Source organism: Taudactylus pleione, unplaced genomic scaffold (assembly GCF_031769625.1).
Source record: "Taudactylus pleione unplaced genomic scaffold, aTauple2 ptg000172l, whole genome shotgun sequence".
NCBI classification, from domain to species: Eukaryota; Metazoa; Chordata; class Amphibia; order Anura; family Myobatrachidae; genus Taudactylus; species Taudactylus pleione.
Genome location: NW_028284574.1, coordinates 1,187,281 through 1,259,369, shown reverse-complemented (window position 1 = coordinate 1,259,369; position 72,089 = coordinate 1,187,281). Strand labels below are relative to the sequence as shown.

Here is a 72,089-nt window from a genome sequence, read left to right as displayed (position 1 = left end):
TGTCAAGTGATTTAAGTGACTCTAGTTAAGTGCAGTAAAAGGGAATCTTTACATGTGACTGTACAATACTGCTAATGGGCTGCAAGTATGGATAACTTTTGGACAAGAAACTATTTTTCTATGTTTCACATTGTCTAAGCTCATCCATCATCTGTGCATGGTCCCTGTCTGTAAAAGCATGCACCCTTTTCTTGAAATGTTTCTAATTGTGCTCAAAATCCACAGGGAGAGGAAAATCTATATAAATTCTATATAAAATAATCTTACATTGCACGGCAGTGAGTAAAGCTGTAAAACACAAGTGATGATAAGCTTGCCTGACAGGTTTCTCTGCAGGCAGCCAGAGGTTGATTGACTTTTTACAGTAAAGAGGGTCAAGCTTTGGACATTTGGGACCACTGAGCAAGGTCTTAGCTAGTTTAACTCCATTCCCAATACATGCTTGTGTGTTAACTGCAGGCCTTCAATCCTTCTATGTGGTAAAATAAACATGGACAGCCTACCATCATCTGTCATAGTTCTTGCAGACAATACCCTTCTACAACAATGGAGAAACTTAGGGGTCTATGTACTAAGCCTTGGAGACAGATAAAGTGAACGGAGTGTCACAAGCCGCCAATCTGTGTCTTCAGGACGAGGTGAACGCTGGATGAATGTGCATTGAAACTTCTCCTACCTTCTGTCCATCATGCTGGGAATTATCCTGATTGGATCCCGTCTCTATTTCCCCCCTGTGTGGACTCTGCTCTTATGCCAGTGATAGCGTTCACGTGTTTCCGGTTCTAGCGTGGTCTTCTGTATCAAGTTGAGTTCCCAGTATACAGTCAGCTTTATTGTTTCTACCATTTGTGTCACCTAGGCAGCACGGTCCACATTAGTACTACCTGCCACTTGTGTCATCTTGGCGGCACGGTCTGCATTCCTGCCCTCTGCCGTTTGTGTCATTCAGTCGGCATTGACCGCACTCAGTGTCCAGAGTGTGCAACCCAGCGTCCGGCAGCTTGTGTCAACCCGGTGACACAGGTCTCACACACCAGAGTACGTGATTGTGTGTACTGCTGCTAGTTTCCTCCTGGCAGCATTAAGCGCACCTCAGCATCCTGTGTATGCAATCTTGTGTACTGCCGATAGTGTCATTCCATCAAGGTTGAGGAGACTCGGGCTGCACCCTCCCGTTACTCTGCCCTTGAGCCCAAGCTGAATATGCCTGACCGTTTTACGGGGAGTCGTAAGGACTTTGTGAATTTTAGGGAAAGTTGTAAACTTTATTTTAGGCTCAGGCCTCTGTCTTCAGGTTCTGGGACTCAGCGAATCGAGATTGCAATTTCATTTTTGCAAGGAGACCAGCAGATGTGGGCTTTTGGCCTTCCCTCCACTTCAACTGCCCTTCAGACTGTGTATTCCTTTTTCTTGGCTCTGGGGTTACTTTATGATGACCTGGACAAGGCAGCCATGGCAGAGGCTAGTCTTTGGACTCTTAAGCAGGAGAACAGGGTAGCGGAGGATAACTGTACAGAGTTCCGGAAGTAAGCTGTAGACTCAGGTTGGAACAATCCTGCTCTACGGAGTCAATTCCAATGGGGGCTATCGGATCAGATCAAGGACATACTGGTCCCTTCACAGACACGCTGGATGACCTTATGAGTCTAACTATTTGCATAGACCGATGCCTCTGGGATCACAGGTTGGAGAAGAGCCTGCCATCTCAAAATCCTCGATCACCTATTTGCCTGCCTTCTACAGATCAGGAGGAAGCAATGCAACTAGGGGTCTTCCGTCATCCTGCAGAAGAGAAACGGAGGAGACGCACACTGGGATTATGCATGTATTGCAGTGGTAAAGATCATATGGCTCTACTCTGTCCCATCAAGTCAGTAAAAGGCAAGGTCTAGATGGTAGTGGAGAGTTGAATGTAGGCCTTGCATCCATCTCTCCAAGAAATTCAGTCCTTTTCCCCACAATACTCAAGTCCTCATTTGGTCAAGTGTCTGTGTCTGCCTTCATTGACAGTGGGGCCGCGGAGAACTTAATGGACCTTGCTTTCTGGAGACATTGGGACTTTCTTCTGAACCCTTGTGTAGCCCAGTCACTGTCATTGGTCTGGATGGTAGGAATCTTTCCTCAGTCCCCATTTCCTTCCGGACGCCACCGATACAGTTGACCATCAGAGCTCTTCATCAGGAAGAACTTTCATTTCTCCTCCTACAATGTCCATTGGCCCTCTTAGTGCTGGGTTTGTATTGGCTGAAGAAGCATGACCCAGTTATCCAGTGGAAAACTGGGGAAATTCTACAGTGGGGTCCCTCCTGTTTTATTCATTGTTTGTCTCATCCTGTCCATCTTGCAGCAATCCTTCCATCAGAAACTCCACTGGTTCCCGCTCTGTATCAGGATCTGGTGGAGGTATTCTCTCAAAAAAAGCTGATGCTCTAACACCTCATCGGTCATTTGATTGTGCCATCGATCTGATACCTGACGCGAGACTTTCTAAGGGTAGGCTGTACACCTTGTCTGTCCCCAAAGATAAAGCAATGCAGGATTACATCCAGGATACTCTAGGGAAAGGATTTATTCAGCCATCCAAGTTTATGGTAGGTGCTGGCTTCTGTTTTGTCCAGAAAAAAGATGGATCTCTGTCTGACCCTGCATTGATTTTTGTGGACTTAATAGGATCACTGTGAAAATTGTCTATCCTCTGCCCCTGATCTCAGTCCTGTTTGATCAATTACGGGAGGCTTCTATTTTTTCTAAAATTAATTTGTGTGGTGCCTACAAACTTATCCGTATCCACAAATGAGATGAGTGGAAGACGACAAGATGGCTTTCAACACCCACTTGGGGCATTTCGAGTATCTGGTTATGCCTTTCGGTCTGTCCAATGCCCCAGCCGTCTTCCAGGACTTTGATCTTGAAGGATTTTCTGGGGGTCTTTGCTGTTGTTTATTTGGACGATTCTTATTTTTTCCAAATCCATGGAACAACATTGTCAACATGTGAGGTTGGTGCTGCAAAGACTCCTGGTTAATAGTTTGTATGCCAACTTGGAGAAGTGCGAATTTGAGGTGGAAGAGATCTCCTTCTTGGGTTACATAATGTCTTCTCTGGGATTTTCCATGGATCCAAGTAAGGTGAAGCCTGTACTAGATTGGGAACAACCCACACCTCTACAGGCCATCCAGCGGTGTCTAGGATTTTCAAATTATTACTGCTGTTTCATCAAATCTTTCTCTACCATCGTCTCTTCCATCATATATTTGATGTGAGTAATTGGTCTCCTAGAGCTGTTCATGCATTCAACCAGCTCAAGATGGCATTTGTGTCTGATCTAGTCCGTCTACATCCCAATATTGACCTTCCTTTTGTAGTGGAAGTAGATGCTTTTGAAGTTGGAGCAGGGGCCATTCTTTCCCAGAGTGACATGGAAGATGGTAAATTGCATCCATGAGCCTTTTTCTCTTGGAAATTTCAAGCACCTGAGAGAAATTATGATGTGGGCAACCAAGAGCTTCTGGCCATCAAGTGTGCATATGAGGATTGGCGACACTGGTTAGAGGTTGCTAACGATGTGGTGTTGCTGTTAACGGATCATTAAAATCTGGCTCATATTGAGTCTGCCAAAAGATTGAATGCCAGACAAGCACGATGGGCCCTGTTCTTCACCCACTTCAATTTTACCATCTCCTTTCGGCCTGGATTTAAGACTGTGAAGGTGGATGCCCTTTCTCTGAGCTTTTCTGTAGGCCCTGTGGTCTCTAAGTGGGAGATTTGGTCTGGCTATCTGCCAGAAGCATTAACTTACATCAGAGATCACAAAAGTTGGGACCCAAATTCAATCGTTCCGTTTAGGATTATTGCTCAAGTGAATCCTGTGGCTTTCCATCTGAAGTTACCCTGGACTCTCAAAATTAATAAAAATTTTCATTGTTCTCTTCTGAAACCAGTTTTCCACTCCACCAGGTTTTCTACTAAGCATTCAGTCAGACCTCCACTGGTGCTTGTCCAGGGGCACCAGGAATTTGTCCTTGAAAAGATCTTGGAGTCCAGAATTTCTAGAGGTGGTCTTCAGTTACTTGTGCACTGGGTGGGTATTGGCCAGAGGAGAGTTCCTGGAATCCCGAAAGGTCGTTACATGCTCCTACCCTGAAGAAAAAATTATTTGAGGACTTTCCTTATAAACCAGGGTCTAGGAGTTCCTTAACCCATCTTCAAGGGGGGCGTACTGGTACAAGCTGCTGAACTGCGTCTTCAGGATGAGGTGAATGCCGAATGAATGTGCATTGAAACTTCTCCTACCTCCTTTCCATCATGCTGGGAGTTATCCTGATTGGTTCCTGTCTCTATTTCCTCCCTGTGTGGACTCTTATGCCGGTGATAACGTTCACGTGTTTCTGGCTCTAATGTGGTCTACTGTATCCAGTTGAGTTCCCAGTATCCAGTTAGCTTTATTGTTCCTGCCGTTTGTGTCACCTAGGCAGCACGGTCCACATTAGTACTACCTGCCGCTTGTGTCATCTTGTCGGCATAGTCTGCATTTCTGCCCTCTGCCGTTTGTGTCACTCAGGCGGCATTGACCGCACTCAGTGTCCAGAGTGCGCAACCCAGCGTCTGGCAGCTTGTGTCAACCCGGTGGCACAGGTCTCACACACCAGAGTGCGTGATTGTGTGTACTGCCGCTAGTGTCATCCAAGCGGCATTAAGCGCACCTCAGCATCCTGTGTACGCAATCTTGTGTACTGCCGCTAATATCATCCCACCGGCAATATGCGCACCTCAGCATCCTCTGTACGCAATGTTGTGTACTGCCACTAGTGTCATCTCAGCAGCACTAAGCACATTTCAGCATCATCTTGCCAAGTCTTTCAGCCCTCAAGGCTGCTACACAGCCCAGAGGCTGCTACTCAGCCCAAAGGCTGCTACTCTACCCAGAGACTGAAATTTCGACCTAAAGGCCGCATCGTGCCAAGGTTTTCCAGCACTCAAGGCTGCTACTCAGCTCAGGGGCTGCTACCAGGCCAGAGGCTGCACCTCCTATTACTTGCCTTCAGGCCACAGCCAGCCAGGGCTGCTACCAGCCCGAAGGCCGCATCTCATCTTACTGGCCCCTCAGGCCACAGCCAGCCAGGGCTGCTACCGGCCCAAAGGCCGCATCTCATCTTACCGGCCCAAAGGCCGCACCTCATCTCACTAGCCCAAAGACCACAGCCAGCCAAATCACTCTAACTAAATCTTATCAGCTCTTTAAGCTGCTGCACGGCCGCATCTAGCCACAGTATACCAGCCCTTAAGGCTGTTGCAGGACTATACCTCTCGACTAAACCTCCAGATCCTAACACGGAGATAAAGTACCAACCAATCAGCTCCTAACTGTCATTTTTCAAACACAGCCTGTAATGTTACTGTTAGGAGCTGATTGGCTGGTAGTTTATCTCCACCCACTTTATCTCTCTCCAAGGCTTTGTACATACACCCCTTTGGAACTGCTATTTAGTCAAACTAGTACATATCATTTATTGTACATATAATGGCCAATTGGCATAAATAGTAATGTCTTTTTAAACATATTTTAAGATTCTTCTGTTATGACCAAACTGATAAATTCAGGAATAACGAGTAGCTAAAGCTAAAGGGACTGCCCCCCCCCTCTCTCTTGCATTTTCCCCTACTACACAGTAGGGCCAGGGGCGGCTTAAGAATGAACCCTGACTCCCCCATCTCTACTTATGACTCCTCCTACATACATAAACACATAACATACACACACAACATACTTACAAACACACACACCTTAACAATTGACTGACCTGTTGACACACACACACACACACACACGCGCACACAGGGCTGTCATTAGAAATTGTGGGGCCCAGGACTGACAAAATAGGCAGGGCCCCTGGTTCCCCCTCCCGCTAATTATGACTTACCTTATCACCTAGTGCTTCTTCCTTCTGGCTTCTTCTCCTCCTGGGCTGGCTGGTGCTGCTCCTCACGCGCCGTGGCTCATCTGACCTCTCCCTTCCAGTGGCATGAAGCATAAAGTCATGCACCCCAACTCCAAAGGAAAAAAAAATTATTGAACAAGTGCAGGAGCAAATACAGGATTTTCTGAGGGGGAGGAGTTCTAATAAAATATATATATATATATATATATATATATATGTGTGTGTGTGTGTGTGTGTGTGTGTGTGTGTGTGTGTCTTATGTTAAACACACGCACACATATAATATATACAGCATATAACACACATGTATATGTTATATATAACTAGGGATGTGAAGGCTCGGTTCTACTCGGTTCCGTTCGGTTTTTTTTCCCGTATCTTATTGGGTTTCAGCTGTCACGAGTTTTGGATAGCCAATAAGATTCGGTAAAAAAAACCGAACGGAACCGAGTAGAACCGAGCCTGCACATCCCTATATATAACACATGTATACATATATATATATATCCACGCTAACATACGTACATACACATACATCCACACTAAAACATACATACACATATATATACACTAACATACATACACATATATACACTCTAACACATGCACAAATATATACATACACATGTATACACACTAACAAATAGACATATACATACGCATATATACACACTAACACATACAGACATACATACCCATATATACACACTAACACAGATACTTATACAGTACATACACATATATACACACTAGAGATGAGAGAGTTCGGTTCCCAGAGAACTGAACCCACCCGAATTTAGCATATCTGAGTCGGAGTGCGTGCATGGGTGTTAGGCTTAACCACATTAGCGCACAAGATCCAGCGACTCCAGTCATGCTCAATAAAAAAAAACAATTAAAGTGTCTTATATATTTTTTCCTCTGTGTGTGCGTGCATGGGTGTTAGGCCTAACCACAGTAGCGCACAAGATCCAGCGACTCCAGTCGTGTGCAATCAAAAAAAAATCAATACAAGTGTCTTATATATTTTTTTCTTCTGTGTGTGTGTGGGTGTTAGGCTTAACCACATTAGCGCACAAGATCCAGCGATTCCAGTCGTGTTCAATAAAAAAAAAAACAATACAAGTGTCATATATTTTTTTCTTCTGTGTGTGCATGGGTGTTAGGCTTAACCACATTAGCGCACAAGATCCAGCAACTCCAGTCATGCTCAGTCAAATAAATATAACAATTAAAATTTTATATTTTTTTCTTCTGTGTGCTCGTGGGTGTTTGGCTTAACAGCAGTAACGCATAAGAGCCAGCCAGCAACGCAAGTTGCAACCTTGTCCTGCCCGACTACAGTCGTGCTCCAAAAAAACCTCTGTGGCCAAGTTCTCCTGGAGCTGACAAAAAATAAAAATCATCATTTGTCTTTTTTTCTAATATTTTTGTGTGTGCGCACGACTGCAGCTATGTGCATTTTGTAACCGCAGCTTGGCTACACTATTGGTGATTGTGACACTGCTTCTAGACTGCAGAAAAAATATGGAGGGCTATCACATGACAGGAGAGCAAGGCCAAGAACCACATGTTGTATCTGCTGCCAGCAGTGCAAGGTCGTCAATTTCCTTGACCTCTAGGAAGGCCCATGCCCCAGGGCTTAAGTCACACCATCAATATGATAAAGCAAGTTTTACTGAAATTAAGAAAAAAAATTTAAAGGATATTTGCTTTTAGATAAGCAAAAAATTGGCATTATGCCATTCACTACACAAAGTGGGAAGGAAAGGATAAGGTCTTGTCCTTCTTTCTTTATGCAGACTGCTGATTCTGATAGCCCTTCTGCTTGTAGTAGTAGTGGTGGTGGTCCAATTAAAAATTTGAAAGTTGTTAAGACAGTTGCGGAAAAACCAACTGTGCCCTGAGAAATCGAAATCACAAATCCCAGAGGAGAGTGCAAGTGTGTCCGGGGTTGCCATGTGTGAGCCTGACCTGAATACTAGTGTACTGGAGGATCCTCCAAGTTCCATCTTTTGTGTGCCCTCTGTAAATGTGGGGAAGGGCAGTCAACATCTTGCACATATAGTCATTGAGGATGCTTCTGTGGAATTGCACATGGAGGAGGAGGATATTTTGGTGGATGAAGGTGCTAAGGATGATGAGGATGTTGATGATGAAGATGTCATTTGTGTAAGTAAAGCAACAGCTGTTGCCCATGGTTTGAAAAAGCCAAAGCCCATTGTTGTCATTCGGGGACAAAAGACAAAAAAATCTACTTCTCACGTGTGGAATTATTTCCATCCCGATCTGGACAACAGTTATGAAGCCATATGTGCCCGTTGCCATGCAAGATTGAGTAGAGGGAGGGACCTAAACCACCTAGGAACCTCCTTCTTGTTACGTCACTTGGCGCGCATTCATCAAATATCAAAGTGTATGTTGCCAAGTTCCAAAACTCAAAACGTAACAAGTGCAGTGTCACCTACCTGCTCCCTCTCTGTGAGATCCAAGCACCTTCGATCTCCAACACCAACACCTGCATCATCAACATCCTCATTCGTCATCACAAGTAGTCCTGCTGCATCCAATGTTGGTATTCGAAGCATGATTGACTCCTCTCCTATCTGTGATTCCTCAGAAGGATCCTTGATGACTACGCCTGTTGCTGCTGTTGCTGTCAGTGGATCTTCATCCCAGAAGGGGACCAGGAGGAAGACTACTTGTAGCGTATCCACCAAAAAACAATTAACTGTTAAACAATTATTTGCAAGGGCAAACAAGTATGACAGCAATCACACAGTTGCACAGTGAATTACTGACGCCATAACAGCTATGCTGGTATTAGATGTGCGTCCAGTATCCGCCATTACTACAGTGGGTTTTCAACAGTTAATTCAGGTCCTGTGTCCTCGCTACCAGATCCCTTCTAGATTCCACTTTGCTAGAAGAGGACATTAAAAAAAACCTTATTAATGTCCTCAGAAATGCCGTTGTACCCACTGTCCACTTGACCACTGATATGTGGACAAGTGGGACAGGGCAAACTAAGGATTACATGACTTTGACAGCCCACTGGGTAGGTGTATTGCCTACAAAAGCAACAGCAGCAGCAGCAACATCTACCAAAAGACAGCTGATACAGAGGCAGGCTACACTTTGTATAACTGGTTTCACTAAGAGGCATACCGCTGAGAACTTCTTACAAAAACTCAGGGAAATCATTGCTAAATGGCTTACCCCACTTGGACTCTCCTCGGGATTTGTGATTTCAGACAATGCCACCAATATTGTGAAAGCATTACATCTGGTCGAATTCCAACATGTCCCATGTTTTGCTCACACAATTAATTTGGTGGTGCAACATTTTTTAAAAACTGAGATGGTCATGCAGGTGATGCTCTCGGTGGCCCGCAAAATATCCGGACATTTTAGACATTCGGGGACTGCTTGTTGAAGATTGCATAACCAGCAGGTACAGTTAAATTTGACCTTCCATCAGCTGAAGCAAGAGGTAGTAACTAGGTGGAATTCTACCCTCTATATGCTTCAGCGGATGGAGGAACAGCAAAAGGCCATCCAGGTCTATACAACGGACTATGACATAGGCTGTGGAGAGGGAATGCACGTTACTCAAGTGCAGTGGAGAATAATTTCCATGTTGTGCAAGGTTCTCAAACCCTTTGAACTTGCCACACGTGAAGTTAGTTCAGACACTACCAGCTTGAGTCAGGTCATTCCCTTCATCAGACTTTTGCAAAAACAGCTGGAGAAACTGAAGGAGGAGCTGAAACGGAGTGATTGCGCAAAGTATGTCGGACTGGTGGATCACGCCCTTGATTCACTTCACCAGGATCCAAGAGTCGTCAGTCTATTGAAATCTGAAAAATATATTTTAGCCACCATTCTGGATCCTAGGTTTAAGTCCTACCTTGTGAGTTTTTATTCCAACAGACCAAAATCTAAAACTATGCAAAGAGCTATTGGTCAAAAAATTGTCAGCTGCAGTCACATATGAAACGCCATCATCTCCTCCTTCAGTTTCAACAGCTGCCAGGAAAGAACTAAATTTTCCTTACAGACTGCTTGCTGGTCATGCAGCTCAGTCCTCAAAAAATGACATCTGGTCAGGCCTGAGAGAACTGCCTACTAGTGACATGTCTTCTACCGTGACTATGTGTGATAGGGTCTCCATTCACAGAATGGTGGAGGACTATTTCAGAGATAACATCCTAATAGACATGTCAGACAGTCCCTTTCAGTACTGGCTGGAAAAAGAGGCAATTTGGAGTCCCATACACAAACTGGCTTTGCATTACTTAAGTTGCCCACCCTCCAGTGTGTACTCCGATAGAGTTTTCAGTACAGCTGGCAACCTTGTCAGTGATCGGCGTAGGAGGTTACTTCCTCAAAATGTGGAAAAGATGAAGTTCATTAAAATGAATTACAAATTCCATGAGGAAGACCTCTACCAACAATTACAGAGGAGCCTATGGTGAATTCCAGCAGGGATGAATTAATATTGTGTGAGGGAGCGGATGTACACACTGATGGGGATGACGAGGATAAGCACAACTTGTAATGTAAAGCCAGTTTGTGTATGGGATCAGCTTGTTTTGTTGGGGGGTCCAAACAAAACAATAATTTCAGCCACAATTGGCAGTCCTTGTCACTGAAATGATTGGTTTGTTAAACTGTCCTGTTTCATATACAACATAGGGGTGGGTGGGAGGGCCCAAGGACTATTCCATCTTGCACCTCTTTCCTTTCCATTATGTGCTGGTTGGGGCATTGCTGCCTGACATTTTAAATTAATATTATGGTTGGTTTAGGAACCAATGAATTGTTTTTAAATTAATTTATGATCAATTTAACAGCCAGGGGCAGCACCCAATTAATTGTTTTTAAATTAATTTATGATCAATTTAACAGCCAGGGGCTGCACCCAATGAATTGTTTTTAAATTAATTTATTATCAATTTTACACCTGGCTGTCACTGTCATTGGCATAGCTGCACAGGGGTGCTGTGCTCCTGGCTTTCGAGGGGCTGCTGCCCAAAATAATAAATAACATTTTTCTTTTTGTGCATGTCAGCCACACCTGTCATCGGAATAGCTGCGCAGGGGTTCTGTGCAGCTGTCTGTCAAGGGGCTGCATGAATATTGCAATGAAAACTTTTTTTTAAGTTATTGGGTTACAAAAAGTTTTTTTTTAAATCTTAAACATAGCTGAAATGTTATCCTAACAGCTTATAAAGTTAAATATGCTCTAAAAAACTAAAGGCTATATTTGTAAAAAACTAAAGCCTAATTCTGCCAAAAGAGAGTCTGACACCACAGCTAAACATAAGAGTCACCTTCTAGATGTGAATTGTCTCATTTGCATGGGTAAAACCCAACCCCCAGATGAGATGGATCTCAGCCAGTGGACAACATTGAAATCACCATTAAAAAGTCACAATGGAAGACTACAGTGTGGAGAATCTTTCTTCACAGTCAGGAGAGGCCTCAGAGAACATGAAAAAAAAGATGCTCTAGGTGCTGAACTTCAAGGGATTTCTCCATCATGTTCTGCTGTGTGGAAAGGTTTCATTCGCATGTTTTCTATAAAGCAGTTCAAAGTTACAGCCTTCAAAGTGTCTGGCTATAACACCTACCTTTGCCAGGAATTACCAAAGATTATTACAAGCAAAGGATTCATCTGTCCCGAATCTGTCTGGGAATTCATGGATCGTATTTGGCCTGAATGCACTAAGACATCCAGTGATTCTGTCACTGTTCTGTAGCCCACTTTATTTCTCCCTGAATCACAAACTGAAATATGGAATAGTAAGCACAGACAACATGGAGGCCTTAGTTATTCCGCTGCCTGCAAGCCAACCAATACCTCATGGGACTACACCCACTGGGGGGACCAGGTCTTGATAATGACCAATCCCATCTGTTGCTAGGCCTTCTTCTTCCAAACCAACCATGCTGGACTTCCTGTCCAAAAAGGGTAAGTAGGGTACAGAAAGAGGAGCTAGATGTACCCAATGACATTTTTTTTCTTCTATCATAGATGATGTGGAGAGATAAGAGCTTCAGATGTTGGAAGTACAAGGGCTCCCACCTATTTGGCTTCCCTCCAGATAAAAGAGCTCTGTTCCTCAGGAAGTGTCTATGCCTGAGCTGATAGGTAGGTAGTCTCTGTCAGTTGGTAAACACCCTTCAGGAGATGGCAACCAAGAATAACAACAACTAATGTGTCCACTGATAACCAGCCTCATCCCTTTACAGCAACATACCCCATATGGCCAAATTATAACATGACACCCAGTTTGCAGCCTCTTCTTCCTTATGACTCTAATTCAGTCGCCATGGTTGATCAATCAGCCATGTGTGGTCCAACCAATTTTTGGCCTTCCACATTCTAACATTCACATACTATATCTAAGAAGAAGTGGACAGTGGGAACAATGGCAATTTGAAGGCCACTAACTAACTCTGTTTTTTTTTAATGTCCCTGTAAAGGTCGGAAAATTCTGTTACAGAGCAGAAGGTTTGCAAAGGATTATTTAAGTCAAGCATCTATTTATTTTTGGAAAGCACGCTTCCTGGTCCCCTTCTGGGATGAAAAAAATCAACTCCCAGCAAGCAGGCATGGCGCTCAAGAAAGACACAACGTAATACTTAAACCTTAGGTCTGAAATGTTGCATTTGCTGCTGTGTTCTGCTTGTTCACAATATATCTCATATGGTTAAGTGGACAGTGGGAACAATGGCAGTTTGAAGGCCACTAACTAACTATATTTTATTTTATGTCCCTCTATAGGTTGGGGAATGTCTTTATAGAAGATTTGCAAAGGATTACTTAAGTCAATTGTTTATTTATTTTTAGAAATCACTCTTCCTAGTCCCCTTGTGAGCTGTGAGGTAGTCAAAATTGACTGGAAATGAGTGGAAATAAATGTTATTGAAGTTATTAATACTGTGGGAACAAAAAAAGGCTAATTTTTTGTGATTTTAGCAGTTTTTTTGATTTTTTAAGAAAAAATCCAGATCCAAAACCAAAACACGAAAACAAAATACGGAGATGAGGTTTTGGCAAAACCAATCCAGATCAAAAACCAGGGGAGATCCAGTTCCAAAACCAAAATCAAAACATGAGGGTTGGCGCACATCTCTAATACACACACATACACACGTACATAACCATATATACACACGGAATCGGTATGAAATTTGATTCCCGGCAGCGCCTGGCCAACAAAAGCAGAGTTCCCGGCAGCGGAAGCCCGACAGCTCTGGAAATCCCAATCGTCGCTAAGTATAAACTAACCTAACCTAACCCCCTAACCCTAACCCTCCTTAGGGGTGCCTAACCCTAACCTCCTCCCCAAGTGCCTAATCCTAATCCCCCCTCTAAATGGCTAACCCTAACCCCCCCTTTCCCGCTGCCTAAACCTAAGTCCCCCGGGGGGTGCCTAACCCTAAGTCGCCCCCGGGGGTGCCTAACCCTAACCACCCTCCCCCTAGCCTTACCCTAACCCTCCCGGGGGGGTGCCTAACCCTAAGTCCCCCCCGGGTGCCCTAAACCTAACCCTCCCCCCCACAGCTGTCCGCTCGCGGCACCCGGCATACCTTCGATCGGGATGCTGGGCGCCTGTCACCCGGCGTCGGGGAAATGAAAGGCATCTAAATATTGATGCCCGGCATTTCACCCTCGCCGGGATATGACAGTCGGGAATCCGGCTGTTGGTATTAAGGCTGGTTTCCCGATTGTATACCACACACATTAACACAGACATATACAGTACATACACATATATACACACTAATACATAGACATACATAAACATATATACACATAACACATACAAATATACTTATTACTTACACTTCTGCACACCAACTGGTAGCTAATGGGTGGCGGGCACCTTGCATTATTAGGCCCCGCCCCTAAGGAATGATGCAATTCGCGGGTGTGCGGGGGGCGGGGCTTGACACATTGGCTCCGCCCCCACTACAAGCCGACCGAAGAGGGGAATAGGGGAATCGTGGAATTGGGAAAGAAGGGGGAGGGAGGGGTTTCTCAGGTTGGTGCAGGTCTATACAATCAAGTAGTGCATGCCGACAGGCAGTAGCTGCGCCCCACTCCCTTTTCACTCAAGGGGGACTATGCAGCAGTTGTAGGAGCAGGCCCGGGCCCCCTCCCATTCTGCCAGGACTCGAGTATCGGCAGTCCCCCCTGATGGGGGCCCTGCACACACACACATACTGCTTTCCCATGCCACGCCGAACAGCTCCTCGATCCCTTGCACTGGAAGTTGAATCACTGGAGAGACGTCATGACGTCTCAAGCCAGTGTGCCATGCGGGAGCCAGGGGAGGCAGAGCTCACAGGCCCACAGCAGGGTTGTGGATAGATCCCCTTCCGTAGATGTACCTACTGAAGGGGATCTATACACAACCCTCACAGCAGTCAGGGAAGCTGCTAGATCCCCTTCAGCCGGGTGCGCCGCTGATATACACCGGAGCGGGCACCCGGCAAACATAAATTGCATTCTCCGCTCTGTGTGGCAACTCGCTATGATGGCACTGCCGGGTGTTGCCCCCCGGGCGGCTGGCAAGTGCCATCCTGGCCAAAGTATAGATACGCCCCTGCACAGTATATTCATTTACTGAAGTATATGAGATTGTTTTCTATTCATGTCAGTATTTTCTGGGAATGTATAATGGTCCCACAGGCTCCTATGTAGAACAGCTTTCAAAACATAAGCTATCATGATTACAGTAACAAAACAAATAACATAATATAGCCAGATCATAGGTGTACGACTTACACAGAAAGATTCTAATCTATGTTAATGAGCATGAATGAATCTGTTTGGTCAGTCACATGAATCTTTGGGTTCCACAGTTGGGTTTTGCATCCTTTTCAGCATACCCAGGGATATGTTAGACATAGGACATCCTTGGGTGTTTGTAAGTGCTGTTTTGGCTAATTGCTTTACACCATATTTGCTCAATGTGATTCCAGCAGCAGATAATATTAGCAATATGTTAGTTTTATTTTGTTATTTCACTAAATGGACTTGAGGAGAAAGTTGTAGATGAGGTGACGGTATAGGCATGGAGAAAAATTATCTCACTTGCCGGTTTTTGGGAAGAGCTCTCTGATTTCTGCATGAACAAGTGATCCTCCTGGATCCAATTAACTTAAATTTGGCTACTCTCAAGTATTAGGGGGGACTCAACAAAATTCAGAAGTCCAGCACATTCCAGGAGAGTAGGTAGTACTGTGCAGCACAAACCAAAAGTACCTTGTACCTTAGCGGATACTAAGAAATCAGCATCCTAATACTGCAGGATGGCGTCTCCAAATCAGCTTAATAAATAATGTATAGTATAATACAATTAGGAAAAAAAATAGCTGAGATGATTTTGGCCCTTGATGAGTAGACAAACTTCTTTCTGTCTGCGGAACAGAAAGCTTCCAATATATCTGGTTGCTATTACTATTAGAGATGAGCGGGTTCGGATCTCAGAGATCCGAACTCACCCGAATTTCGGGGATCCGGGGCGATCCAAGCACAGCTTGGATCTCCCTGCATGCCCCGGATCCCTGACCTGAGTCAAAACCTCGCGACCCCTCTGTCGAGTCGCAAGGTTTTGTTTTGAGCGGGCTTAACGCTGATTAGCTGAGAGAGCCGTCTGTCACGGCTCGCAGCCAATCAGCATTAAGCCCATTGAAAACAGCACTATCAAGAAAAAGAAAGTGGCGCTCGCCATCCCCCGCCGCCTGATACCGCCGCCACCCCCTGCTGCCGCCACTGCCGCCACCCCCACTGGCAACATCCCCCACTGCCAACACCACCGTTGCCGACACTCCTGCAATGCTGCCCAATGTACTGAGGACACCGTCAGCAACCCCCACACTGCCGACACTCCCACACTGAGGACACCACCAGCACCCCTGCACTGCTGACACAGTCGGCAAACCTGCACTGAGGACACCGCTGGCACCCCCACTCTGCCGACACCGCCAGCGCCCTGCATTGAGAACACCCCTGCACTGCCGACACAGTCAGCAAACCTGCACTGAGGACACCGCTGGCACCCCCACACTGCCGACACAGTCAGCAAACCTGCAATGAGGACACCGTTGGCACTCCCGCACTGCCGACACAGCCAGCAAACCTGCACTAAGACACCGCTGGCACCCCCGCACTGCCGACACAGCCAGCAAACCTGCATTAAAGACACCGCTGGCAGCCCCGCACTGCTGACACAGCCAGCAAACCTGCACTAAAGACACCGCTGGCACCCCCGCACTGCCGACACAGCCAGAAAACCTGTACTAAAGACACAGCTGGTACCCCCACACTGCCGACATCAACGGTACCCTTCACTGCCATTCCATGTACTGAGGACACCGTCAGCAACCCCGCTCTACCGACACTGCTGTCACAGTAAGTGCACTATTGGTGTATCCAACCCACACTGTATAACACACTGTATCCATGTTGGAAATTAGAAGCTGAGCTGCCACATGTTAGTGCCGCCCACTGTGTTACTTAGTCAGCCAGCTAGCTGGATGCAACCTTTTGGCTTTAACTAGATGAAGCAAATAACATTGTGAGGTGGTCAAAATTGACTGGAAATTACTGGAAATAAATGTTATTGATGCTAATTATACTGTAGGAACAAAAATGGGCCCATTTTATGTGATTTTAGCTGATTTTATAGTTTTTTAAGAAGAAAATCTAGATTCAAAACCAAAACACGAAAACAAAACACCAAGGAAAAAAATCCAAAACCATATTCAGATCCAAAACTAGGGGAGATCCAGATCCAAAACTAAAACCAAAACCAAAACACGAGTGTCGGCGCACATCTCTAATTACTATACAATGCATAGGGCATTGTTGGGTATAATGTGTTAATGGTATAAAACATTACCCACTTATTTTTGGGTGCTTCCTCTGCTCCTGCAATAATTAAGTTGAAAGAGTTAAGAATTGAAAGTTAAAGACTGTTATTGTTCTTATTGTGTCAGGAAAAAATTGGGGAATCTTGTCTCTCTGTCATGGAAGGAGGATAAAAGAAGAGAAAATTGAGCCGAAGAGTGAAAAATGAGTTCAGCAAGAGAAAACATCCCTAATCTCCACCATGATCAGGTAATTTGAACCTGTGAATGTCATTTTGTGCGAGAGGGGTTTGACACATATGTGTCTGAAAAAGTTATATTATTTGTGGCTTGTCAAGGATAATGATAATGGTAACCAGCGAACTACTTGTGATTGGCTGTTTGTGATTGAACTGCTGGTGCTGATACAGTGGGTGCTTTATGCTGTTGCTTGCACACATATTCTACATTTACTGTGCATGGTAAAGTGAATATATTTTTGTACACTTGATGGGGTGTTGTTGTATTAGAGATGTTTGTTAAATTTTTCTGATGCATAATAGCAAAAGCATTTATTGCAAACCAGACAAATGGTTAAAAACATAGGAATAAATACTGTATATATGATATGCATGGCGTAAACCAGGTGCATATGCTGCTGGTACCGACCCACATATTGCTTTAGTTGCAGCTTTGCATATACACAAATTTCTGTCTTCTTTAGTGAACATTTTGCACCTGGCACAATTACAATAACTATGCATCAGCCTAATAGCTTTTTTTTACACCTTCATAAAGAGGGACATGATAAAGTTTTCCTCTGTCATAGCTGTGCATTCCCCATTCTCACATCTCAGATGAGTCAGACCTTTGTAGCCATACAAAGATTTCACGTACTTTACAATGTGCAGAGTATATGGGGCGCAACTAATGGAAACATGGGAAGCAATGATATTTCCCTAGGCTGACTGTTGGATGGTTATTATAAATAAGTCAAGAAGGGCATAATAGAAGTGTTTCTGCACTGATATGATATGGAATGAAAGGCTGTTATCTTGCCATCCACTCGATATCTCGGCCAGACAGAGAGCAGAGATTAACTGTACCTAGAAATAACTTAGCTGTGAATAATTGCAATTATTTGCTTTCAGTATACATTCTGCTGGATAAATAACAAGACATCTCTTATATCAATAAGATCGTTCACTGACTTTATTTTCTGCAGTTAACTTGTTAACATAAATATATAAAGAATACATTTTTCATAGTTTCCTGAAATACAATTGTTTGAAATGCAATAATATAGGTGTACTAGTTCCTTTAGAAAATAAAGGAACATTTCCAATGCGAAAGATAGCTGTGGACTATAGAATATATGCCAATCAAACGTTTTCGTTCTCATCTGTCTGACTGTTAAAGAACATGTAGATAATGGGACAGTTTAGCTGGAGATAAGGAGAAACTTGATTGATGGTGAAACAGAGGAAGGTAGGACCATGAAGGAAGAATCTGCTTAATGTAATTCATATCTCAGACACCACATACAGGATCACGCTGTGTTCTGATGCTTTCAAAAAGCAACACAAATTGTATGAAAATGGAAAATGTTCTCAAATTCTAAAGGTTATTTTGTGATCTTTCCCCATTTAGTAGCAATTTTTCTCCTGCATAGAGGAAATACATGTCCAATGCCCCAAATAAACACGTTGTACAACCAGCACTCCATTAATCTGAAGAAAATTGTTTTATTATGCAGACATAATTTTAGACGCAGGGGGCAGCTAGAGTTTTTAGTTCATTTGTGTACAGCTAATTGCTGCATGCTGCAGAAGTGCACTGTGCCAGAAATGATGTTTTGTAAAAGGAAGGCCATTCCTGGTGTGAACCCTTTCTAAATCACCGCAGCTTGTACTGTGCGAGTCCACAGGTATTTGAAGCTTGTTATTTTCTTCAATGCGAAGAGAAGAAAAAAAGGAATCCTAGAGGTATTAGAGAGAGATTGCCAAGACTGCAGGTGTTAATGACACACAATGTAAGACTGGCAACATTCAGTCATTCAGACTAAGGATAGGATAACATTTGGTTTCATTGCAGTCTTTTTTTCATCATAGACCAAGCAGGAGATGAAAAAAAATACATATAAGTTAGAAGACCTTCTGTCAACCATGATGTGTAGATCAAGCACTTTCTTGTCTCACTTTGCACAACAAAGATTGAAAATGTTTGAATCCCCATTGCAACACAATGATAAGCCTTAATATGGCTATGACTTTAAATGGCTTCTATTAGTACAATGCACCAGCTGTTTCATTTTGATATAATGGTCTTGTAATATCAATGTTCATTGTTAATATATAAAGTGCCACCGATTCCATATCTTTTCTTTCTTTCTTTCTTTCTTTCTTTCTTTCTTTCTTTCTTTCTTTCTTTCTTTCTTTCTTTCTTTCGCATAGTGGATAGCATTACTGCCTTACAGCACTGAGGTCATTAGTTCAATTCTTGACCAAGGCTGTGTACTGTATGTGTGCAGTTTGTATGTTCTTCTTGTGTTTCCATGGGTTTCCTTCAGGTGCTCCAGTTTCCTCGCAAACTTTTAAAACAGGGAATGTTAATTGGCTTCTGAGAAAAAAAATAACTGTGCTGTGTTTGTGTGTAGTATAATAGGTATATAGATTATAAGATCCACTGGGGCATAATTTGTGTGCACTATGTAAATAACGGTTTATAATTAAATATCTATTATTGTCTCATGGGGATCGGTATGATTTGCCGGCGGTTCAAATCCCGACAGTGGAAGCCCGGCAGAGGTGAAGATCCTGACAGCAGCTAAGGTAAGTACAAATTAACCTAATCCCCCCTAACCCTAACCCTCCCTTAGGGATGCATAACCCATCCTCCCCCCAAAGTGCCTAATCCTAACCCCCCTCTAAGTGCCTAAACCTAACTCCCCATTCCCCAGCCTAACCCTAACTCTCCCGGAGGGCTGCCTAACCCTAAGTCCCAACTGGGATCCCATAACCTAAAAGCGGCTGTCCACGTTGGGCGTCCGGCTTACCTTCAACCGGGATGCCTGGCGTCGGGCTCCCGGCGTAGGTAAAATGACAGGTGTCAGGATTTCAATGCCTGTCATAGACCCTTGCTGGGATTAGACAGCCGGGATGCCGACGGTTGTGATTTAGACCGTCGGCATCCCGACTGCATACTCTATCTATCTATCTATCTATCTATCTATCTATCTATCTACTGTATCTATCTAATCTGACTTGTTATCTTACATTACAAAGAGCAGATAAAGATGGGAAAACTGTTTATTACATCAGTCTTCTTTCACACACATAAGAAATCTCAAAGTAAAAAAATAGGTGAACGTTTCAGATAGTTATTTCACAATAACTGTAATCATAGCATCAATAGAAGAATAAATATGTTTGTATATACACATTTATTGATGTTATTAGAATTTAAATGCATCTGTTCCCAAATGTCTTTTTTTGCAAGTGCTTTTTTGACCTCCTCTAATACCTCCCCTTCTTTGATGTCTGGCTAGGAACACAAAGTAAGTACTGAAAGACTAAAGCTAACCAAGCTTTGAACTGCTATAAACTCTGTGAAAATGAAATCGATTCCGCAGTCTGATGACTCGGTAATGAACATTCAAGTTCCTCACAGCAGCATGTCACCCAACGACATCTTTATCCTTTTTATCTGCATTGAATGAGTGGATTTGCTTGTTCCGAAAGAAGCAACGGCAAATGGGCCTATGATTATTGCTTTTCCCACAGAAGTCCTTAAGGTTAAGTTCTTGATCTCCTATAAACCATTAAAGCCAAAGCCTTTCAGTTCTGTCTACTTACAGAAACCAAAAATGTACACATTTTATAAATTACAAATAAATTGATTCACACATTCTCCCAGCTTTCCCTTCTCTACTTCTGTCAGAAGTTTTATATATAATCAACGCTCGTAAACACTTCAATGAGCAAAGACTCTGGGGACCATTTAAGTCACAGGAAAAATGCCGGTGTTTGGTGCACATTAAATTGCGTATTTGTGATGTTTTTTTGCCTTCTTGTGCACGGTTTTACATGTTTGCCTATAAATTACTGCAAGTTATCATAGTTTCCTACAGAACAAATATCTACTTATACAGTAAGAGTTGGCTGAACATGGACAGATGCAGATGTCGCAATAGAATGCAAAATAATTAGTAATGTTCTTTATTCTGAGAATTAATAAACCATATTGAAATTGCATGGCATTAGATAATCTGAAGGGATGGAAAGTGTAGATACTGTATGTGGACTTGTTTCTAATTTACCAGGAATCCAGACTTTTAACTATTATGATTTTTCTACCATCTTAGAAGTGCCAGTACTGTAGTTTGTACATTGCTGTTAATTTGATTGGGATGCCACTTGCTCATTGTTGGTGCATTAGAAAGAAGAATTATTAGCATGTGAAGGTAAACTAAACTTATACTATACACTATTACACTACACTGAGACTAAAATGATCTGTATATAAAGATAAATGGCATGGTGCAGCTAGGTGGGAAAACACCAGTCATATGTTACCATACCAAGCGCTAGAGTGGTTGTAAGACATTTGCCCTTGATCCAGAGCCATTTTTGCCTCCATCTCAGGGGTGAGAGCAGGGCACCTCCTGAGGGAAGAGTCCTGTGCTGTGTGAAAGGTTGGAGTGGTTCCCAGGTGGTTTCAGGTATACATCCTCAATTTGTGCGATTTGAAAATGTTTTCTATGGCCCTGGTGTTTTCTTGCCACCCTTTATGATGATTCAAATTATTAAATATAGCCATGTCCTTAATTCGACAGAGAATCAGTGTCTCTCCAAATTTAGTTCTTGGTTTGGGACAAAGGGCTGCTTCCCGGAGGGTTGCAGGTGAAAATTGAAAAGGGCACCCAGCATGCTGAGCTTTACACTGACTGTAGATGTATTTTAAATTTGCACCAGCAACCTGCTGGGAAGCAGAAGCTTTTCGTTAGTAAAATTTGAAGTATGAATTAGATAAGGTAATTGAAAATACACAATAAGCTATAAGATCTAGGTTTGGTATAGATCATCAGCTGATAGGAGAGTTAAAGAGGAATTGTTCAAATTAATTTCAGAGTTTTTCAAATGTTAACAGTAGGAAAAATTTTGATGTGAGGTTTTTACATATATACCCTCCCCTTTTTCTAGCTCTCCAGTTATCTGACTATCAGAGCCAAAGGAGAAGAATAAGAGATGAGCATAAGATTCCATCACACACATCAGGGAGGGAGCTCCATGATTCCCAGATGGACCCAGAGGAATTGATTCTAAGGTGAGTAACCAAGAATCTTGTTTCCTCGTCCAATCTGGGATGCACTAACGCTGGGACTTCCCCATACAAGCCTTAAGAGGGAGTGGGATTACACACATGCAATGCTGTACGCAAAACCTTGCAAGCAAAACTCGCATCTTTAGCGACAAATGTGTGGAACCGATAAAATTTGGTAAATGTGTGCACTGAGGACCAGGTGACCACCCTGCACAACTGCTCAATCGAGGCACCCTGCCCAGCTGCCCAAGAAGCACTCACAGCCCAAGTCAAATGTGCGCAAATGTGATCAGGTACTGACTCACCCAAGGCTATATAGACCTGCCTGATAGTGGAAGTAATCCAACGAGCAATAGACTGCTTAGAAGCTGGCCAGCCTCTTTTATGGACGTCATAAAGTACTAACAGCCTGTCTGTCTTACGCAAGACAGAAGTCCTATCCCCATATATTCTGAGTGCTTGTACCACATCCAGAAACCGGACAGAACTCTCTGGATCAGGTGAATGCAATACTGGAAGCACAATCTCCTGATTTATGTGAAATCTTGAAATCACCTTATGAATAAAGGATGGCCGAGTGCTTGATCCTTATGAAAAATCAAAAGGGGAAAGCTAGCTGACAAAGCTGACAACTCCGAAACTCTGTGATCTGAGGCAATTGCCAAAAAAAAGCTACTTTCCAAGTTAACCATCTTAATTCCACCTTCTCAAGTGGCTCAAAAGGAGCCCGCTGAAGAGCAGCCAAAACTAAATTAAGGTCCCAAGGCGGGACTGGTGAAACATAAGGTGGCTGGTCATGCAATACTGCTTGCATGAAAGTTCTGACGTCTGGTATGGACGCCAGACGTCTCTGAAAAAATACAGACAAGGCCGACACCTGACCCCTCAGGGACGATAGGCAAAGGCCTTTGGACAATCCATCTGGTAAAAAGAAAGTAAACATGGCAAGCGAAATAGGCAATTGGAGAACACGCCACACTTGCCCAGCAGCACATACTAAGTTTATATAGAGTACATACAGGAGTTCCAGTTACCATAATAATCTCATAGTTGCATACATCTTTTCTTATAATAGCTGATTTTCAACCATAGTTAACTATGTTAGGGCAGGCCAATATTGGATTTATGTGTGCTAAATGCAGGGCCGTAACTAGGGGTGTACAACTGGTGCCGCTGCACAGAGCGCAGTGCTTTGTGGGTGGCATCATCACATCCCCAAGGAACCTTGCTTCTGGCAAGCAGGGCACCTGGAAAGGCACCCTGTAGCGAGGATCCTTTGGATGCTACAGACAGGCACCATACCGCGTGTACAGCTGCCCGGAGCGCCTTGCTAAAACCAAAACACAATGCTGATTTAGAGCTGAAACCAAAACACGGCACATCTCTCATATTTGGTGTTTTTTTTTTGTAAAGATAGTAAATGTGAAACACGAATGACGAACTTCAAACGTCAAACTTAAAACACTGTAGTGTTCAAAGTTTGTTTTAATTAATAAAATATATTTAATAGTGATAGAAAAAGGGTAATTTGAATCCAAATGGCATACAAATCTCACTAGCATTAAATAATGAAACTTACAGTAAATGAGAATGGCAAACTTTGAGCTGCAAATTTGAAAGCACAAATTATTACTGTGAGCATATTCATCAAATTTCAAACCTCCAATTCACTTGATCTGGTCTTCACTCAACATTTCCCCATCTCTGACCATCATATTCTCTCTTTTAACTTATATCTCACTCCTTCTCCACCTCTTTCTCTCAGGGCTACCATCATTAAGCATAATCTTGAGGCTGTCTACACTGTATGCCTATCCTCCCTGTTCAACTCAATTCTCTCCCCCATTGTGTCTCTCTCCTGCATTGACCAAGCCATTTCCCCTATACAATGTCTCCCTTACTGCTCTTGACTCTGTTGCTCCGATGGTCCTTACTCACCATCGCAAGTCCAGACCTCAATCTTGGCATTCCAAATGCAACAGATACCTGCAAAGTGTTCACAAACCACCAAGCGACAATGTCAGAAATTGGGCTCGAATGCAGACTTTCTCCATATCAAATTTATTCTCTCAACCTACAGTGCTGCTCTCTCCCTCTTTAAACAGTCATATTTTAAGAATCGTATCTCCTCTCAATCAACCAACCCCCATTATTATTACCACTTTCAACTTCCTCTTCTACAGCCCCATCTAACCTCCCCTCCTCACTCTCTGCTCTTCACTTTGCCACCCACTTTACACCTAAAATTGACTCCATATGTCAGGACATCGCATCCCGCCAGACCCTCAGCACCCCATTCACTCCTTTAAACATGTCCTTGTCTCCCCCTTCCTCAAAAAACCCACCCTTGATCCTGACACTATCTCTTTCTACCGCCCCAACTCTCGTCTCTCATTTGCCTCTAAACTCCTTGAGCATATTGGCTACAACTGTCTTACAACCTTTCTTTACTCCCATACCTTGCTTGATCCATTTCAATCTGGATTTTGCCCTCTCAACTTCACAGAAACTGTCCTCACTGAAGTCAGCAATTACCTTTTTAAAATCATTATCCCCTAACTTTCTGCTGCTTTGACACGGTGGACCACCATCTCCTCATACAAATGCTTACCTTCCTCTGGTGGAAAGGCCCGCTGCCCCCATACACTAGTATTGGGACAGAATTCATAAAGCTTTGCAAATGTAATATTTCCAGAGCTTGAACGCGGGAGCATTCGACATCTTCAGATGGCGAATGCTCCTACTCAGGGCTCGCAACCCACTCCTTTCCTATGGGAAGGAGGTCCGGGTTGCGAAGAGTGATCCTTTTGGATACCTCCGCCCCTGTCCAGCTCTTTCCGCCGGACGTCGGGGCTCTTGTGCGTATGCCTGACCTGTAGGTCACTGCTCACACTGTAGGTCCCGTCACTGCTCCGAAAAGAAGCAGTGAAGCTGTTCGCAGTTTTGCATCAGCTGTCACCGCGCCAGAGCAATGATGAATTTATGAAGTTAAAATGTTAATTATTGGTGTCTGGACCTTGATAATTAACATCATGAATAGGTCTCTATGTCCTTTATAAGGTGCTGAGCACCATATAAATAAATAATAATAATAATAATATTAAATCCATCTCTATCTACTTCATTTCACACTCAGCAGCAGTGATAGGCAAAGTTGCAGTGATTTTAAGCAAACACAAATAAACAGTTTCATAGAGATATGAAGTTCCAATAATGCCAGATCTGCTTTTATCTTGCCATTCTTGGGAATGGCCACTTCACACAGCATTTATAAATGCAGATTACACAGAATATATAGCTTGAAGTAGTACACTTAAGAAAAAGTTCCCCTGGCAAAATTAACAAAATTTTGAGACCAAATTATAAATGAGCCAACTATCAACCAGGGAACAGTTTTTGATTTTGGTCATCTCTACTCAGCAGCAAGGATTTTATTTCTCCCTCCAAAACTCTACCCATTCATACAGTACTTTAGATAAATCTCTCTTATTGGCCTTAAAGCATTTGTTATATTACCTGCAAACCCCTTCTGAGTGAAAGCACTTCTTACATCTGAAAGCCCATGCCACTTTGTTTAATAAGACGTTCACCGTGATTGTACCTGATCATTTTTATAACTGAATAGGGCTAATTCAGTCTCATTTTATTTGTCATGGGAAAGTTTGTACACAATATTCAGAGCCATAGCTAGACAGTTTGGCACCCTAGATGAGAGCGAAAGAAGAGATAGAGAGAGAGTGTATCAGTGCCCCCTCCCCAGTAACTGTTATTTTTAACATTTATCAGTTATCACATTTTCACGCTATAGTCTTCTGCTTCATTGCGATATTTTAATGAATTAATTAAAAATTCTTTTTATTATATGTCCATTCACGGTCTCAAAAAAACTGTTATTCGAACATTTATGTTACTTAGGATATAGAATGCCAACCTGCCAACCTGTGAGTGTCCAATAAGAGAATGCATTAGTTTTATTTTGCATCTACCATATTTATTATATAGTGCATCTCCTACAAGAATTCATCACCATTTTTAGAAATAGACATAGGGGGTTTATGTACTGTAATAGCTGGCAACTTCTAGCCGCTGCGGGATCTCCTGCGAGTTTTCTCATATTTTTAAAAGCGGCAATCATTTTAAAAGCAAAACAAGCTTAGTTTTGCATTTAAAATGAATGCAGCTTTAAAAATACAGGAAGACTCGCAGGTGTTCCCGTAGCGTCTGGAAGTTGCCAGCTATTACATACGCCCCTGGGAATAGATTTCTTTCTTTTGTCTGCCACCCATTCCTGTTTACTCATTTAAACAAGCATGCAATAAAAAATATATTTAAGCTAATATTCTCATTTATTTTGTTTTCTGCCAGTGTCACCCCACCCCTCCCAACCTCGCCCCACCCCTTATGCAATATATTTAATAATTTTGCCATTTATACCCCCCAAGTCTTACATAATATATTTGTATTGGTTGTTATTGATTGACCTAAACTCAGCTCATGTTGTCATTCTGGTGCTGACATTCTGATTGTAGACATTTCATACCACACCTGTCACTTTTTTTCTTTTTGCACAATGTCACTATGCCATACTTGCTGACATCCTGGCTGCCCCCTCTGGGAGGGAGCAGCCAAGTCAGCTTAGCATGGAGCATAGAGTGGTGCGGCCGGGCACATTAAACGGCAAGATTTCCGGCATTGTGAAGCAGTGGGCGGGCTCATGATGACGCGATTCAGTGCGAATCGCGTCTTCAGCCCCCCCACTGTGGGTGTTTGTGGCTGCAATGCAAGGGGGGACTGGAGGGACCGGGAGGCTTGGCTACTTTTACAGGGAGCCGGGAGTGGCACCTGATTTTCGAGAGGCTCCCAGCCAAATCGGGAGAGTAGGCATGTAGTATGCCCTATGCAAAACAAATAAATAATCAGGTTCAGAATTTGTTTAGAAGAGAAACATTTGAGATGATATGGCAACCTTAGAGTCCTGTTCCTAATAAGTATAGTTGACAGTTTTTTAAGTACTAAACTCTTGAGTTCAATGGACATTTAATGAATTTATACAAGTATGCTTTAAACTATTTACTATAAGACTAGCACGTATTATATTTGTTATCCTCGCAGAAGGACATTATACGTGCGCAGAAGGATGGAAGAGGGACTTCCGGGTGTTAAAACAGGAAGTCCCTCTGACCGGAGCCATTGCAAAGGACAGCTGTTCTTATGTACCTGAAGACAGGCGGGATGTACAGCATCGCAGATGGGATGCTTAGTACATCCCACCCAAAGAGTGAACCCTCAGATTCAACAACCACCATCGATAGTGGTGCCGATGTTATGGTGAGTAGAGAGTCCCAAAATTAGGCCAGGAGCTGTGATGCTAAGACTGGAGTCTGATCACAACGCAAAACTGCAGAGTAGATGAAGCAGCAGTAACTTGCAAAAATCCAGCAGACAGCAGCACAGGTTCAGGCCATGGATTGGAGGTAGCACATACGCAGTGATGAGTGAGTACGCAGAGGTAATGAACCACATTCTGCTAAATGCTATTCTTCACCACTTCTGCAAAGAAGCTAAATAGCAGCTATTGAGGCCATTTAAGTACCCCAAATACCTTCAGCAGGCCTATTCGGGGGTAACTAGAATGAACCCCAATGGCATTGCATCTTTTGGGGGGTGTCAGGCTGATTTCCCCAAATCTGAAAGCACTTTTTGCATATTACAGTTTCGCCGGGTCCTGTTTTCGCCGATTTGTAATTGAATACGTGGGGTCGCGCGTGATACATTTTCGCATTGAAATCCAGCGATGTCAGCGAAAAGTACACCATGCGAAAAGTACGGGACTTTTCACGGCTAATTGAATATGCCCCTATATATGAATGCTGAACAGGTTGATACCTCAAGATGCATCCCCCTCTGCAACCGGGGCAGATTTAGGCTTCAGGTAACCTCTAATCACAACAGTAATGCCTCCCCCATTTTATTTTATCTCCATTGTTTGGGTATAAGCACTCATTTGGTGATTGGTAGTTTAATATGGAATCGGTATGTTGTATGTTATACCATCGGACCTAAGACCGGTGGATGAAATACCGATGCCGGAAGGCTGGCAGATGGCGATCCCGACAGGGTATTAACCCTATCTCTACCCCTCTCCTCCCCTAACCCTAATCCTCCCTTAGTGGTGCCTAAGCCTAACATACCCCCTAATGCCTAAGACTAATCTCCCCCCAGGGGTGCCTAAACCCAATCCCCCTCTCTGCACCCTAAACCTAACCCTCCTGGGGGGGTGCCTTACTCTAACCTCCCCCCGGGGGTACCTGATGCTAACTCTCCCTTCTCTTAGCCTAACCATAACCCTCCCACGGGGGGTGCCTAACCCTAAGTCCCCCCAGGAGTCCCTAAACCTAATCCTCCCCCACGCGGCTAACAGCTCCTGATGGCCGGCTTTCCTACGTTCGGTATGGCGGGCGTCAGGATTTCGGTGTGGGGCTAATGATAGGCATTGGTATTTAGATGCCTATCATTAGTCCCATGCCGGGCTTTCACTGATGGGAAGCCGGCGATCAGCATTTCGTCCGCTGGCTTCCTGACTACATACAATTTAATATATAATAATAATAATAATAATAATAATAATAATAATAATAACAATAATAATAATAAAACAAGCCGTGAGCTATAACATTTTATTTTATTTTTAATTATATATGCATAGTATTAATTAGGAAAACTTGCAGAGGCAGTCTGCCATAGGACTGGTGCAAGCTTCGATGATGCGCCTGATGGTGCATCTAAAGAAGCACCAAGACGGATTAGCGCTGCAGCCAGTGGGCATCTCAGTAGGAAGAATATTATTTGCAGCATTATCAAAAAGAAGCAGATGCAGCAAATGGCGCACCCTCAGCCGCATCTGCCTACACATCTGATTCAGGCCCATTGGGCCTGCTTCTAAGGGGTATATTTACTAAAGTGAAAGTTTTTAGAAGTGGAATGTTGCCTATAGCAACCAATCAGATTCTAGCTATGATCTTCTAGAAGGTGCTAGTTAAGTGAATCTAATTGGTTGCTATGGGCAACATCTCAATTTCTAAAGACTATAACTTTAGTAAATATACCCCAAAGTCTCATGCACTGCCAATGTTGGACACAGTGGAGTGATTTTGCATCCCTCCACTATTCACAAGCATAGCGCCGTTTAGTAACGCCGTATGCTTGCACAATTGCAGCTAAAATTGCTCTCCCAATATGAGCTATCCTTTGCGATTTAAGGACTTCTGGGTTTATGACACAGGAGACCTTTTGCGTATGCTTGAGCACAGGGCGACCCTCGGAGGGATCCTATTGGATCCCTCTCAGGGAAAGCTAGAAAAAAAGCTGTTAGGTTACAATTAGTCAACACTATCTATAGATGGATTTGCCTATCAGGTCCAAGCTCTGGAAAGTTTTTGAAGCTTGGTGCATATGGGGAAGCGGTCATTCCTCCAAAAACTGTACTTTCAGAGGTATGACCACATTTTTGGTGTTGGTGCATCCCGCCCAGAGTTCTGATTGAGATGCACAGGCTCCAAAATATTTTAAAAATGTAGTGTGAGTTCCTGGTAGGTGACTGGGAGGTGGCTTAGGGCATGCATCGAGATTGTCCATCTTATGGGCCTTCTATGGGAGTGTCACGGACGTGTCAGTGAAAGTGGATGCTTACAGAGATGCTCAACAGCTCACATAAGAGGTCATACTTGGATAAATAAACTTGCACATGTCTTAAGGCTGGTGCACATTTTGGTACATCTAAAGATGCACCAATAGGTATTTCAGCATCTATGGACGCTGACAGTGGTTGTTTCAGTCCTTGCACATTTGGACTTGCAGATGTACACCAGAGAAGGGCTTTGTAGAGAGAGAGAGATATCTTCAGTAGAACCAAGTTACATTTTCAAAGCCTTTCCACTGAATAATTGCTTCATTCTGCAATTACAGTAGGTTCAGTAACTCATGCTTTATACTGGTTGTATAGGGGCATAAAGAGTTCCATAGGGAATTCCCCATATAATTTTTATTCCGCTTTGAAATCCCCAATGATTTTTTCTCTGCCTGCACATTTGCGTTATTATACTTTAAGAACCCTACAGAGTAAAATGAACTGACCCCATTGTTGCACCGGCTCTATTCAAAGACTTACTAAAGAGATATTTGGACTGTGGAATTTACAAGTACAGTATTATAAATTGTGTCATTGGAACTTTTCTGACTTGACCTGTTTGGCTACAAGATTTTTATTTGTGTGAAATTCCAGCGCAATTTAGCTTAACTGAGTAATTACTTTAACTATGGGCTCTATTTACTACAATCCGCATATTGAATGCAGATTGTAGTATTATCAACTGAATTCACATTGCAATATCACAGGGATTTACTACAAATCCCTTGCAGGGACAGAGGGCCTGATTCAGAGCCGGAAGCTATTTGCGCTCGCTTGTTCAGAAAAAGGGGCCAGCTATTTAAATTGAGCGTTCGCTCTTTGCGGTCTGTTGACGCCTCTATGTCTGAGTGAGCGAACGAAATATGCGCTTGCTATTTTGTAAAGACGCCCCCTGGCCGCTCGCATCCTACGTCATCTCCGCTATTTATTTGATTAATCGAGTACATAGAACTCCTTGCAGTGCTTGTGGTAGGATTTTCCTACCGCAATCATGCGAACAGTTCAGGCTAAGAAACAACCAAGTGACGTGGTTGATGACGCTGCTTTGTTAATTATGCACACCCTTAAAACGCCCGTTTTGACCGTTTGGCACGCCTGCATTCAGATCTCCACTATCCATTTTCAAGCACCTTCCCCTGTTACCACCCACAAACGCCTCATTCTGTCACTCAAATTGGCGCATGCGCATTACGACCCATACGCATGCGCAGATGTGCGAACATCGCTCGGAGCAAACGAGCGGCCGCTTACGAGCGGCTCTGAATCAGGCCCAGAGCTTGCGAGAAAGCTCTGTCCCTGCGAATCCCCTCCGCACACTACTCACTGTATTTTTGCAAAAAATACCATGACAATGTGCCCGCGCATGCGCCGACTGGCCGCCACTGCTACCCCCACGGCGCTAAGCCCCGCCCAGCGGTGCTAAGCCCCACCCCCACGATCATGGACCCCCCGCGAAGCCCCTCTCCCCCCTCCCTTAATAGCACTTACCTGCATGATCTGGGCCTCCGGTGATGTCCTCCATGCGTTCGGTCAGGTGATATTCCATACTGCACTGGGACCAGATCACCTGATGACCGGGCCGCAGTGCATTATGGGAGACCAGCTGACCGGAGGGTAGACATCACCGGAGGCCCGATCACCGGTCCCTAGAGTCAGGTAAGTAAAAAAAATATTTTTACATTTTTTTTTCTTTTTTTACAGTAATCAGCTGACCACACAGCTGATTACTGGGACCGACTCCCGGCTCTGCTCTCCCCATTAGAGCGGAGCAGGAGTCCGGTAACCGGGGAAGACCCTGGATAACGCCACCTCCAGATGGCGTTATTATCACAGGGCCTCACTAGGTATTTTTTTCACAATTTATTTTTAGTAACTTTGGTCGGATCACATTTCCCATTGCAATAATGGGAAATGCGATCTGTTTACTAAAAATAAGTGATACTTAGGGGTTGGAGTAGAATTTTACGAATTCTACTCCAATTGCCCTGTAATAACTATAGGTGATACTAAAATAATGTGAAAGGGGTGTGAAAACACCCTTTTTTACTTTATTTTAGTAAAAATAATGTTAATAAATAGAGCCCTATAAGTGGTAAATTTACTAAAGGTCGATTGTAATTGATTCTAATTGATCATAAATAAATCTAAATCGATCAACATCGATGTTTTCTTTCAGGGGATAAATCACACATTCACCAACAGACATTTTTTAAATATTGATTTCTAAGTGTGTTAGTAAATGTGTAATTTAGCCCCTGAAACACATCGATGTTGATCGATTTATATTGATTTTTAATAAATTCAAATCAATTAAAATTAACCTTTAGTAAATTTACTGCTAATACTTTCAGTATTAAATAAAACACAGCAATAGATACTAAGGCGGTTCAAGCCTTGAGGAAAGGCAGATTTCCTTTAAGAAATAATATAACGTCTTTCACTTAATATTTCCTATGTTCTAATTCGAAAACAATGCATCAAAATAAAAAAAGCTTAATAACTATTCATAGTTTCTGAGTAGGTTGTATTTTGTTAAATATGCAGCTACAGTCTGTAAAATATATTGAGATTTAGGTGCCCTCTTAGTGAACTCAGATAATCTTATAACCGCAGCATCACAGCAAAAACAATCAATAAACTCTTACTAAACAACAATGCTGTGTTTTGCAGAGTGCCAGCGTGATGCATTGTGCATATAAAACCATGTTCATCAAACTGTTGTGTCCAGCAAAAATGTACATTGCTGACACTGGACAGCAGACCAGGATCTTGTAACCCCTAGGATACCTTTTCTATAACTCATACTCTCCTTATGATAATTCATCTATAATTGAGTCCACGGTTAAATTGCTAAATTATACGAATTTATAAATATGAATGTTACTGATGTGAAGTATTTTTAATTAGAGTCTGAGTTTGACTATTTTCCACATAATAGTGCTGGGATCTTGGTGATCCCCCCCAGCCCCTTCAACATCCTGGAAAAACACTCAGTACAATACTACTTTTAGATACCCCCCACCCAATACAATGGTAAATTAGTAGACCTACTTACTACTAACTCCCCCCTTCCTATTTTTATAGTATGATGGGAGACATTAACAGTCTCTAAACTAGTTATTTTGATCTAACCAATGTATTTTTGTATTGTGGAATAGTCATGTACCTGTTACTTATGGGTATTCACAGGAAGGTAACCCTCTGTGATCAGTCACCACATAGAAACCAAAAAGAAAACTCTAATGGAGCATACAAATAGGGGATGATTCAGAGCCGGACGCTATTTGTGCTCGCTCGTTCAGAAAAAGGGGCCGGCTATTTAAATTGAGCGCTCGCTCTTTGCGGTCTGTTGACGCCTCTATGTCTGAACGAGCGAACGAAACATGCGCTCGCTATTTTTTAAAAAACGCCCCCTGGCCGCTCGCATCCTACGTCATCTCCGCTATTTATTAGATTAATCGAGTACATCGAAAGGCGTATGAACTGCTCGCAGTGCTTGTGGTAGCATTTTCTTACCGCAATCATGCGAGCAGTTCAGGCTAAGAGACAACCAAGTGACGTGGTTGATGACGCTGCTTTGTTAATTATGCACACCCTTAAAACGCCCGTTTTGACCGTTTGGCACGCCTGCATTCGGATCTCCACTCCCCGTTTTCAAGCACCTTCCCCTGTTACCACCCACAAACGCCTCATTCTGTCACTCAAATTAGCAGGCATTCGCTATTTTGCGAGCACACAATTTCCGACCGCAATGACTGGTTCACGCATGTGCATTACAACCCATACGCATGCGCAGTTGTGCGAACATCGCTCGGAGCGAACGAGCGGCCGCTTACGAGTGGCTCTGAATCAGGCCCATAGTCAGATTTTTTTTAAAAATCGTTCAATCTTTCATATCTGATGGAAAATCTGACATATCTGACATATCTGTCAGATGAACGATTTGAACGATGCGCATTCCCGATGGTCAGATAACGATAACTGAGATCTGATGTGTTTGCAGTCAGACTTGGACGATTCCATTCATTTTATTGCAGTCAAAAATCGTTCAAATCGTTCAAATTTTTGGTAAAATCGTTCAATCGTTCATCTGACAGATCTGACAAATCTGACCGTGTGTATGCTCTATAACTATAGGTGTAATTTTAGGTTTTATGTAAATGAGGATGACCTAGGAATCAAGAAATCTGCTGAATTCAGTATACACAGGCTGATGATAGAGTGACTTGTCTGTAATTCCACCAAACAAAGGAACAACAGGACCATATTATGTAATAGAGAAAGAGAAAGGAGAAAGCACATGGCCACATGTAAAACAAAAGTTAATTTTCCTTTTGATATTATTATCTTTTTTTTTGCAGGGTAGTACAATGATATCCCTGAGCACAGTTTATCATTAAAGACTTTGGGCCCTGTAGTACCAGAGGCTGTTGACAGGCAGCTATCTGACTATAGCTCAGCCCACTGAAGACCTGGCTGCTGGATAGCCACAATGGGGATAAGGCAGCTGGAGAGCCACAGGGGGATGTATCTATTGGATAACCATGGGGGAGTGTGGCTATTGGACAGCCATGGGGGGATGAGGCTGCTGGATAGCCACGGGGGAGTGTGGCTATTGGATAGCCATAGGAGGCATGTGGCTGCTGATAGCTACAGGGGGCATGTGGCCACTGGATAAGCACAATAGAAATGTGACTCTTGGATAGCCACAGGGAAGGAATGAGACTTCAGGATAGCCACAGAGGGATTAGGCTGCAAAATAGCCACAGGGAGACAAGGCTGTAGGATAGCCGTACATGGTTGAAGATGCTGGATCATGGGGGCTGAGAGATGATGTTTCTGGAGAAATACAGGGTGATTGAGGTTACTGAAGAGATGCAGGGCTAATGAGGCTGCTGGAGAGACAAATCAGAAGATGAGACTACTGGAGAGATACATGGGAATGAGGCTGCTGGAAAGAAATGTAGATGAGGCTGCTGGAGAAAACATGGGGGTGGGGGAAGGCTTCTGGAGGTACACGGGGGAGCTGGAACTGGGGAGACACAAGTGAATTATGAGGCTACTGAAGAGACACTGGGGGATGAGGCTGGAGAGACACAGGAGAGATGAGGCTGGGGGGAAGGGGCTGGAGATTATAAACAACAGGCAGGATTATAAAAAAAGACTGGGCCACAGTAATCTGCAATAACACACCAATTCAAAAACAGAACATATTATTAGAGATGAGTGGTTTGGATTCTGTGGAATCCGAACTGCTCCGAACATAGGGGATCCGAGTCTACCCGGTCCCTGTTCGGGTGTTCCCCGCCTGACTCGGATCCCCATTTGGGGCCAGACGGCGGCCTCCTGATGTTGGGTTCACGCGAGAGAATGTTGGATTCACGCAAGAGAATCCAACGTCAGGGCTCCTCTAGTGTAGGTCAGACCAGCGGCAGCTGTGTGTTTGTAATAGCAGCCAGACTCTCATTGGCAGCTGTGTTCCTGGAGGAAGCCGGCTGGAGCCAGCTCCCCCCGATGTGGGTGATGGGAGAGAGGAGCGGACGGCTGCAGTCACAAGCAGGAGCGGGGATTCAGGTATGTTTTTTTTTTCTGTGTAAGACGGCGCTACTGAGGGCATAATACAAGTGGCGCAACTACTGGGGGCATAATACAAGGGGCACAACTACTGGGGGCATAATACCAGGGGCACAACTACTGTGGGCATACCTCAAGGGGCACAACTACTGGGGGTACTTCTAATGGCATACTACAAGGGGCACAACTACTGGGGGCACTTCTAATGGGGGCACAACTACTGGGGGAACTACTACTGGGGGCATACTACTAGGGGCACTTGTAATGGGGGCATACTACTAGGGGAACCACTAGTGGGGGCATACTACTACAGGCACTACTACTAGGGAGATACTACTAGGGGCACTACTAATAATGAGGGCATACTACTGAGGGCACTCCATATAGGCGCACAACTACTTAGGACATTGTGTAAGGGACACCACTGCTGGGGGCATTGTGTAAGGGACACTATTGCTGTGGGCATTGTATAAGGGGCACTACTACTGTGAGCATTGTATAAGGGGCATTACTACTGTGGGCTTTGTGTATAAGGGTCACTAATGTGGGCATTGTGTAAAAGGGGCACTACTGTGTGTTGTAATATAAATAGATACTTTATGGTGTAATGTGAATCGGGCACTATGTGCGGAGTAATGTGAATAAGATTATGCACTGTGACTGCTTGGGCCGTAGCCCACTGTGTATACAAGTACTGTGAGTCTGCTGGCCATACTCCACTGGGTGGGTGGGAAGGCCCAAGGACCATTCCATCTTGCACTACCTTTCATTTCAGCCACTGCTGTGTGGCAATGTGTCATAGATGTGCTTTAATCTGTGGTGTCTGTGCCGCTGTTCTGTCGCTTGGTAACCAGTCAGCTCACTGCAACCTTTGGCCAATAATGGTGAAAACTATAATTTAAACTGTGAGGTGGTCTAAAATGACTGTAAATGACTGGAAATTAATGTTAGCGAGGTTAATAATACTCTAGGAAGAAAAAAAAGCCCAATTTATGTGATTTTAGCTTTTTTTTGTCAATTTTTGTAAAAAAATCCAAATCCAAATTCAAAGCCAGTCACCGCAGTTTGGCAAATCCAAATCCGGATGACGAATTAGAACCAAATTAAAATCCGGCAAAAATGGTCCGGCACACATCCCTACATATTACTGATACAAATGATACCAAAATAGCAATTACAGCTCAATAATATAAAATTGTTAGAACAGGGGGGTTCACATTTTGCCCTTCCCCAAAACCTCTGTTACTATGTATTATGGTTACACCTCTGATGAATGATGATGATGCCATTGGTTATATTTCTACACAACCAGGCATCTTACTGACCATGTGATCTCCTAAATGAATATTGAATACTGACTGAAAACACTGTCTGCCCAGGGAGGCTCAATTTCTTCAGAGGTTCCCTGTTGTAGAGAAACCATCATATAAATAAGGAAAGATTCAAGCTGAGTGGTCTGTACCTACAGGGGAGGGCTGCAGCCTGAGCCTCAGTGCCTAGAAAAGGAATGTAGCACCTGACATAAGATTTTAATAATTATATTTTTTAGACTAGTTTCATATATTTGTGGTGATACTCTTTTTTAAGTTCTCACTATGGTGTCTAGATCTAATATCTTCTCAGTATAGCTATAAACAAGGCAAAATATCTTTAGAGCCCGCACAGGAAAAAACAGAAAAAGGGTAATATTGTAGACCTCCTGGGTGTATACAAACTACACACGTAGGATGGGTGGTATATACCTCTTTGGACCAACTTATATAGTAATAATAGTATTCAATGATAAAGAGAATTTCGATTTTTGAGTTGGCGGTGCTCCCCTGAGTCAGAAAGATACAAAGTATGTAAATGTGTAGAGAAAGAAAAGAAGACTCTATGTTGGGGGCACTCAATTGTTGTATCAGTAGTAAAACTAGTGATACTAAAACTTAACTTTTAATGTGACTAAATATAAATATAAAACAGTAGATAATCAACAGTACATGACATACAACATACAACACAAAAGAATATATAATATATTTCGTCCACAATATCGCTCAGATAGGTGGAACAGATTGTGCATATAGCACTATTAAATGATGTGAAAATGAGCTAAGCTGAAATAAGCTTAACTTCAGGCGAATAATAGTAAGGTACTAGAAATTCAATCGACTAAATTGTCAAATATAGGTATGTAACTAGGAAGAGATCTCCTGATGTCACATACAGCCAAACATTTGCTCACATAAGTGAGCATAAAAAAATCACCAAACAATTGCTCACATAGACAGGCATGAAAAGAATCACCATACCCAGGTAATAGTGTAAATTTCTGCATTGATTCTAACACAGGCATCAACAGACGTTTGTTATTTATAATCTGTTGATAAAAAAATCATATTATTAAACAGCACCTACGTGGTGTTAATAGACGAAGTCCATGGATCATCGGATGCATGCAAACTTAAATGGCTATGAATAAACTTAATACATGATGCTCAATATACATGTATCAAAATCTTTTAATCACTGTGTCACCTAAATTGGGAAATAAGTTGCATGCAGTTATTGTAAGTTAACGTTTTATACAGAAGTATATACGCTCCTGATAGTTGTTCCAAAAAGGGGCCCAGACATTTGTCTCCCCCGTTTCTGCTGTCACTGTGTCATGTAACCAGAGGACACGGGATGAGAGAACGGGGTTTGGCAGCTGGTAGGAAGGAAGCAAAAGAGCACCTCTGCTATCAGTGGGCACAAATTGTCACTCCCCTGATATCAATTGACATTGCAGGGTAGGTACAAGAGGCAGGCTGATGAGAGAGTGCGGAAGACAATTTCCATATGTATAATGGTCCCTTGATGATCACATGTGTTGAGTAGACCTACACAAGAAGTCTCAATATTAAGAGTTTTTAGCGGCACATATGAAAATATCAATACTTCATATTTGAGACTGTAAATTCACAGAGACCAACTGTGTTAGTCAATAATTAGATCATGCACGTAAATAAATACACACTGAACCTGTTGTTTATACATTAATAAGTAACAATGTATAATATATCAATAATATTGATATTGCTGCCCTTCCCCTTTATATCACTGGGGAGATGAGCAAAATATTATCAGGTAAGAGTGGTTGTTCAGGTGAGTATTTAGGCTGTAATAGCTTGCTGTGTATCGTGGGCAGACAGCGGGATAACGCCCGACCAGTAACGTCTTTAGGCAGTGGGTGATCTTTTCAGGATCGAGCGGCTGTGACTGCGCACTCCGTACTCACGGTAGTCAGCGGGATAATGCCCGGCTGGCCCGATCACTGTGTAGTAGGTGATTTCTTAAGATCGAGCGGCTGTGACTGCATGTTCCATACTCACGGCAGTCAGCGGGATGGTGCCCGGCTGGTCAGATCTCTGAGGCAATGGGTGATGACGTACGTTTCGCCTTGTAAGTAAGGCTTGTTCACATCAGTGAAGTATGTGAGGGGAGTGGTTCATTATATACCCCCCCGCATAGAGAGTGATTATCTGATTTGCTAAATTGACTCAAAACTGGTGAAAGAGATTGTTTCATCAAGGATAATGAGATGCTCTGAATGTGTATACCATATTGTCTCTTTTAGGTAGATACACAATAGTAATTAAGTAAATATTTGGACAGCTATGAGAATAGCAAATATGTTAACATATAGATATATAGGGTAGAATGGCCTAATGTCTAGTTGGTAGAGGCCAGTATGATTACAGTATGAATGACAACCTGCACATTTATTTAGAGTTGGGTAAGATATCCAAGAGATGGTAAGTGAAACAGTAACCATGATGTTGTTGATTCTCCCTATAATGGGTAGTGGCACCGGTAGTGCGATGATCTGGTAGGCAAAATATAAATTTCTACTTCAGGGTCCATAGGGGGTCCACAGGGTTGACCTTGGGGATATAGCTGGATCAGGATCCATGGGCACCACACAGTTAAGCTTTTAGCTCCCAGGATGCACTTGGGTCCTCCTCTATACCCCGCCCCCGAGCCACAGGCACCTCAGTGTAAATAATAGTAAGGTACTAGAAATTCAATCGACTAAATTGTCAAATATAGGTATGTAACTAGGATGAGATCTCCTGATGTCACATACAGCCAAACATTTGCTCACATAAGTGAGCATAAAAAATCACCAAACAATTGCTCACATAGACAGGCATGAAAAGAATCACCATACCAAGGTAATAGTGTAAATTTCTGCATTGATTCTAACACAGGCATCAACAGACGTTTGTTATTTATAATCTGTTGATAAAAAAATCATATTATTAAACAGCACCTAAGTGGTGTTAATAGGCGAAGTCCATGGATCATCGGATGCATGCAAACTTAAATGGCTATGAATAAACTTAATACATGATGCTCAATATACATGTATCAAAATCTTTTAATCACTGTGTCACCTAAATTGGGAAATAAGTTGCATGCAGTTATTGTAAGTTAACGTTTTATACAGAAGTATATACGCTCCTGATAGTTGTTCCAAAAAGGGGCCCAGACATTTGTCTCCCCCGTTTCTGCTGTCACTGTGTCATGTAACCAGAGGACACGGGATGAGAGAACGGGGTTTGGCAGCTGGTAGGAAGGAAGCAAAAGAGCACCTCTGCTGTCAGTAGGTACAAGAGGCAGGCTGATGAGAGAGTGCGGAAGACAATTTCCATATGTATAATGGTCCCTTGATGATCACATGTGTTGAGTAGATCTACACAAGAAGTCTCAATATTAAGAGTTTTTAGCGGCACATATGAAAATATCAATACTTCATATTTGAGACTGTAAATTCACAGAGACCAACTGTGTTAGTCAATAATTAGATCATGCACGTAAATAAATACACACTGAACCTGTTGTTTATACATTAATAAGTAACAATGTATAATATATCAATAATATTGATATTGCTGCCCTTCCCCTTTGATAGCAATGCCGGAAATATTGACATATATATGCATATATATTAAGGAAAAGAATTCTCCCAAAAGCATGGTAAGCAAAGTAAATAAACCTCCTAAGCGGGTGTGCGGTGCAGAGGAATTAGCTCCTGTGCTGTGATAAGAAATATAACAGAGCTAAAAAGCAAAAGTTAAATGCCCGATCACAAAAGGAGGAGGAAAGAAGGCAAATTATATGGTCCTTCTTGTTTGAAAATTCAAACGGTACCGGCTATATGCAATATCACTGGGGAGATGAGCAAAATATTATCAGGTAAGAGTGGTTGTTCAGGTGAGTATTTAGGCTGTAATAGCTTGCTGTGTATCGTGGGCAGTCAGCGGGATAACGCCCGACCAGTAACGTCTTTAGGCAACACTGACCGCTGTCTAGTGTTATTACCTAACTAGACACCAATCTAGGATTATATTATAACAAGAGATATGGTAAGAACTTACCTTTGTTATCTCTGTTTCTACGAAGTCCATAGGGTCCACAGGGTTGACCTTGGGGATATAGCTGGATCAGGATCCATGGGCACCACACAGTTAAGCTTTTAGCTCCCAGGATGCACTTGGGTCCTCCTCTATACCCCGCCCCCGAGCCACAGGCACCTCAGTTGGTAAGCAGCCTAGGCCGGAGGAGAATATGGAACAGAGAGAAGGAAGACTGGAACACACAAGAAACCATACTCACAGAAAAAGGAGACGGAAATACCGGTGACCAGCCACACAGCCCATTAGAAGCCAGGTGCGTCAGGGCGGGCGCCCTGTGGACCCTATGGACTTCGTAGAAACAGAGATAACAAAGGTAAGTTCTTACCATATCTCTTGTTTTCTACTTCAGGGTCCATAGGGGGTCCACAGGGTTGACCTTGGGGATGTCCCAAAGCAGTTCAACTAAGGGCGGGGACGCTCCTGTGCAGAAAGGAGAATCCTGCGCCCGAAGGATGCATCCTGAGAGGCAAAGGTGTCAAACGCATAAAATCTTAGAAACGTTTGAACCGAAGACCAAGTGGCTGCCTTACACAGCTGAACAGCTGAGGCACCACGTTTAGCAGCCCAAGATGGGCCCACAGAACGAGTGGAATGAGCCTTAACAGAGGCTGGAACAGGTAAATGCTCTCGTATCTAAGCCTCCCTAATAACAGAACAAAACCAACGGGCCAAAGTCTGGTTGTTGGCAGGCCGACCCCTCTTATGAAAACCAAAGAGGACAAACAAGGAGTCGGACTTTCGAACAGAAGCAGTCCGATCAACATAAACTCTGAGAGCACGGACAATGTCCAACGAAGTCTCCCCTGCTGTAAGATCAGGGGACTGAAAGGCTGGGACCACCAGTTCCTGATTGATATGGAACTTAGAGACAACCTTAGGTAAACACTCAGGACGAGTGCGAAGCCCTGCTCTGTCCTGTAGAAAATAATTAAGAAGGGGGGACTACATGAAAGTGCCCCCAACTCGGAAACCCTCCTTGCTGAAGCAATAGCCAGGAGAATCCTGAGAACACCCCGGAAAAAAAGTCTGTACGTCCGGTAACATAGCAATTCTACGTTGGTACCAAACCGATAAAGCAGACACGTGCACCTTCAGAGAGGAAAGGCGTAAACCTAAGTCCAAACCCGACTGAAGAAAAGCCAGAATCCTTGAAACTCTGAATACCTGAGGATCATAAGTTTCTGGACTCACACCACTGAAAGTACGTGTGCCACACTCTATGGTAAATCCTTGCAGAAGCAGGCTTGCGTGCCCTCAGCATGGTGGAAATAACGGAACTAGAAAAGCCCCGGGACCTTAAGACGGCTGTCTCAAGAGCCACGCCGTCAAAGACAGACGACCCAGATCCGGGTAAAGGTAGGGCCCCTGAGACAACAAGTCCTGCCGCTGAGGAGGAAGGTACGGAACGTCGATGGACAGACTCTGTAGGTTGGAGTACCACGGACGTCTTGGCCACGCTGGGGCCACCAGTACCAGAGTGCCTCCGTCCTGCTAGAACTTGCGCAGGACCCAAGGCAGAAGGGATATCGGAGGAAACAGATATGCCAGCTGAAACGTCCATCTGACCTACAGAGCGTCCACCAGACTGGCGCCGTCGTCCCTTGTCCTTGACCTGTACACGGGCAACTTGTGATTGTGACGAGAGGCCATCAAGTCCATCTCCGGCAGTCCCTACTTGTCCATGAGTAGTTGGAATACCTCTGGATGAAGCGACCATTCCCCTGGATGCACGTCGTAACGGCTGAGGAAGTCTGCCTCCCAATTGAGGATTCCGGGAATGAAGACTGCAGAGATCGCTGGAAAGTGGCACTCCGCCCAGGTTAGGATGTGAGACACTTCTGCCATCGCAGCCCGGCTGCGAGTTCCTCCCTGGTGATTGATGTACGCCACCGTGGTGGCGTTGTCTGACTGCACTTGCACCGCCCTTCCGTGAAGAGTGGTGCCGGCCAACTGCAGAGCCCTGTACACGGCTCTTAGTTCCAGAACATTGATGGGGAGAGCCGCTTCCTCCGCTGTCCAACGACCCTGAAGTGACAAGGAGCCTGTCACCGCCCCCCAACCCCGAAGACTGGCATCTGTCGTGAGCCGAACCCAGTCCGGGATCCAAAAGGGGCGAACCTCGAGGAGGTGAGCTGTTTAAAGCCACCAATTCAGGGACTGTCGTACATCCGGAGATAGCACCAGGGTCTGTGACCGGATCCGGTGAGGCAACCCATTCCAGTTTGCTAGAATCAGCCTCTGCAGAGGCCTGGAGTGAAACTGGGCAAATTCCACCATATCGAATGCCGACACCCTGGAACCCAGCACTCTCATTGCCGAGTGTACCGAAAGACTGGCACAATCCAGGCAAATGCGTATCCGCAACTGTAGGGAAGATACCTTTTCTGGAGTTAGAAAGATCCGCTGCTGATGAGAGTCTAGGAGGGCCCCCAGATGGACCATCTGCTGAGATGGGATCAGAGATGACTTCCTCCAATTTATTAACCACCCGTGCATCTGCAGACAAGCCACCGTCAGTTGGAGATGTTGCAGCAGAACCTCCGGAGAGCTTGCCAGCAATAGGAGGTCGTCCAGATACGCTAACAACCGTACCCCCTGGTTCCGAAGGTGGGCAGCCATAACTGCCATCACCTTGGTGAACACCCTCGGCGCTGTGGAGAGCCCGGAACTGGTAGTGACGGTGCAACAGAGTGAACCGCAGACACCTCTGATGTGACGTTGCTATCGGCACATGGAGGTAAGCGTCCTGGATATCCAGGGAGACCATGTAATGCCCTGGTTCCATAGCCAGAATTATGAAACACAAGGTTTCCATTCTGAACCTGGGAATCCTGAGAAACCTGTTCAAAGACTTTAAATTTAGAACGGGTCGATGGGAGCCATTGGGTTTCTGTACCAGAAACAGCAGAATAGTACCCCATCCCATGCTGAGATTGTGGAACAGGTACAATGACCCCTGCAGTCAGCAAGGAGTCTATAGCTTCCCTGATCAGCATAGCCTTGGCTATGTCCTGAGAAGGACTCGTGCAGAAAAACTAGTGAGGCGGTCTGCGCCGAAAAGACAGGGCGTACCTCTGGGAGACCACTTCTCGCACCCAGGCATCGGTGGTGGTATTGAACCAGCTCTGGGCGAAATGAAGAAGTCGGCCTCCCCTCTGGGATCCCCCAGAGGGAGGCCCGTCCCATCAGGCGGAATGCTTATCTTCCAGTTTGGAAGAGGGACGCCTGGCACTCTAAGCTTGTTTCTTGGACCTAGCCAGTCTATCCACGATCCTATCCAAGTCTGGACCAAAAAGTAATTCCCCATTAAAAGGTAAGGCCTCCAGGCCCTTGTTTGAATCAGCGTCTGCTCTCCAGGACCTCAGCCATAAGGAGCGGCGGGCATGCACAGCCGCAGTCGACACCCTAGAGGTTAGCCGGCTAGCGTCCAAGGAAGCTTCTCCAATATAAGAAGCCGCATCACTCATCTGTTCTAGTAATGCCCTCTGGACTTCCTGAGTATCCTCAGGAAAAGTGTCCCCTAAGGCATTGGCCCAACCCTAATGGCCTTAGCCACCAGGAAATGGCCATGGACGGGCGAGCAATTGCTCCCGAGAGGGAATAAATAGACTTAAGGCAAGCCTCAACCTTTCTGTCCGTGGGATCCTTTAACGAGGAAACTGACGGTATTGGCAGCGTAGCACTCTTAATAAGGCGTGTGACATGGGAATCCACCGCCGGTGGAGCTACCCACTTCCTACAATGCGCCTCCGGGAATGGATAATTGGAAGCCAACCTCTTTTGAGGCACAAATCTCTTACTGGGTGTCTGCCAAGCCACCGCCATATGATCCGTTAATTGATCAGATAGGGGGAATACCGCCGAAGTCACCTTAGTTTTTTTTTTTTTTTTTAAACTAGGGAATTTCTACTTAGGATCAGGTGCCTCATCCTCTATTAGGAGAATGGCACGCACCGCCCTAACCAGAGCTCGTACATTAATAGACGACCGAGATTCCAACTCCTGAGCCGAGGTGTACGAATCGGAGTCGTCCTGGACATCACCCTCATCTGAGGACCCCTCAGTGTCCGAAATCTGCGCCGCATGCAACTTATGTGCACGCTTAGACGCCCCTGCAGACCTGTCATTGTGCAGCATCGACTGAAAAGTCGAAGATGCAGCTGCCAGACTCTGGACTGAACTGGAGAGCACGTCCACCCATGGTGGAGGAGCTGCCACATTGGTCTGGAAAGGCACCACAGACTGTTGTGTAGCAGGAGTGGCCTGAAAATAGATAGGCAATCCTGAATAAGGGTCCACAGTCTGTGACCCAGAGGAACTCTGCAATAATTGCGGGGTACACTGGTAATGGGAAATGGTAGGCTGGGACAGAGTCCTCGTAGGGACAGCAGACGGAGCCGCAAGGCGGTCCGCCAGAGACACCAGCACCTGTGAAAACATAGCCCATGGTGGCTCCTGTGTCATAGGGGGTCTGGAATGACCAGGAGTCAACTGACACCGCTCATAAAGGCCATCCAGAGATGCCTCTTCCCTATGTGATCCCGCAGAGCAGCGCCTGCAGGAAAACAACACTGGAGTCCCGGAGTGCTCAACTTCACCCTCAGACATAACCAAATATAATGTACAGACAAAATATATATGGCAATAGAGGAAAAAAGAACTGCACTTCCCTGTGTGCTGAACAACAGTCCTGAATATGGCACTGTGTAGCACACAACTGTATGTGACAGACCTCACAAATACTTGATTTATATATGTGAGGTTAGTAGAAAAGCCCCTCCTCCACACCTGTAGGGCTAAGGAAGAAGGAAAGAGATAGATATAAGCTGACAGTAATAAGAGAAAAATACAGACAGCAGCACTAGCAAAAGTCACATACCATGCAGGAAGATATACTCACTGCACCTTTACACTACACTCAACCGCCCAGATTCAGTGTCTGGGAGGGCTATAGTGCTGTGTACGCCGTCCTAACAGGGGAGAGGTACACAGGGGGACCGGTCCGCGTGCTCCCTGAGGGATCTGCGCTGCCACATGTAGAAAAAAATGGCCGCCAGAGACCTCAGAGGAGGAGTGGCCGAGTGAACTGCAGCTCAGGGACGCTAGACATGCAGGCTGAAAAGCGCGCTGAGCTGAGGGGAGGAGCCGCTGAACAGGGAAGGCTTCCTCCCCTGGCTGGCAATTAACCCCAGGGATGCTGGCTTCCCGCTTGCCGGTTATCCCTGGTGGTCTAGTGGTCCCACGGGTTATGGGGGGGGCCCGCCGCCACTGCCAGCAGCCTCCGGTCTGTCCCCAGGACCGGAGGCTAAAGGACTGCATTTAAGGTATTCCGCGCGCCGCCGCTAGCCAGCAACGCGTGGCTTACCTGAATCCCCGGCGACTCCGGCAGCAGTCCTGGGAGGTAGACAGAGTCCGGCTAGTACGGACTCTGTCCTCCCGCCGCGATCCCCAGATCAGTACTGGCGTCGCGGCGCCAGTCGGGGATCAGAGCGGCAGCATGGGCGTCTGTACAGACAGCCCTTCGCTGCCGTCTGTAGTAAAAAGAGAAACTAAAATAAATAAAATCTATTAGAAAATAAAAAGCTTCTGGGGGCTGCTCCTGCAGCCCCCCTGCGCGGTGACCGACTCCGGCCGGGCACCAGCTTACACTGAGGTACCTGTGGCTCGGGGGCGGGGTATAGAGGAGGACCCAAGTGCATCCTGGGAGCTAAAAGCTTAACTGTGTGGTGCCCATGGATCCTGATCCAGCTATATCCCCAAGGTCAACCCTGTGGACCCCCTATGGACCCTGAAGTAGAAATTTATATTTTGCCTACCAGATCATCGCACTACCGGTGCCACTACCCATTATAGGGAGAATCAACAACATCATGGTTACTGTTTCACTTACCATCTCTTGGATATCTTACCCAACTCTAAATAAATGTGCAGGTTGTCATTCATACTGTAATCATACTGGCCTCTACCAACTAGACATTAGGCCATTCTACCCTATATATCTATATGTTAACATATTTGCTATTCTCATAGCTGTCCAAATATTTACTTAATTACTATTGTGTATCTACCTAAAAGATACAATATGGTATACACATTCAGAGCATCTCATTATCCTTGATGAAACAATCTCTTTCACCAGTTTTGAGTCAATTTAGCAAATCAGATAATCACTCTCTATGCGGGGGGGGTATATAATGAACCACTCCCCTCACATACTTCACTGATGTGAACAAGCCTTACTTACAAGGCGAAACGTACGTCATCACCCATTGCCTCAGAGATCTGACCAGCCGGGCACCATCCCGCTGACTGCCGTGAGTATGGAACATGCAGTCACAGCCGCTCGATCTTAAGAAATCACCTACTACACAGTGATCGGGCCAGCCGGGCATTATCCCGCTGACTACCGTGAGTACGGAGTGCGCAGTCACAGCCGCTCGATCCTGAAAAGATCACCCACTGCCTAAAGACGTTACTGGTCGGGCGTTATCCCGCTGTCTGCCCACGATACACAGCAAGCTATTACAGCCTAAATACTCACCTGAACAACCACTCTTACCTGATAATATTTTGCTCATCTCCCCAGTGATATAAAGGGGAAGGGCAGCAATATCAATATTATTGATATATTATACATTGTTACTTATTAATGTATAAACAACAGGTTCAGTGTGTATTTATTTACGTGCATGATCTAATTATTGACTAACACAGTTGGTCTCTGTGAATTTACAGTCTCAAATATGAAGTATTGATATTTTCATATGTGCCGCTAAAAACTCTTAATATTGAGACTTCTTGTGTAGATCTACTCAACACATGTGATCATCAAGGGACCATTATACATATGGAAATTGTCTTCCGCACTCTCTCATCAGCCTGCCTCTTGTACCTACCCTGCAATGTCAATTGATATCAGGGGAGTGACAATTTGTGCCCACTGACAGCAGAGGTGCTCTTTTGCTTCCTTCCTACCAGCTGCCAAACCCCGTTCTCTCATCCCGTGTCCTCTGGTTACATGACACAGTGACAGCAGAAACGGGGGAGACAAATGTCTGGGCCCCTTTTTGGAACAACTATCAGGAGCGTATATACTTCTGTATAAAACGTTAACTTACAATAACTGCATGCAACTTATTTCCCAATTTAGGTGACACAGTGATTAAAAGATTTTGATACATGTATATTGAGCATCATGTATTAAGTTTATTCATAGCCGTTTAAGTTTGCATGCATCCGATGATCCATGGACTTCGTCTATTAACACCACGTAGGTGCTGTTTAATAATATGATTTTTTTATCAACAGATTATAAATAACAAACGTCTGTTGATGCCTGTGTTAGAATCAATGCAGAAATTTACACTATTACCTGGGTATGGTGATTCTTTTCATGCCTGTCTATGTGAGCAATTGTTTGGTGATTTTTTTATGCTCACTTATGTGAGCAAATGTTTGGCTGTATGTGACATCAGGAGATCTCTTCCTAGTTACATACCTATATTTGACAATTTAGTCGATTGAATTTCTAGTACCTTACTATTATTCGCCTGAAGTTAAGCTTATTTCAGCTTAGCTCATTTTCACATCATTTAATAGTGCTATATGCACAATCTGTTCCACCTATCTGAGCGATATTGTGGACGAAATATATTATATATTCTTTTGTGTTGTATGTTGTATGTCATGTACTGTTGATTATCTACTGTTTTATATTTAGTCACATTAAAAGTTAAGTTTTAGTATCACTAGTTTTACTACTGATACAACAATTGAGTGCCCCCAACATAGAGTCTTCTTTTCTTTCTCTACACATTTACATAGCTATAAACAAGGTAAGGTCTCTCTTTATTTATATAGAGAGAATTCACATTTATGAATCATGATATCACTAAGTGACCCTTATCATTCTTAGTAAAAGGGTTTCACATTTACAACATCACTAAGGGGTCATCATTACATAATTATCACTTGTGAAAATTATGTTTTAAATGCGCTGCAAGTTTAAAAAACTCTTCGGAGGCATTCATCATGCCTCATTAACTAAAGAATCTCTTCCAAAAGCTGCTCTTTTGCAAATTCAGCTTTTCAGATAAGTTTACTTTTACCCTTACACCTACCATGTCCCTATGTATTTCCCCGCTGCCGCTGGTGTCTGTACCCCCTCCGCCCACAGTTGCAGCCCCCAATCCGCAGCCACTGACGTCTGTGCCCTCCCCCCGCTAACCCGGCAACTGTGTGTAACACGCACCCTGCATCATCTCATCAGGCTGCTGTGAATCCTCTCCCCAATGTCCACTGAGTCGTCTCTTCTCCGCTGCTGTTGTGTCCTACTACTGCTGCATGTTTTTCAGGGTATCACAAATGAAATAATAAGCACCACCTGTGGATCTTGTCAGCCAGTAATAAATACACCTGGAAAACATGCAGTGTTATGAATGCATTGCTATAGATCATCATTAGGGTTAATAATTGATACTGTATAATAATACACTATCCAGTGCATAAGGACACCAATATGTACATATATGTTCAGAGCAGTGCTAGTTTCTTCTGCTGTTTTCCATGTGTAATAGGTTATTGTGTAGATTAAGAATATAGGGGCATATTTAATAAACATAATTATCTAATTTTTCCAGCATAATAGCTGGAAAATGTGATATTTATGTTTTCTCCATATATAAGTGTAGCGAAAAGTACGGAGAAATCACTAATGTCACTTACTTTTCACTTTCTCCTTAACATACTCCCTCCCCAAACAAATCTAATTGGGTTTTCTCCTGGAAATATTTATATAAACTGGAGAAGAGATATTTATATATTTAAACAAACTTATCTCCATTTCCAGATAGTGAAAACTAGTCTTTCCCCTCAGTACCTGAGCTATCAGCACTACATTCCCATACACATATACTGGGCCTCTGTACCAGATGGTGATAAGTAGCCTTTCCCCTCAGTACCTGAGCTATCAGCACTACATTCCTATACACATATACTGGGCCTCTGTACCAGATGGTGATAAGTAACCTTTCCCCTCAGTACCTGAGCTATCAGCACTACATTCCCATACACATATACTGGGCCTCTGTATCAGATGGTAATAAGTAGCCTTTCCCCTACAGTACTGAACTGTCAGCACTACTTTCCCATACACATATACTGGGCCTCTGTACCAGATGGTGATAAGTAGCCTTTACTCTACAGTACTGAGCTATCAGCACTACATTCCCATACACATATACTGGGCCTCTGTACCAGATGGTGATAAGTAGCCTTTCCCCTTAAGTACCTGAGCTATCAGCACTACATTCCTATACACATATACTGGGCCTCTGTACTAGATGGTAATAAGTAACCTTTCCCCTACAGTACTGAGCTATCAAAATGACATTCCCTTACACCTATACTGGACCTCTGTACCAGATGGTGATAAGTAGCCTTTCCCCTACAGTACTGAACTGTCAGCACTACATTCCCATACACATTTAATGGGCCTCTGTACCAGGTGGTGATAAGTAGGATTTCCCCTACAGTACTGAGCTATCAGCACTACATTCCCATACACATATACTTGGCCTTTGTACCAGATGGTGATAAGTAGCCTTTCCCCTACAGTACATGAGCTATCAGAATTACATTCCCATACACATATACTGGGTCTCTGTACCAGATGGTGATAAGTAGCCTTTCCCCTCAGTACCTGAGCTATCAGCACTACATTCCCATACACATATACTGGGCCTCTGTACCAGATGGTGATAAGTAGCCTTTCCCCTCAGTACCTGAGCTATCAGCACTACATTCCCATACACATATACTGGGCCTCTGTACCAGATGGTGATAAGTAGCCTTTCCCCTTAAGTACCTGAGCTATCAGCACTACATTCCTATACACATATACTGGGCCTCTGTACTAGATGGTAATAAGTAACCTTTCCCCTACAGTACCTGAGCTATCAGCACTACATTCCTATACACATATACTGGGCCTCTGTACTAGATGGTAATAAGTAACCTTTCCCCTACAGTACTGAGCTATCAAAATGACATTCCCTTACACCTATACTGGACCTCTGTACCAGATGGTGATAAGTAGCCTTTCCCCTACAGTACTGAACTGTCAGCACTACATTCCCATACACATTTAATGGGCCTCTGTACCAGGTGGTGATAAGTAGGATTTCCCCTACAGTACTGAGCTATCAGCACTACATTCCCATACACATATACTTGGCCTTTGTACCAGATGGTGATAAGTAGCCTTTCCCCTACAGTACATGAGCTATCAGAATTACATTCCCATACACATATACTGGGTCTCTGTACCAGATGGTGATAAGTAGCCTTTCCCCTACAGTACTGAATTGTCAGAACTAGATTCCCATACACATATAATGGGCCTCTGTACCAGATGCTGATAAGTAGCCTTTCCCCTCAGTACCTGAGCTGTCAGTACTACATTCCCATACTCATTTAATGGGCCTCTGTACCAGATGGTGATAAGTAGCCTTTCCCCTACAGTACTGATCTGTTAGCATTACATTCCCATACACATATACTGGGCCTCTGTACCAGGTGGTGATAAGTAACCTTTCCCCTACAGTACTGAATTGTCAGAGCTACATTCCCATACACATATAATGGTCCTGATTCAGAGATTGATGCAGAAACGATGTCAGAGGCAATCAGCTAATGATTTACATCTGCACATGCGCCTGAGTCGCACGGCAAATATGTCCCGATTATTACCGCTGGTGGACGTGGAACAAATTTGGCCGCAGAGAAAAGCTATTTTGAGGGCTTTTTTGGGGGGGGTAATAGGGGGGTGACTAGTCAGATGCAGACGTGTCACGGCCAGTGACTGTGTCCAAAGACACAGTTACACTGGAATTAGCAGAGTGTGTGTGTATATATATATATATATATATATGTGTGTGTGTGTGTGTATACCGTATGTACATATGTAATATATAGGAGGGAAAAGTGTGTATATATTTACACACATCTATATACATAAACACACACATAACACTGGGGAACAAAAAAATATATATTTTTTCTTGCCAAGGATTTAAGATCGGTTTGAGAGTACTCGCAGGTCCTATTTTCACATTAGATCTTCAGAATAATCTACAAAACACACAATTAGTGACACAAAATGGCGCTCAGATAATAATCAAGTCCACACCTAAAAGGAACACTTCCTTTTGGATTTCAAGATATAATCTCTGTAATCAGGCAGTCATTCAGACCCGCTCGTGAGCGGCAGTACGCTCGCAAGCGGGTCGATGTTCCCCCACTGCGCATGCGCACGACGGAGGGAGCTCCCGTCACTGGTGCGCATGCGCGAGACCCGGCGAGCGATGGGCTCTCCATCGCTCCGGGTCTCGCACCAAAGGGGGCGTGCTGTCGATGTTGATTGACAGCACGCCCCCTTTGGTGGGCGTGCCGGGGGTGTGCCTGCCAGACGGAGGCATTCCCATGGGAACGCCTACCGTCTGAAGCCGGCCCCACTGACATCACTAGTGATGTCAGTGGGAGTGATTTTGGCTCTGATAGAGCCAAAATCACTCCTGGGCTTGCGGCAGCGAGACCCTACCGCAGGGTCTCCATCGCAAGCCCAATGGTCGCGATGGTCAAGACCATCGCGACCATCATCATGGACGCTCGCTATAGCTATGGATGGTAACCCACAGCTATGCGAGCGTCCATGAGGACGCTCCAAAGAAAGGTAGGAGAGCCCTATTTTTCAGTTGGTGTTGTCATGGAATAACTTGTTCTTTCCAGATGTTTGATATCTCAATATAAAAGAGAGAAACTAATAGTGCAATATTGCCGTAAAACACATATAACATTTATTTATACAAATTGCATTCACATTTAGACATAAACAAAACAGCATATATCACCATAGGTGAACTCTTAGGAAGGTTCACTGGAAACAGGGCACAGTCAGGACATCCCTCACAAGATGGACCAGGTGGAGTCTTTAATAATAGGTCCTGGAAACCTGCAATGGAGCTCCTGGGTGGGGTGGAGCTTCATTGCAGGTTTAAATTTATTTTAAATATGACGAAGATTTATGTTTGGAGAAAATTACGTTTATTAAATATCCCCTATAATGTGTTGAAGTAATTTCGGAATTGCATTTTCGACCTAGTTATAATTAATGCAATACTGCAGGAGTCATAGTTAGAAGTGTGTTTGATTGATTGATTGAATTTCCAGATCTGTACTCCAAACTAAACCCTGGAGAGAGATAAAAGGGTCTATTTACTAAGCCACGGATGGAGATAAAGTACCAGCCAATCAGCTCCTAACCACCATGTCACAGGCTGCGTTTGAAAAATGACAGTTAGGAGCTGATTGGTTGTTAGTTTATCTTTCTACGCTTTATCTCTCTTCAAGGCTTAGTACATCTCCCCCAAAGTAAAAATATTCAGTTATGGTAGTAAGTACTGCAGCAAAGAAAACCATACTGCAAGAACAGATACCCCCACCCCTGTAAATTATATAAGGACAAACTGAATTTTATCTTTCGTATGTGGAGACGGTGTTAGCTAAAGAGATGAAAGTCGCTTAATTTTTTAACACATGGGAGCGTTATATCACTACTCTACCAACTTTAATGCAATCTCAGAAACTTCATAGTGTGCAACTGACTCAGTGGTATGAAACTCGTGCCCTTCTAGGTCACCCTCCTATTGTTCTGGCAGAAGGCTGAGCATCATCACCTTTATTTCATGTGCTCTTTAGTTCCTAGTTTTTACTGCAGCTCTGCCCATTGGCACTATGGATAAATACTGTATTTGTAAATCCTTTTGTTTTCTTTACATACTGTGCAGCATCACTATGTACTTATTAACAAGTTCATAATGTTGGTCATATTTTCTACCCTTATCTCTCTGAGATTCCAAAAAGTGTCCCTCTGAGGCATGACATGTGTTCTATCAGTTAAAGAATGCACTTACCTCTGCTCCCAGCGTAAAGAAACCTGACTTCTATCTTCCCCTCATTAATGAAGTAGACACCTCTTCAATCAGAGAGGTGACCTTTCTTTCAGGGTGATCTCTGAAAGAGAAACTTCTGCAGGTTTTTCTCACATAAGGTACAACCTGCTGATAAATATTATTGTATAGAGCCGTGTTTTCGATTTTCTCCTACTCATGCCGCCCCACTCTTCCATGCTCTAATGTATAGGTGCGTACATTTATTGTCTCACTCATGTCATATTAAATACTGCATGCACACTTATTTATACAGCACTCTGAACACCAGAGTATAAGGCTCCATCCTTAATACAGCATTTGGATATCCTCCTCTGTGTACCTGTGATTCAGAAGTCAGCTTGTTAGACCATTCCTCTGATTACTGATTTTGGGCCTGATTCAGAATTGTACGCTGTTGTTGCTGCAACTGTGATTTTTACACAAAAAGAAATATAGCTGCTCAACTCCAAATTAACTGATTATATATAAATAACTAAATTTTTGCAGTAAATAGAGGTTTTTGGCATAATCTTGGCCAGTGGCGGGCTGGGCCGGGGGGCAGGGTGCCACTGTGACACAAGACTGCACCGCGTGTGTAGCGCTGACCGGACGGAGCTCGGTCAGCGCTACACAGCACAAACACACAGCTGCCGGAGCCGGCAGCTGTGTGTTTGCTGTATTCAGCAGCCGCTGAGAGTCTGTCAGACTCTCATCGGCTGCTGCTGCTCCCACTGCGGGAGCCATCTTCCGGCTCCCGCAGTGGGTAATGGGAGAGACGTCATGAGTAATGACATCTCTCCCATGCAAAGCGGCCGGAGGAGCTGTTAGCGGCCGGACCAGGAGCGGGAGTTTCAGGTAAGTGATTTTTTTATTTTTTATTAAGTCTCTCTCTACTGGGGGGGGGGGACTACTGAGGGCACTACCAGGGGGGGGATTACTATGTGGGCACTACCAGGGGGGGATTACTACTGGGGGCACTACCAGGGGGGTGGATTACTACTGGGGGCACTACAAGGGGGGGACTACTACTAATGGGGGCACTACAACAGGGGGACTACTACTACTGGGGGAACTACAAGGGGGGACTATTACTACTGGGGGCACTACAAGGGGGGGCTACTACTGGGGGCACTACAAAGAGGGAGACTACTACTACTGGGGGCACTACAAAGGGGGGATTACTACTACTGGGGGCACTACAAAGGGGGGGACTACTACTACTGGGGGCACTACAAGGGGGAATACTACTACTGGGGACACTGCAAGGGGGGGGACTACTACTACTGGGGGCACTACATGGGGGGACTACTACTACTACTGGGGGCGCTACAAGGGGGGGTTACTACTGGGGGCACTACAAGGGGGTACTACTACTACTGGGGGCACTACAAGGGGGGGACTACTACTAGGGGCGCTACAAGGGGAGGGGACTACTACTAGGGGCACTGCATAGGGGGGAGGGGACTACTACTAGGGGCACTACATAGGGGGAGGGGACTACCACTGGAGGCACTGTATCAAGGGACCACTGCTGGGGGCTCTATATAAAGGGCAATACTGTGGGTACTGCATAGGGGGGAGACTAGAACTGGGGCCACTATTTAAGGGGCATTGCATAAGGGTTACCACTATTGAGGGCACTGCATGGGGGGTGGACTGCTACTGGGGGCACTATATAAGGGGCACTGCATAGGGGGGTACCACTATTGGGGGCACTATATAAGGGGCTTACTACTGGGGGCACAAGGGGCACTGCACAGGGGGGACCACTACTGGGGGCACTATATAAGGGGCTTACTACTGGGGGCACAAGGGGCACTGCATAGGGGGGGATCACTACTGGGGGCACTACTGGAGGCCTGCATAAGGGTGTTCTCTCCTGTGGCACACGGGGGCACTGTAGATGGGCACTACGACAGGGGGTTGCCCCTAATCTTTATTTTTACCTTACATTAATCCCATATGGACCCGCCTCCTCCCTGAAACATTTGAGGGGGGCGCCGTAGCACGCACGTTCTTCGGGCACCCTGGCTACACGCTACTCCTCTGCCAGGGCCGCCTGCATGCATTTGCCCCCCAGGCTAAAAGTTGCCAGCCAGCCCCTGATCTTGGCCAAGGTTATGGGCCTACCCACCACATCCGTGTAACCTCTGTAGGGTAGGTCCCTAACATACTAGGGTTCAAATCCAGAGCGCAGGACACCCCCAAACTAGCCCAGCTATTATAAGAAAAGTGAAGAGTAAAGGAAATAGTTAAGAACAGCTGCAGCTGCATATAAATAATAAAAATAAAAAAAGTGAAATACATATATAAAAAGCAGACAGTGAAGCATTAAAAGGTGTTGAAGGAAAAATGTGTTATACTGCTTTGCTCTGAGACAGATCAACCAAAGCAATCCAAGGGGACCCACGCCTCAAAAATGAACCAAAGCTGCACTACACAGTCTAAAGATTTGCAGGACTTACATATATTGTGCCTCTGACTGGTGTGCATATTACAATGCCAGACTCCATGCTCTGTGCAACTGTGATTTCAACAGCTGAGTATTTGAAAAAATATGCTAATGGAACAGCCACTGCACTTGCAATGAGATGCCCACTGGAGCCATCGCAGCTGTCCGCAACAGAGTACACATACGCAGCATCGGACGCAGATCATGCAAACATCGACTCCTTAAATGAGTCTATGGTCATTCAGATTGGCCGCTGTAGCTAAGGCATCGGAGCCATATTTCCTGTGTACGGGATCATAGATGCAGGATGTGGAGACACGCCTACATTTTTAGCTGACACTCCCCCCTGCCTCCCACAATTCTCCCTGCCTGTCAATCACACTGCGAATAAAGACTTGCAGCATGCGTCTACGATTAATGTACCTCAACACATGCACAGCCCGACTCTGATGCATGCGCAGTGCCAAAAAAATTGCACCATTTGTGAAAGCATTGGCAATGTGTCATACTTGCCTACCCTCCCAATTCGGCCTGGAGCCGCTCCCGGCCCCCCAGAAAGGCCCCTCCACCTTCCCCCGCCGTAACAAGAGAAGTCCCCGGGGGGGGGGGGAAAATGCAGAATCAGGTAATTTTGGCCCCTCCCCCTTCTTCACAATGCTGGTAATATCGGCATTGTGTAGCGAGGGCGGGGCCAAAGTGACGTTATCACATGGCCACGCCCCCCACTCTGCCCAAAAGCTGTCCAGCCACGTCCCCTGTGCTGGCCATGCCCCCTGCTTTGCCGATCTGGCTGCTCCCTCCCGGTAGGGGCAGCCAGAATGTCGGCAACCCTGCATTGTGTATAACTCTGAATCAGGTTCATTGTACCATGCTTTCTATAACAACCAGCTTGCTAGTGCCAGCTTATCCCACTGAGGGTAGATCTGAGTGCTGTGACCTGCGGGCTACCTGCAGCGAAGCCAAAACTAGGGGGTCAATTCAATTCTGTGCTTCTACTTTACCATCTCTAACCTTACTTAGCCATGACGAATCAAGTACCTTCAGACCATAGCATACCTCCCAACATGACCCTCTCCAGGAGGGACACAATGCTCTGGTCCTGGACTTCCCTGGCAATTTATGATTGGTGGCAGCTTCAGAGATGGGGATGCAGCGTTGTCCAAAATTCAAATGGGGGAGTCACACCAACTGCCAGTGAGTCCCAGCCAGTGATGTCTGGCAGCGTTTGAAATGACAGTTGGTGTGGCTCCCCTATTTGAATTTTGAAGTGCGCTGCAGCCTCACCTCTTACCAGGGAAGTCCAGGACCAGAATATTGTGTCCCTCCTGGAGAAGGTCATGTTGGGAGGTATGCCATAGCCTACCCTCCAACATGTCCCCTTCCACCCGGTACAAAATGCTTTGCTCCTGGGCTTCCCACCTAATTAATGATTGCAGACACCTGTGTTGAGCTTGTTAATAGACGAGGCAGGTGTATCACCACCAGTGGCTGCAATCATCAATTAAGAGAGAAATCCAGGAGCAGAGCTTTTTGTACCGGATGGAAGGGGTCATGTTGGAGAGTCTGCCATAGTTGCCGACATTTCAGCTTCGCCATCCGGGAGAGGCAGTCAGGTGGGAGGTTCAGGGGTCATGGTGCAGCCAGGCACTGCTAATCTTCCTGGATTCTGGGAGAGCAGCCTGATATTTGTGAGTCTCTCAGACATTCGGAGAGAGTAGTTAAATATGCTCCAGACCCAGGGCCGGCCCTAGCCCAAATTTTTTGGTAAGCGAATATATTTTTTGGCGCCCCCAGGCTATTGTTGCCGGCACCAGAAAAAATTAAGAGGCCGTGGTCTCATGAAAAAAGCCATACCCATGAGCCAAACCCCATTTTTGTCACACTGGATGCATGCCCAGCAGTCCGGGAGCTACAGGGCATGCCCCCAGACTCCTCCAGTGTATAGATCGCATGCGCACGGCAATTGTTACAAAAAGCAGCTACCCGCCTTTTGTTTTTTTTTTACTGAGGATAGATATGGCTACTATGAAGGTGTATAGAAGTCACCCATTGTCACACACACCAGTCAGGCGTTGTTTTACATACCCACAGCAGTCACCCATTGTCTCTCACACACAATCACCCCTTCTCGCTCACACACAGTCACCCATTCTCTCACACACAAACAGTCACCCATTCTCTCTCTCACACAGTCACCCATTCTCTCTCTCTCTCTCTCTCTCTCGCACGCACACAGTCACCCACTCTCTCTCTCTCTCACACACACACACACACACAGTCACCCTCTCTCTCTCTCTCTTGCACACACACAGTCACCCATTCGCTCTCTCTCTCTCGCACACACACACACACACACACACACAGTCACCCATTCTCTCTCTCACACACAGTCACCCATTCTCTCTCTCTCTCACACACACACACACACACACACACAGTCACCCACTCTCTCTCTCTCTCGCACACACACACACAGTCACCCACTCTCTCTCTCTCTCTCGCGCGCGCACACACACACACACACACACACACACACACACACACACACACACAGTCACCCATTCTCTCTCTCTCTCTCTCTCTCTCTCGCACACACACAGTCACCCACTCTCTCTCTCTCTCTCTCTCTCTTGCACACACACACAGTCACCCATTCGCTCTCACAGTCACAGCCGGTGCAAGGTTTCTCGACACCCTAGACGAACACCCTAGGAAAACTTCTGCCTACTCCCTCCCCTCCCCAATACCTCCCCCAGGTTAAGATTAGATAGATAGAGCCTGATTCAGGGTGAAGTGCGGGTACATAGTGGCAGGTACAATATGGAGGGGTGTGGGCAGTAGTGCAGGGATAGAAGCAGATATTGAAGGGTCAGGGGGGTAGTGCAGAAGGCAGTGGTGGGCATGGAGGATTCAGGAAATAGTGCAGATACCTAGTAGTAGGTACAGTATGGAAGGGTCAGGGTGGTAGGGCAGAGAGAGGCGAGTATGAAGGGGCCAGGAGGGATAGTGCAGAGATGTAGAGGTGGGCATGGAGGGTCAGGAAGGTAGCACAAAGCGGTAGTGATGAGTATAGGGGATACCCCTCAGCCAGACTGACACTGGTCACAGTCAATCAGTAGCTTTATGAGTGATGTCATGCAGGTGGTCAGGGGAAGTAGGAGTCAGAGTTAGAGTGCATATCAGGAATAGGGCTGAAACTGCAGGGAGAAGGCTCCCAGTACCTGTTGCTGTTCTGCAGGTGGTGACAGCATCCCTCCTGGTGACAGGCTGGTAAGAGGGGGTTTGTGTATAAATGGATGTATTCCTGCTAGTGACTGTGCATGCATGCTGTGCCTCCCCATTCCCCAGTGCATTGGAGGCAGCTATTGAGACAATGAAGTTATAAGCAGTTCTTTACTTGCTCCTTCCAGGAGAGCATTACATTACTGCTGCTTCCAGAGCCTGAATAGTAGCTTGTGTAGACTAGGGACAGCCAGGCAACTCATCTCCACTGTAGCAGCAGATTAACCCCTACATTGCTGGAACTGGCCACTGTAGATAATGTAGCAGCAGATTAACCCCTACATTGCTGGAACTGGCCACTGTAGATAATGTAGCAGCAGATTAACCCCTGAATTGCTGGAACTGGCCACTGTAGATACAGTATCTACAGTGGCCAGTTCCAGCAATTCAGGGGTTAATCTGCTGCTACATTATCTACAGTGGCCAGTTCCAGCAATGCAGGGGTTAATCTGCTGCTACACGGAACAGTGGAAATTTGAGGTAGATTCTTACCTCCCCCATCCAGGACTCGGATGCGGAGCCTGTCTCATATCGATCAGACAAACGGAGTGTGTGTCCTTCTTTATTTGTTTTGTGTTATAAAGTGAACACAATTTGAGCAGTAGGGGGCCGGGTGCATCCTTTACCTGTCCCCTGGCGCCAGGCATGAAGAGAGCAGCTGAAGACTGCCTGCGCCCTGTGGATACTTCCCCTCAATATGCCCGGCGTAATTAAAGGGCCGACCTGACTGCAATGCTCCCCCTCCGTGTCACTGGTGGTCCGGACGGGCGGTCTCAGTCTGCCGTGCAGTAGGAACAAAGGTGGGCTACAGCTGTCACTCTCCTCCCGCCAGCCCTGTTTGCAACCTTGCGGCGTGACGTCACCGCAAACAAGCCATCGGACGGCCGCCCATTGGAACCGCAGTGCAGCTGTGTCATAGTGACACAGTCTGCCCGCTCTCACTTCTTCAGTGCTAGTGGCTAAGTGAATTAATAAATCGCATGGTCGCGGCCGCGGCGCCCTTCACTATGTGGCGCTCTACGCGGCCGTGTACCTTGCGTAATCATAGAACCGGCCCTGTACAGACCCTAAGATGTGACACATATTTCTTTAGACTTGCAGCTATTGACTGTGTATTGCATAATCAGGAATTCATTAATTAGACCATTTTTTAGGCTTCATTACCACAACTTCTTTGTCATCATTCAAACTTATCATTGCTTCTATATTACTTTGACTCTACTTGTTGGGACTGAGGACCTCATTCAGAGACGGTCGAAGCGCACCGATGTTCGCTATACTGCACATGCGTAAAGTTCGCAATGCGCGTGCGCAAACTAGCCGCTATGATCAGAAATTTCTCTCTCCTTGAACACAGCCAGGTCGGTAGTTTGAGTGACAGACAGGCGTTTGTGGGTGGTAACAGGGGAAGGTGCTTGAAAACAGGGGAGTGGAGATCCGAACGCAGGCATGCAAAGTAGCGTCATGGCACATGTGACATGGGAGGTTTTTACACTGACATGATTGTAGTGCTTAAGAGAGGGTATGGTCAACCTTAAGCTCTGCGACCAGTTCCGATGGTCTCGATTAATCCTTATATGCCCGGAGATGATGTGCAATGCGTACGAGAAGTGGGTGTATTTTTTTGATTTCCGGCCGCTTCCTCCCCTTGGTCGGCCAGCTACCGATCCGAACTTAGGGACACAACTTGCGAGGGAATCAATTGCATATCCGGCCCCTTTTCCCGTACGACCGTGCGGCCGCTTCGACCGACTCTGAATGATGTCCTGAATCTTTAATGTGATATTAGATGACGCATTAAAACAATTGCATGGAGGCTAATTTTACAAGGGTGAGGGCAAGGTCCAATGTAGTAATTTACTTGTAAGAGAACTTGATGCACTAAAATTTTTACTGTTTTCTTTTTGGTTTATTCCCACAAGGCTAACCATTTAGAGTAAAACATATGGTTAAAAGGCATCATTTTGACATTTAAACATTTACCCTTCAACACTTTTATATCTTTAGAAAAATCTGTGATACTTTTTCTCAAGCTTTTTATTTCTTTGTGTTTTTTTATTTTTTTTCTCTGCTTGCAGAAACCAAATGGATGTTTTCCCCAGCAGCCAAATCGTATATCCTAATGGCTGGAGAAGGTCGTTGTCTTTGATGACAGAATTATTAACACGCATTTAAATGTGAGATCTTGTGGCTTGGAAACGATAAATCCACTAAATGGGCAAAGTAACACTGCTAACTCAGCTAGTAAGAAACTTTAATATTCTCTGTTCAGTTCCGTTTATGCCCCATTCCGACAGGGGTTACAAGACGTTTCTCAATGAATTTTTCCTGGCTAATTACATGGTTTAATCATGGGGAATATTGGAGGGGAAAGCATTATGAAGACGCAAGAGACAGAAAATAGTTATACAGGCTAGACAATGATATACCTGGTGGTCCATGTCATTTCTTTCATACTTTTATGCTCTGAATTTTGTGTGCGTTACCTAATTATCTTCTATCACCATTTGCTGAGTTGTTCTCAACAGCCCAGCAAGGTCAAGCAAAGTCTTGCTGTTTTGTTCCAAAACCATATGCGTTTAGTGCTTGTCATGCATGATGGCAGCTTTGTTATTGCTGAAAGTAGCTTCCCAAGCACAGTTCTACGAGTCAAAACATAGATCTAGATATTCAATCAAGTTTTTTTTCCCTCTGTTTGCATGTTGCAGCAACTTTTTACTGAAAGCTCCTTAAATGTAATAAGGTCTATTCTGCTTGTCAAAGAACTGTTATCCAGTTAAAGAAAATGTTAGATAAAATGTATAATGCAGAAAAAACATTCATGTTGTCAAAATGTGAAAAATGTAACGGGTACAAATTTGAAAAGCAAATAAAAAATCCCTCCCAAAATACAGTACAAGGTAGTAGCTATCAACATGATAACAATTAACATCATGTATACATAACACAATTTTTCTTTCAGCAATCTATGGACAGAACACTTCCTCACAATCGGCCCTAGTTATCAATTTTTTCTTTTAACTAAAATAATGTGAAAATGCCCTTTTCATATTATTTAAGTTTCACTAAATGTATTAAGGGCTTTTGGAGCAGTTTTCATGAAAAACTACTTCAAGCCCTTTAATTTGCATAATTTAAGTAAGCAGATCACATTTTTCATACATCTAACAGAAAATGTGATTTGCTTGAAATGTTCTAAGGGGAAATGAGAAGAACATACCAGGGTGGTGGGAGGGTGGCGATAACATTATCAGGAGATGGCGTCAAGTAAGGTTTCCCTCAAATTTCCCCAACTCTTGCTCTGCTCTGACAGGCAGAGCAGAGCCGGGAGCTGGCCTCTGTGATCAGCTTTTTATTCTAAATAGAGAGCAAGCTGATCACTGTAAAAAAAAACAAATAAAAGCCCCAAACACTTACCTGCATCCAGGGGTCTGGTGATCAGTGATCTCTTTCCTCCAGTCAGCTGGTCGCCGGGCTCCTGCACTGTGATGCCAGTCAGCTGTGCTGTAAACCGGCATCTCAGTTTACAACACACATCAGCTGACCGGGATCAGAGACCAGGAGCCCAGAAACCAGCTGACTGGAGGAGAGAGCTCACCGATCACCGGGCAGGTAAGCGGAGGGGCAAGGAAGGGGGGGCTGGGCGGTGGGTGAGGGGATAGCTCTAGCCGACAGCGGTGCATGCGCGCACAACTTCTCACGGTATTTTTTGTGAAAAATACAGTGAGAAATGTGTGAATTGGATTTGCAGGGACAGAGCTTTCTTGCAAGCTCTGCTGCATGCAAAACGTCTTACATTCCTGTGATATTTCCTAAATTCGCCATGTGAATTTAGGCGAACATATCACACTACAACCGAATTTGAAATGCATATTGTAGTAAATAGGGGCCAAAGAGTGCACCACCTGTGTCACTTTTATGGTTACCTGTATAATTGGATAACATTATCCTACGTCTGTAATAATTTAAACATAATATTATCTCTTTTTTATGTTTTGTGTCAAAGGTCAGCTCAGGCATCAGCCATTTCTCTGCAATCACTCACTTCTTTGCCAAAAGCAAATTAAATAATAGTTTAAGTGTAAGGAGAGTGTATGGAATGTGTACCTGCTACCCTGACTCTTTTATAATGTGATGTAAATATTACTTCTGATTTTAGTAATTTGTTTTCCAACTGCAGTTGCAGTATAAGGGCCACATTCACAGTAGCATGCAGGTCTGTTACAGGTGCAATTACAACATACTCACCTACTCTCCTGGAAGTGTCGGGAGGCTCCTGAAAACTAGAAGGACTCCAAGATTGGTCCAACTAAAGAAAGCTTTCTTTTCTGGTAGTCCTCCCGCACTCCCGGAAGAGTGACCAGATCTCTCGCATCCCGCCCGCTTCCTAGTGAAGTGGGCAGAATGGGGAAGATAAAAACAGTAATAGCGGGTGCATTTTTTTTATCCCCTCTACGGGCTTCTCATGGAGACAGGTTGAAAAAAGTAGGTAAGTATGAATCACATTGCGTGCTAGGAAATAAATGTGGATCTTCATCTATATTGAGCCAACCTTTTTAGAAAACATCTGAAGATACAAGTATAAGGATACAATAAGACAAGACATATATGTAGTCTGAGGCCAAGTATATCTGCTTTATTGGTACTTGACAAAGCTGCTGTACAGTAGCTACACACTGTCACGATTGCCTGTATTTGTTTGTTCTATACCGGTACCCTTGGATCTAGTTGAAGCTGATTGAAAGCTGAAACTAGAAGCTTTAATGAAACTTCTGCTCATCTAATATGACCAGGACCAAAGTATCATCGGGAATAGGGAATGACCCTGAAATTAGAGCCTGGACTGGAATTAGGAACTGAAATCCATGGAAATTAGACTCTGGAACTGATCGTGGCAAACTCAGCCTCAGCACCCGATCTTCAAGAACTAGAGGCTGGTACCCACTACTGGAACTTATAAAACAGACAAGTAGAGTCTCAGAGCCATATATAAACTTGATTATAAACTCAAAACTCAGAACTGAGACTAAAAGTGGACAGCTCAGACCTGTGCATCTGGAGACACACAGATCTGGGCTCCACAAATAAGCACAGAACTGGAAATGTAACCTGAGACTCAGCACTAGCCCTAGCTACCAGATAACCAGAATTCAGAAAAAACCTACACCTTGGAGGTGCTAGCAGGTGGACCGGTATGAGGTTATGTAGCAACACAAGGGCTAGGTGTAAGTAGAGCACTGCAGATGACAGATGATGGATGGTAACACAGAGTCCTTGCTGGAGGAGAATTCCTGGATGGAATGAGGATTCTTTTGCTACAGAGACAGGGAGAATACTCTTCCTAAGAAGTAAGTTGTTCTGGTAATGAGTAGCTCACAGCAGCTGGTTTATATAGGGCGCTCTCCCTCTCCATTGGTAGCAGTGATCATGTGAGTGCTGCTCCTGTGATGTGACTGGTTGAGAGTGTCCACCTGACTGAATCCAATATGGCCGTGCCTATGCAGTCAGGATGTTTGCATACATTGGAGACACTGAAATTTAGGAATGCTGCTGGCAGCCAGGAAAAGTGCTTGACACCAAGATATGACCTTGCCGGACAGGATAAGTAAGGCTAATACCCCAAAGTGAGACACACACTTTCCCCACAAGCAGCTACATATGTTAATCCTCCACTTTATGTATTAAGTGTTCCCCACTCCTCTTAGATTATAAACTCATTTGGGCAGGGCCAACTTTACCATTTATTTTATTTCATTGTATGTAATTTGTTTTTATCATGATCCTCTCAATGCAAAATGGTACACACTAAATTAGTGCTTTATAAATAAGGAAGATAAAAAGATAATGATAAGCAAAACAAACAAACAAAAAAAATAATGTAATCCTTTGAGATAAATGAGGAACAATGTGTATGTTTCTGTCCATAATTCCTTAAAGTAGAATTAAGGAGCCTTTTGAACTGTGTCAAGCCATAAATCCTTCTATAATGGTAATTTTCACAAGATTGGGACACAATTGAACAGATTTGTTATGTATTATTGCTCGACTGCCAGAGATATGACAGATATCTTTGGCATTTACTAAACTTTCACTACCTACTGACTTATCAGATGTACTGTAATATCCCAAGTAAGGTTTCTTAGTAAATTGCCCCAAAACTTCATCTGTTATCGCCTTGATTAGCAGTAATAAGAGAAGATATTTAATGTAGAGGGAAATACATTATATAATAAATATGCCCCTAAAGACATAATTTTTGTGAAGCAAAGCTATTTTATAGCAGAGATATGTAAGTACCTTGTAGCTTGTATTATAGCTTTTGCTATAACTAATTTTCTGCATAATCATGAAATTAAATATATCTAGTGGATGGTAATGAGCTGTTAGTAAAACAAGTAAACTGGTATTAGCTGAATTTAAGGAGCTTTTTATTTATATGTTTTCAAAACAGTAGTAGTTTTCCATAAATAACATCTCTCTTTAGCTTGCTTTTTTTCCATGAAAATTGAGTAAATTCCAGGTATATTTCTATTTTTATGGCAAGAATTATTTCTATAAAATATAAGGAGAAAAGAAGCATTCTGGCAAATTTGAAACAAGTGGAAACCATCTTCAACATTATTATTACACTTTATTTATAGGGTGCCACAAGTGTTCCAGAGCACTGTAACTAAGGCAAAAAATAAAACAGCATGAGAAACAGAGTACAGTACAGTAACCCGTATATAATAGTAAACATGCACCACAACTGTCACTGCACTATACAGTTACGGAAGCACGGGGTGAGGGTAGAGTATTCAGCATCGACTGAAACCTGTGCCGAATAGCGTGGGCGCGACTAACAGGTTTGATGCCGCAGAAAGTAGTGCAAAGCATCGGCGGAGTGGAGTGCGGGGGTACAGTGCCAGGAGGGGCTGTAGAGTTCAGGTGGTGTGCAAGAGAAGTGTGTGAGAACAGGAGGGATGAGGACCCTGCTCAAAGATGCTTAGGGTTAAATTTACTAAGAATTGAGTCTGGTTTTGTTTTTTCTTTTCAACTCGATTAGCATCGCCAAAACTTGGGTGATTTGAGGCTCCTGAAACTCACAAATGTACTAAGAAGTGAGTTTAGCTGAGAGTGAGATGGCCGATGGTGAAGCAGATCGAGATTTCTCCTCTGAGTAGCAAGTTTAGAATATTACTCACCTGTGATTGCAGTGTCTTCTCTTTGCCTAACTCTCCCAAACAAGCAAAAAAGAAGGAAAAATTGGGTGCACTTAATGCACAAATACTGTTTAGTGTAGACACTTGCTGCTGACACCAGGTGGATTTCTGCAGAGTACCCTCACAAAACGTATAGATATAGAAAAAGGTGTCTGCGCAAGTATCAGTACACAAATCCCAAGCAGTGGCAAACGCAGGATTTCTAGAGGGGGGTTTCCAAATGCTTGATTTTAGAGTGAGTGTGACCAGTCCATGTAGAGGGTAGAATTAGTACTTACATTAATTAGCATCATACAAAGTGTATCGTGTGTCATAATTCCAGCATATACAGGACCAGCGATCACAGTAAGCCATTAGATTCTGCAGTAGGGCCATCCTGCCTGAGCTGAATGCTTTTATTTTTGATGTGGGCACCATTCCAGAGTATTAGAGCAAGTCCGGGAGTCTGAGGGAGCAGCAGAATAACCTAGCATTGCCCTGGACATATATGTACATATTGGGCTCTATAGCAGCACATCCCTAACAGTGCATGTTTTCCAGATCTCCTATTGGTGCATAGGTTATTTATTTCTGACTGATATATTTATTTATTAACAGTTTCTTATATAGCGCAGCATATTCCATTGCGCTTTACAATTGGAAACAACTATTTAGAACAAAACTGGGTAATAACAGACAGATATATATAGGTAGGAAGGCCCTGCTTGCAAGTTTACAATCTATAGGTACATGTTAAAAGATCCACAGGTGGTGCTAATTATTTCATTTGTGATACTGTGAAGAACATGCAGCAAGAGTAAAATTCTATTACATTACTATTTGTATTGTGGTCATGGTGTGGGCTGGGAAGGGGGGTTTCCAGGGAGACGGAACCCTCCACTGCATTTAGCTATGCCAAGGCTGATAAATAATTATTACTGAATACTGATGCAATTGTGCAAATAGTCCCAAAACAGATGTTAAGAATGAAAGTGGATAATTATTCCCTCTAGATGTTAAGAGGGTAATTAAATGCAATGATATATAGTATATAGCATAGTTTTCAAATATTGCTTCAGAAGTGTATAGTCACCAATTAGGACCCCAAAGGCAGAGGGTAGTATCCCCGATTTCCAAGCTGTGTGTGTTCACAGTGCTTGATGCTGTGAATTGAATAACAGAATGTCTCCTGACCAAGTCCGTACTCCCACATCTCCCTTCAGAAGGAAGACGTGGGAGTACGGACTTGGTCAGGAGACCTTCCGTTATTCAATTCACAGCATCAAGTGCTGTGAACACACACAGCTTGGATACTACCCTCTGCCTTTGGGGTCCTAATTGGTGACTATACACTTCTGAAGCAATATTTGAAACCTATGCTATATATCATTGCATTTAATTACCCTCTTAACATCTAGAGGGGAATAATTATCCACATTCATTCTTAACACCTGTTTTGGGACTATTTGCATGATTGCATCAGAATTCAGTAACATTCTGCCAATGTTTATACCCCAGAGTTATTTCATATGTGATGACTAAATATGTTTTTATATTGAACTGCAGTTCATTTATATGTGTAATAAATTTATATGATTAATTATTTAACAGCCTTGTGATTTGTGTACTGATACTTGCGCAGACACCTTTTTCTATATCTCCCAAACAAGTAGCCTGCATATATCAGTGAGATATGTGAAGGCTGCTTGTTTTATACTTGTAAACAAAAGGGTTAAATATTTAAACAAAATGACGTACGGCTCCCCCTTAAAAGCATAACCAGCCCTGTACTACACAGCCAGTCCTGGTTCCTAAAATTATGGGGAACAAAACATGTAGAGCTCCCCTGTAATTTAGGAACCAGCACCTGACTGCAGGGCCTGTTCTGGTTTTCAAAGATAGGGGGAAATATGTAAGGGTTCCCCTATATTTAAAACCAGCACCGGACCCAAACCGACCAGGGTGTAATGCCACAGCCAGGAGACCCTATCACTGGGTCTCCAGGGCCAAAGCATTAACACCCCAAGACGGTCCGGGGCATGGAGAAAAACAGGAGGCCTGGAGATAGACACATGGGTGGCTTTGAGAGAAACAGACTGGTCTAGAGAGACATAGAGGGCTTAAAGAGACACTGGGGGGCTGGAGGTAGAGAGACACAGGTGGCCTAATGACATGCAGGAGGCCTGGAGAGAAACACAGGGATCCTAAAGAGATAGGGACCATAGAGAGATACAGGAGGAATGGAGATGGAGAAACACAGAAAGGCTTGGAGATGAAGGGGGCATGTAGAGACGCAAGGGGGCCTGGAGATGAAGAAACATAGGAAGGCCTGGAGAGACACAAAGGGACCTGGGGGTGGAGAGACACTAAGGGGGTCTGGAGATCAAGAAGCACAGTGGGCCCTTGGGGATGCAAGGGGGCATGGAGAGAGACACAGGGGGCCTAGAGAGACACAGAGGTGGATGGATAGAGATTCCAGAGGGCCTAGAGAGACATATGGTGCCTAGAGAGATATAAGGGGGCCTGGGGGTGAAGAGATGCACATGGCCTGCAGATGGAGAAATGCAAAGGGCCCTGGAGATGTACAGAGGGGCCTGGAAATGGAGAGATGCAGGGGGGCTAGAGATGGAGAGACCCAGGGGGTGTGGAGATGAAGAGACAAAGGGGGCCTGAAGAGATGCAAGGGTGCCTAGAGAGATGCAGGGGGCCCTGGATATGGCGAGACACAGGGGACCTGGAGAGACATAATGGGGCCTGGGAGTGGAAAGAGGCAAGGGGACGGGAGACTAAGAGACACAGGGGGACCTGAAAAACAGAAAGGCCTGGAGAGACACAGGTGGCCTAGATAGACACAGGGGGGCTTGGAGATAGAGAGATGCAGGGGGTCTAGAGATGAAGAGACAAAGGGGCCCGAAGATGAAGAGATGAAAGGAGCTTGAAGAGACACAGGAGGCCTGGAGAGGTGCAGGGGGGCCTGGAGATGGAGAGACACAGGGGGCCTGGAGATACACAAGGGAGTCTAGGGATGGAGAGATGCAGGAAGACCTGGAGATAGAGAAACATAGGGAGGTCTGGAGAGTCACAGAGGAGCCTAGAGAGACACTGGAGGGCCTAGAGATATGCAGGATGACTGGAGCTGGAGAGACAAGGTGGCCTGGGGATGGAGAGACATGGGGACCTGGAGAGATGCAAGGGGGGCTGAAAATGGAAGGATATAGGAGGTCTGGAGAGACACAGGGGTACAAATGGAGAGATGCGGGGGAGGGGCTTGAAGAGAGATATGGAGCCTGGAGAAATGCATGTGGGACTGGAGAGATGCAGGGAGGCTTGGAGATGCACAGAAGGGTCTGGAGATGAAGAGACAAAAGGGGCCTGAAAATATGCAAGTGTGCTTGGAGAGATGCAGGGGGCCTGGTTGGAGAGACATAGGGGCTCTGGAGAGACACAATAGGGCCTGGGAGTGGAGAGATGCAAGAGGACCTGGAGACTCAGGGGGCATGAAAAAACACATGGGGGGCTGAAGAGATACAGGGGGCCTGGAGATGGAGAGATGAAATGGGGTCTGGAGATGAAGAGATTAAGGAAGCTTGAATAGACAGGAGACCTGGAGAGGTGCAGGGGGCCTGGAGATGGATAGACACAGGGGGGCCTGGAGAGACACAAGGGAGCCTAGGGAAGGAGAGACACAGTGGGGTCTAGAGAGATGCAGGAGGGCTGTTGATGGAGAGACACTGGGGGGCCTGGAGAGATGCAGGGGACCTAGAGAGTCACAAGGGGGCATGGAGAAGGAGAAACACAGGGGGCCTGGAGAGATGTAGGGGGGCTGAAAATGGAGGGGCTTTGGGGGGTCTGGAAAGATACAGGGGTACAAATGGAGAGATGCAGGGGGGGCCTGGAGAGAGACACGGGGCCTGGATCTGGAGAGACACTGGGCCTGGACCTGAAAAGTCACAAACGGCTGGAGAGACACAGGCAGACTGTAGCCAGAGACTGAAAGACACACCAAGCACATGGGTAGAAAAGCACAGGGGGAGGGGATAGTGCTGGAGATGCACTGGGGGATAGTTCTGGAGAGGCACAGTAGGAAATAATTCTGGAGATGCACAGGGAGAGGAGTAAGGCTAGGGGACAGTAATAATAATGAAGACACCAATTCAAAATAACAACAGAAAATAAACATATTACTGATACAAATAGTACCAAATTAGCAAATAGTTTAATAAATATAAAATTGTTTGATCAGGAAAATTCACATTTTGCTCTGAACAAAGAACTTATGTTACTATGTACAGATGTGTCCACATAAATATATCCTCCATACGCTACAAGTCGCATTACACATACTTCTTGAGCACCGTGCCACTCAGTAGCGCGGAGAGTCTTTTTGTGCAGCATTCTGTGTGCGACTGCGGTTATATCTGCAAGTGAAATGCTATGTTACAGTGGCAGTGGCTGTGAAACTGTAATGCATTTTAAGGGAAAAAGTTGCACAAAAAGACGCTCGGTACTACCGAGTTGCGCCACCAGAAGGGCTGTTAATGAGCAAGGAGGCTAGATGTATGTGGACACATCTGTATTATCTGGTTAAACCTCAGTTATATGATGATGACATTGGTTATACCTCTACATAAACAGGCAACTTCATACGATGCAATCTCCTATATGAATAGTGAATACCGGCTGTAGATACTGTCTGACCAGTGAGGCTCATATTCATCAGAGGTTCCCCGTTGCAGAGAAGCCACCATACTTTTGAGCCAATCGGCCTTTACCTAGTGTGGAAGGATGAGGGAAACCAAAAAAGAGTGTATCGTCCCTTAAGATTTCCATTGCCAGCCCTGCTCCTCTCATTGGCTTGCCACAGCCCATCCAGGCCCTATGAGGAGGGAGTATCCTGCCGTCCTCTGCAGATCCCACCCCTTCAACAGGCTCATCCCTTTAGGCTGCTTCCAAAAGTTTCCCGGACTGGTTTTCATCCCAATCCGCCCCTGGTCATGGTCATAAATCTCGGGAGTCCCAGTCATTTTCCATCATCACTGTTACTTGTTTACTGGACTATCCTTTTACTTGCTGATGGACACCCTATACATTCCTTCTGTAAGCATGTCTAATTGCTGTGCCAGTCATTCACTGTTAAGGCTGCTTAAGCCAGTTAAGTATCCTCTTGTGTGGTCCCCTGCCGCAGCAGGACTCTGCAGCATTGCCTTCTTATATCAACAGGCATTATTATCCAGGACCACATGCCAGTATTATATTCACAAGAGGCAGCCTATCATTACTGCAGTTTCCACCTACTGATTGTGGCCCGATAGGAGTTGGAACCCAATGACTCACCTAATTCAACAGCCGT

At 44.6% G+C, this 72,089-nt stretch overlaps 1 long non-coding RNA gene across 1 annotated transcript; it reads right to left on the bottom strand.

Moving 5' to 3' along the window:
• Positions 1–19,314: 19,314 nt before the first annotated feature.
• LOC148521219 (uncharacterized) lies at positions 19,315–60,462 on the bottom strand. The gene is made up of 3 exons (XR_015878850.1): positions 60,185–60,462; positions 53,807–53,906; positions 19,315–19,398 (listed from the first exon to the last, which is right to left on the bottom strand). It is a non-coding gene; the product is annotated as an uncharacterized LOC148521219 (long non-coding RNA).
• Positions 60,463–72,089: the final 11,627 nt, after the last annotated feature.